Raw genomic sequence first — 71,485 nt, forward strand, 5'->3', positions numbered from 1 at the left:
CTTAGGTTCGGAGAAACGCCGAAGAGCTTGCTTGACCAGCTTGAATACCTTTAGGATATTGAGGCTATGCTCGGCCAGCCTGCGTGGGATTCCTGGCATGTCTGAGGGATGCCAGGCGAATATGTCCCAGTTCTCACGAAGGAACTCTCGTAGTGTGGCGTCCACGGCGGGGCTTAACTGTGCCTCGATGGAGGCTGTTTTTGTAGGGTCCGTTGGGTGGACTTGGAATTTGACTATTTCATCCGCTGGTTTAAAAGAGGTGGACTTGGATCTCTTATCGAGTATCACGTTGTCCCTGTCCACTGTGGAGCGTAGCGTGGTTAATTCCTCGGCCGGGAGGGCTTTGGATAATGCCTCGAGAGCCAATGCAGCTGTTTTGTTTTCGGCGCGGAGTGTTGTGTCCGGATCGCTGGCGAGAGTGATGATTCCGTTGGGCCCGCGCATTTTGAGCTTCATGTACCCGTAATGGGGTACGACTTGGAAGATTGTGAACGCCTCCCGTCCTAAAAGAGCGTGATAACCACTGCTGAACAGGGCCACTTGGAATGTAATTTCTTTGGACCTGTAATTATCCGGCGTGCCGAATACCACATCTAGTGTGATTTTCCCAGCACAACGTGCTTCTCGACTGGGGATGATTAAAGGTTGTGCTACTTTGCTCAATGCGGTTCCAGTCTATTTCCATCTTTTGAAGAGTTTCCTCGTAGATGAGGTTTAATCCGCTGCCGCCGTCCATGAGTACTTTGGTGAGTCGAAAGCCATCCACGATTGGACTGAGGACCAGTGCGGCTGGTGCTCGGGCTGTTTGGAATTTAGGTTCGTCACTGGCATTGAAGGTAATAGCCGTGTCACTCCATGGATTTATTGCTGCTACGTGGCAGATTTCGGCCATGCTGCGGAGTGTTCGCTTGTGCCTATTATTTGATGCGAAGGTCTCAAAGACCGTTAACACCGTATTGTTATCCACGGGATGGTGCTCTGTGGTATTTGGGAGAAGAAGATCCTCACCACTTTTGGCCACCTGCTGGAGTATCCAACATGTTCTAAGGCTGTGCTTGGTATTGTATCTGCTGTACTATGAATTTTGCAGGGTCCATTGAGTCATCCCTCCAGTACGGTTCCATACCCTGTAGAGGGTTTTTGCTTTTTGGTAGTTGACCCAGGTGTATTGTGATAATGCACCCTTTTGTTTCGGACTGGGTTTGTATTCAGGGCCAGATTATCCCAAAAGTTTATTTCGGTTTTCCAGGCACTTTCCATCGCACAGTACTTTCATACAATGGACGCCAAGTCAGCGAAGCGTGTTATCTCATGGCGATTTATGGCGTTAAGGATTCCCTTGTCCGTGCAATTATTGTAGAAAAATAGGATTGCGTCTTCCTTGCGATAGTCCTTAACCTTGTTCATCGCAAGGAGGAATCTGGCCCAATAGTGATGTACTGTTTCCTGGGGCTCCTGCCTGATGTGGGAAAGATCTCTTATGTTTGGGTGGGTGGGTGGAATTGAATCCGAACCCTCACCTGATCTGGGATCCAGGGCCCGAGGAATTTCCAATTTTGGAAGTTCCGGTTCCGGGGTGTGACTCGATAATCCTGGCCCGCTGCCTGACTCTAAGTTCAGGGATTGGATGTTGTCCTCCCGCGAACGGGCGTCCGGCTCAAAGAGCTCGGGAATCCAGACATAGTTGGTCCTCAAGATGGAGGAAAGGTCGTCGCATTGTTCCTCCACCACTGCAATATGATGGGTGACCGGTGGAGAGTTAATCTCCCTTTGATCGGGTTTAAGCCCAATCCGATCATAGTCTGTAGCGACTCCCAAGGCAGCAATGCGATCCAAGAGCTTGTTTAACGAGGCGAGCTCCATTGGATCCATCTGCTCGGCGAGTGCCGATTTGACGTGGAGGTTGTTTTCGATGACCCGAGAAGTCATCGTCGGCGCGGCGGCCGAACAGGCGGTCATGATGAAACCCCCTAGCCGGAGAGTTTGGCCAACAGCCAAAGCTCCCCCGGCAGTAGTACCGTCTTTAAAGACAAGACGAGACATCCTTCCTTCTAGCGACGACATAGAGGAACTCTCAATGAAAGCACCAATGTCGGTGTCAAAACCGGCGGATCTCGGGTAGGGGGTCCTGAACTGTGCGTCTAGGCGGATGGTAACAGGAGGCAGGGGACACAAAGTTTTACCCAGGTTCGGGCCCTCTTGATGGAGGTAAAACCCTACGTCCTGCTTGATTAATATTGATGATATGGGTAGTACAAGAGTAGATCTAGCACGAGATCAGAGAGGCTAAACCCTAGAAGCTAGCCTATGGTATGATTGTGTGTTGTCCTACGAACTAAAACCCTCCAGTTTATATAGACACCGGAGGGGGCTAGGGTTACACGAGGTCGGTTACAAAGGAGGAGATATACATATCCGTATTGCCTAGCTTTCCTTCCACGCCAAGTAGAGTCCCATCCGGACACGAGACGAAGTCTTCAATCTTGTATCTTCATAGTCTAACAGTCCGGCAAAGAATATAGTCCGGCTGTCCGGAGACCCCCTAATCCAGGACTCCCTCAATGCCCAAGGTCAAGCTCCCTCCTCCGAGCAAGTTCAAGATCAAGAGCTTCCACGAGATCAAGAACAATCTCAAGACGACGCTCAAGATGATCAAGTGACCACTCCTCATCTCACCCCCGAGGAGGAATTGGAGCGTCGTGCCTCCAAGGTTGCTTCCAAGCTCTCCACCAAGGATCATCTCATGACGAATGTGCTTGGAAGCTTAAGAAAAGGGGTAAGCACTCATAGACAATTAGCAAACTATTGTGAACATCATGCATTTGTCTCTTGTGTTGAACCCCAAAAGGTCTATGAGGCGCTCGAAGATCCGGATTGGCTCAATGCCATGCATGAAGAACTCAATGACTTCGGGCGCAACAAAGTGTGGAGATTGGTGCCAAGGCCAATGGTGAACCACAATGTCATTGGAACCAAGTGGATATTCAAGAACAAGCAAGATGCTCATGGGATTATCATTCGCAACAAGGCTCGTTTGGTAGCACAAGGCTACTACCAAGTCGAGGGTATCGACTACGGTGAAACCTTTGCTCCCATTGCTCGTCTTGAATCCATTCGCATGTTGATTGCATATGCTTCTCATCATAACTTTAAGTTACAACAAATGGATGTGAAGAGTGCTTTTCTTAATGGTCCTATTAATGAATTGGTTTATGTCAAGCAACCCCCGGATTTCGAGGATCCCTACTTTCCCGATCATGTGTATCAACTCAATAAGGCACTCTATGGCCTTAAACAAGCCCCACGTGTGTGGTATGACCACCTTACCGAGTTGTTGCAAGACCGTGGTTTTGAAGTTGGGCTAATCGACCCCACTCTTTTTACTAAGAAGGTCAAAGGGGAGTTGTTTGTGTGCCAATTATATGTTGATGATATTATCTTTGCTTCCCCTAACAAATCTTTCAATGAGGAATTTGCCGCTCTCATGACCTCAAAGTTCAACATGTCTTCCATGGGAGAGTTGAAGTTCTTTCTCGGGTTCGAAGTGAAGCAAAGAAGAGAAGGAACCTTCATCAACCAATCCAAATACACTCAAGACATGCTCAAGAGATTCAAGCTAAGTGATGTCAAGCCGGCTTCCACTCCCATGCCCACCAAGTGCCAACTTGACATTGATCCCAATGGTAAAGCAGTGGATCAAAAGGTATATCGTTCCATGATTGGCTCCTTGCTTTACCTTTGTGCATCTAGACCGGATATCATGTTGAGTGTGGGAATTTGTGCACGGTTTCAAGCCGCGCCTAAGGAAAGTCACTTTGTGGCGGTCAAGCAAATCTTTCGATATTTGGCTCATAGCCCAAACTTTGGCCTTTGGTACCCAAGAGGAGCAAACTTTAAGCTTGTAGGTTATTCGGAATCGGATTGGGTGGGAGACAAAGTGTATAGGAAGTCCACTTCTGAAGGGTGCCAATTTCTTGGTTGCTCTTTGGTAAGTTGGTCTTCCAAGAAGCAAAGTTGTGTATCTCTCTCATCCACAGAAGCAGAATATGTGGCCGCTGGTAGTTGTTGTGCACAACTTTTATGGGTGAGGCAAACTTTAAAGGATTACGGTGTCACTTGTGACAAAGTGCCTCTTTGGTGTGACAATGAAAGTGCCATCAAGATTTTTCTCAACCCAGTGCAACACTTCAAGACAAAACATATTGAGATTAGGTATCATTTCATCTGGGATCACATTAGGCGAGGGGAGATCGAGCTTAACTATGTCAACACTCATGATAACCTTGCAGATATCTTCACGAAGCCTTTGGATGAAGCAAGATTTCGCGAGTTAAGGCATGAGCTAAATATCATTGATTCGAGCAATGTGACTTGAACCTTTGCACACCCCACCTCACTCAACTTGTTGTCTAGTTTAGGTGTAGGCATGGACATAGGGGGAGTGTTGTTCTCTCAATAAACTTTCCCTCCCCCCATAATGCATAAACTAACCAAACTCTTTCACATTAGACATTTTTTATGGTACTTGTGCTTCAAAGATGAGTGTTGGTCATGGGCCTAAGGTTAAAATCTTCGCGGCGCCATACCTCTGAACTCAAACATAGGTGGCCTCGGCCACCGTCCTCTCTTGGAGAGGTGTGTGTCTTCCTTCTTTTTGTCGGTTTTGTGTGTGTGTTCTCGTTTTTGTCTCGGTTATTCTCTTGTGTTCTGCCCGGTTTGGTTGGCCCTTTTTGCTGCAGAGCGGTACTACTGCTGCATGAGAGGTACTACCACTGACAAGCGTCAAGCGGTACTACCGCCCACCCCAGCGGTACTACCGCTGTGGGGCGGGCGACGGGGGGTTAAGTCGGGGTAGGGGGAGTTGCTTCTCCCCCATACCCATTCACCCCCACTCGTCTTCCTCGTTGCTCCTGCAACCTCTCGCCGTAGGAGGAGCCCGGCCGGCCGCCGTTTTCATGCCGTCCCTCTCCATCTCCTCCGGTGGAGTCGATCCCCACCACGTCCTCTTGCCATGGATGCCGCTATTGCCCCCGTTCCCATTCTCTCTTTGCCTAGATCTTGCATCTAGTTTTTAGGGGCAATAGGCATTGTTCTTCTTGTCTTTTGGCCAAGGCGAGGCTTGAGTAGGATGGAGATGGCTTCTAGGCACTGTGGATTGAAGTTTGGTAGGTTTGTTTTTGAAATTGGCATTTCCGGTAGTGCCGGATCTGACCACGGTAGTAGGGAACCGTCGTTCCCCATCTGACGCGGTACTACCGCTCTCCTCGAGCGGTACTACCGCTCAAGCGGTACTACCGCTATTTTGTCATGGTACTACCGCTCCTGCGGTACTGCCGCTGTTGGGTCATGGTACTACCGCTGGATGCCCAGTTCCATCTTTTTCTACCAAGCATGGATCCTTGTTGTTTGTTTGGTGGCTTATGCTCTTTCTTTTGTGTGTTTCTTCTGGTCGTGTGTTTTGGTTCTAGGTGATGATCATCCTGAGCAGCAGGTCTGACGTGTCAACCCCGGTCGTGCAACGTCAAAGCGCTACCGCACTTCTGAGTCAGCAGGTGGTTCCTCTAGTACTCAACTGCCGCTAGCAGGCGCAACCTCAAGTGTTCCACCGCCACCTTAGTAGACGAAGAGGTCCGCCAACAAGCCAAAGGGAAAGATTGTGACTGAGATGACTGCCAAGGAGTTTTGGGCAAAGCGTCGCCGCAACCCCTATGAGGAAGACCAAGATCCCACTTTGGTCAACCGCCCGTTCTGGAACCGCTTTCCGTTTTCCATCTATTTTTATGTGATCAAGGCTAAGAAGAATCTCTTTGTTGATGTACGCTCCATCGACACAGATGCTATGGAGAAGTACCCTGAGTACTTTGGTGAAGCCCTTCAGATGTGTTCTCAGCTGAACATTCTCAGAATCATGCAGTTCAACAAGGATTTTGATGCAGATTTGGTGGCTCAATTCTTTGCTACTGTTCATCTTGGAACTAATGCAGACATGACTATGACTTGGATGACAAATGGCAAGTTGCTTTCTGTCCAGTGGAAGGCCTTCATGGAGTTACTTGAGGTGGAAGATCACGGACTTGAGACTCCAGTCGGCTTCTGCCCTCACCGCAATGCTACCTCCACTCACAAGCAAGCCCTCTGGCCCTACTGTACTATGAAGGTTCACCCTGTGACTAAGAAGGAAACCTATGAGTTGTCTGCCTTTCTGGACATCCTTCATCGTATCTTCCGAGAGACTCTCTTCCCTTGCATCGGGAATCTGGATATGGTCCACTCCTATCTCGTGGACATGCTTCTATTCTGCCAGCATGAGAAGGCAGCAAACACTGGAGAGTGCCTAGACATTTCTCATGTTATGTGGTATGAACTTGTCTCTGTCGTTTCTGAGCGCAAGTGCCCAATCTATGGTCCATTCATCATGAGGGTCATTGAGAAGGCCTGGGCACATGTCTATCCCAAGGAGATGTTGGAAACTGGAGAATTGGTTTCTCATGAGATCAAGCGTCTGAGGAAGAAGGACAATTGGGGCACTCCAGTGCCTAAACCAGGGGGTCCATCTACTGCTGCTGACATGGAGACCAAGGGTGGGGCTGCGGCTGATGATCACGATGAGGACCTTGGGCCTTCTAGTGCAGAACCCTCTTGGGAAAAGAAGCTTAAACGCAAGATGAAGAAGCTCTTCTACATGGAGTCTCATGGTCAGTACATGACACATGTGGCTGAGAAGTAGGCCAGGGGCGTCACAAGGAGATTATGCATCAGCTGGGTGCGACCATTGCCAGCGGTTCTGAGGGACAGATCACTGAAGAGGAGGAATGGATTCAGCAGCATTGTCCGTGGACTGATTTAGACACCGAGCAGTTTCCGACTGATGATGGCAGTGCGGATGACCCTGCCAGGATGTGATGAGGTTGCTATCACCTGGAGCTGTAGCTTCGCTCTTTGCCCTTTTGGTGTCCCGCTGCCAAAGGGGGAGAGAGTTTAGGGATTTGTGTTGTTGCCGTGTTGCGAGTCTATCTTTGTGGTTTGTGGTGTCTTGCGTTTTCTCGTCGTTTTGCTTGGTTTGGTTTGGTGCCAGTGAGACCTAAGTTCTAGACATATGGTGTGAGATATATGCCACCCTATCTTTACCTTATTATATATGTCTATTCAGTACTGTAGTATCTTATGAGTTGCATGCTTATCCTGTTTTATACCCTGCTCTCATGTATCCCGTGCTTAGAACTTTTGGACTATAAAATATAGGGGGAGTGTTGATCCGAATGTGTGTGCCTTGCATTCCAAAGGCACTACTAACTAGGTGCACACATTCAGGGGAGCCCGTCTATATTTTGTAGTTCTATGTATCCTTACTTTGATGTCTTTTCCCTGTGCAAATCCATGGTTGTCATCAATCCACCAAAAGGGGGAGATTGTTACGGCATATCTCTCTCGATGTAGTTTTGGTGATTGATGACAACATATTTGCGGACTAACCTTGTGCTTTGAGCATTTCAGAGATTCATCCTTTGGCTCGAGACGATTTGTTTCCCCTCAGAGTGTTTTTCAAGACGGTGTAGCTCTTCGTTTCTTGTTGATGGATTAGTTTCGTAGGAGTCACCGTACTATCAAGAGGGGGTCCGCTTTGGTATGGCTAGGGTGGAATCATCACGTACACTTCTATTTCACACCCTCAGGGCCTTCCCGCGTCGTTGGGGGTCTTTTCCCTTGCTGTTTTGGCAGTCTTTAGCCCCAACGGTAGTACTGCGGTGCCCAGCGGTAGTACCGCTTGCGTGTCCTCAGCGGTAGTACCGCTGCGGTACCGGGCCACTACCGCCTCGATTCGAGGGGGGCACTTCTCGTGTCTGGTTGAGTGGCACTTGCAGCGGTTGTAGGTGCAGTAGTACTGCTCAGAGCGGTAGTACCGCCCTGCCACCGCGGTAGTACCGCGCTGGGCCTGTCCGGCAGTACCGCGTTGGGCCAATCTCTCCTCTGTCTTCAAGCCCTCTCTGGTTGGGCGGTAGTACCGTAAGGGGGAGCGGTAGTACCGCTGGGTCCAGCGGTAGTACCGCCCTCTACGGGGCTGTTTAGTGGGGCAACGGTTGGATTGTCCCCCCACTATAAAAGAGGGTCCCCTTCTTCTTCGTTGACTTACCTCTTCCCCCAAAAGCTCCATTAATGCTCCAAGCTCCATTCTCGCCCGATCTCTCTCTCTAGCCAACCAAACTTGTTGATTTTCTCGAGAGTAGTTCAGAAGGCCCCGATCTACACTTCCACCAAGAGATATTTAATTCCCCCACTAATCCCTAGCGGATCTTATTACTCTTGGGTGTTTGAGCACCCTAGATGGTTGAGGTCACCACGGAGCCATAGTCCATTGTGGTGAAGCTTCATGGTGTTGTTGGGAGCCTCCGATTGAGTTGTGGAGTTTGCCCCAACCTTGTTTCTAAAGGTCCGGTCGCCGCCTCCAAGGGCACTAATAGTGGAATCACGGCATCTCGCATTGTGTGAGGGTGTGAGGAGAATACGGTGGCCCTAGTGGCTTCTTGGGGAGCATTGTGCCTCCACACTGCTCTAACGGAGACGTACTTCCCCTCAAAAGGAAGGAACTTCGGTAACACATCCTCGTCTTCACCGGGTCAACTCTTGGTTATCTCTTACCTTTACTTGTGCAAGCTTATTAGTGTACTTCTCTTGCTTGCATGTATATTCGTTGTTGTTGCATCATATAGGTTGCTCACCTAGTTGCACATCTAGACAACCTACTTTGATGCAAAGTTTAATTTGGTAAAGAAAAGTGAAAAATTGTTAGTTGCCTATTCACCCCCCCCTCTAGTCAACCATATCGATCCTTTCAGACAGGGAACAGGCAGGTGCGAAATATGAGGAGGCCGAAAATATGGTCATCCAGCTACCAGGATGCCTCGATTCTTGGGATGATCATTAAGATAAAGATCCATTGAGATATGTTAGATGAAGTGTGAAGCAATGGCAGATAACGTCATGGCGGGTTATCACAAATCCTGGAGATGACATCATGGCGGGTTACAAATTTTCGCACAATAAAGAGCAGAAGATTTCCTATAAGTGTTGAAGATTGACATGAACCAGCTCAAATCAATCTGGGGCCTAATGTTGGGGATATAACAATTAGGTATGACCCGCTCAAGAGGGGCCGGGTTATACCTATGGCGATTCATGAAGCCCAAGACAGCTCTGGAAGATGGCGGTTCAGTTAAGGGCCCAAGACCCAAAGGAGACTCAAGGCCCGTAGAGATAAACCGCCATATGTACATAACTTGTATCGTAAGGCAGGAATATTTAGAGACCGAGTCGTACACTGTTTATGAGCCGGCCGGGATTCTATGAGCCGCGGGTGTCGGCCTTTGTATATAAAGGGACGACCCGACGGCAGTTCAGGACAAGAAAGATCAGATCGAAAGCTAGGTCAACCGGATTCGCTCCCTAGTAATCGAAACATAAGTAATACCACCTCAAACTGGATTAGGCTTTTACCTCCACCGTAAGGGGCCGAACCAGTATAAACCCTCGTGTCCTTTGTCCCATTTAACCCCTTTAATCTTCCTAGTTGCGATGGCTCCACGATTAAGTCCTTTCACCAGGACATTTGCCGTGACTATTCCACGACAGGTGCCATGGATCTGACATGGATGATCGAGTATGCGGTCCAGGTTGGAAGGGCCCTGATTATTTCTTTTATATGGCTTCTTCCGCTGACCGGACTTGGAGCCACTGAATCCGGCGTTGACCAGCGTGTCATCGGTATTGTCACCATTGCTTCGACGCTTGTGTCTGTTGCATTGGGGCTTGCCGTTGCTATTTCTGACTTCCGAAGTGCCAGGTTCACTTGCATTATTATTGCTATGGGCTAGCCAGCTATCTTCGCCCGTGCAAAAGCGCGCCATAAGTGCTGTGAGGGATGCCGTGGACTTCCGCTTTTCTTGGCCGAGGTGTCGGGCGAGCCATTCATCATGGATGTTATGTTTAAAGGTCGCTAGGGCTTCGGCATCCGGACAGTCGACGATCTGGTTCTTTTTGGTTAAGGACCTAGTCCAGAATTTCCTGGCTGACTCTATGGGTCGTTGAATTATGTGACTTAAGTCGTCGGCATCCGGAGGTCGAACATATGTACCTTGGAAGTTGTCAAGGAAGGCTTCTTCCAAGTCCTCCTAGCTGCCAATGGAGTTTTCAGCCAGGCTGTTCAGCCAGTGCCCGGCTGGCCCCTTGAGTTTTAGGGGGAGGTATTTGATGGCATGAAGATCATCGCCGCAGGCCATATGAATATGGAGAATGAAGTCTTCAATCCATACCGCGGGATCTGTGGTTCCATCATATGATTCGATATTCACGGGTTTGAACCCTTCTAGGAATTCATGTTCCATTACTTCATCAGTGAAGCAGAGGGGGTGTGCGGCGCCTCTGTATCGGGCCAGATCATGACGTAGTTCGGATGGAGTCCATCTGTGATTTTCGGCTCGGACGTAATTGTGCTTGCCATGTTCGGCTTGATAGCCGTCGTCGCGCGTCGGAGCACGCCCCCGCGGTCCATAGATCGATCTGGTCGGACCTGCTTTATTCTTCAGGTCCTACCGCAGGTCATACGTGTATCCCTAAGCAGTTTTGTCTCTGTCTTTACGGCAAGGTAGGACGGGCCGATATTCGGCTTGAGTTGCCATTTTGTCCCAGCCACGTGGTGGTCGATCAGCCGCATTACACACTGATGGTACAAGCTCAAGTGCTTCGTCATCGAATTGAGGTAGCAGTTTACGCTTCGGGTAACTTTTGGTTGGGCGCTCGAGGTCATATTCTTCTGCTGCCAGGACATCAGTCCATCTATCGTTGAGCAGATCTTGATCAGCTTGAAGCTGCTGCTGCTTCTTTTTCAGGCTCCTTGTAGTGGCTATTAGCCATTGCTTAAAGTGTTCCTGCTCGAGAGGTTCCTCAGGCACGATAAAGTCTTCGTCACCGAGGCTTACCTCATCCTCAGAGAGTGGAAGATAATTACTGTCCTCCGAGTCTTTGTTTGCAGCCTGTTTATCAGGGCTAACTCGCCCATCCTCCCGACCGTCTTGTTCGGAGTATTGCTCGACGGGATTTTCTTGGTCTTCGGCATCATCTAGAGTGTTGTTGTCTCTCGTGCCGGTATTGTTGTCTTTGTTGCAGCGTGATTTAGAGCGACGTCGTCGTTGCTTTTGTTGTATATCGGGAGGTTTATCCTCTACTGGATTTTTCTCTTTATCGATGTCACCCTCCTTGGGTGCATCCACCATGTACATGTCATACGAAGAGGTGGCCGTCCAGCGTCCAGTAAACGGCGGGTTGTCGGCTTGCTCCTCTCCGGCATCGTCGTCCATACTGTCGATGTCTTCGGAGCTGTAATTGAGAATGTCAATTAAGTCCTCTACTATGGCGATGAAGTGGGTGGTGGGTGGGACGTAAAATTCCCCGATCTCAGCCCCTAGTCCGGGCTGGGCGTAGTTCAGACGTTGCTCCTCCGAAATCACGAGGGGTCGCATCAAGTCCAGAGTCTCGCTTAAAGGCGAGGTTTGTTGAGGGAGAAGAGAATTCATGGAGTATGGCGGGGAGGGAATTTCTTGGCCGAGCTCACACGATGGTGACTCCGAGAGTTCGGAGCCGTCGTCAGGGGAAGAGTCCGTCTTGGCGATGGATGCCGGTGATGCTGCTTCCTCCGGCTCTCCCATACTGGGCTTAGTGGCCATAGATAGTCCGTCGGGTTTAGAAATCCCGTCTTCGATACTGGCGAGGCGCTCCGGCTCTAAGGCCGGAGCGGAGGTTGGGGTCGTGAATCCTTTGAAGATCAAGTCTCCTCGTATATCAGTGACATAGTCCAGGTTTCCAAAACTAATCTGGTGACCTGGGGCGTAGCTCTCGATCCACTCCAGATGGCCAAGTGAGTTGGCCCGCAGTGCAAAGCCACTGAATACGAAGATCTGGCCGGGGAGAAAAACCTCCCCTAGGGCAACATCGTTTCAGATGATGGATGGAGCCATCGAACCTTCTGACGGCGACAGGTAGGAGGTCCCGAACTGCGCGTCTGAGGTTGATGATAACAGGAGACAAGGGACACAAAGTTTTACCCAGGTTCGGGCCCTCATGATGGAGGTAATACCCTACGTCCTGATTGATTAATATTGATGAGTATGGGGATTAAAAGAGTTGATCTACCACGAGATCGTAATGGCTAAAACCCTAGAAGTCTAGCATATCTGATTATGATTGCCTCTACAAACTAAACCCTCTGGTTTATATAGACACCGGAAGGGACTAGGGTTGTACAAAGTCGGTTACATAGAAAGGAAATAGTACATTTGGCCGCCTAGCTTGCCTTCCATGCAAAGGAGAGTCCTATCCGGACACGGGAGAAAGTCTTCTATCTTGTATCTTCATGGCCCAATAGTCCGGCCCATGTCCAACAGGCCGGACGCCCGAGGACCCCTTAGTCCAGGACTCCTTCAGCCGGGTCGAGAGATATGAAGTCTCCGACAAGTTCTACAGTTGTAAGATGGAGGAAAACAGTTCTGTCAGCGAGCATATACTCAAAATGTCTGGGTTGCACATCCGCTTGTCTCAGCTGGGAGTTAATCTTCCAGATGACTCGGTCATTGATAGGATCCTCCAGTCGCTTCCACCTAGCTACAAGAGCTTTGTGATGAACTACAATATGCAAGGGATGGAGAAGTCCATTCCTGAGTTATATTCAATGCCGAAATCAGCAGAGGTGGAGATCAAAAAGGAACATCAAGTGTTGATGGTGAATAAGACCACTAGTTTCAAGAAAGGCAAGGGTAAGAAGAACAAGAAGGACGGCAAGGGAGTTGTCGCACTCAGTAAGCCAGTTGCTGGGAAGAAGCTAAAGAATGGACCCAAGCCTGAGACTTAGTGCTTTTATTGCAAAGGAAATGGTCACTGGAAACGGAACTGCCCCAAGTACTTAGCGGATAAGAAGGCCGGCAACGCCAAAGGTATATGTGATATACATGTTATTGATGTGTACCTTACCAGTGCTCGTAGTAGCTCTTGTGTATTTGATACCGGTGCGGTTGCTCATATTTATAACTCAAAACAGGAGCTGCGGATAAGCGGAGACTGGTGAAGGACAAGGTGATGATGTGCGTCGGGAATGGTTCCAAGGTCGATGTGATCGTCGTCGGCACGCCACCTCTACATTTACCTACGGGATTAGTTTTAAACCTTAATAATTGTTATTTAGTGCCAGCTTTGAGCATGAACATTGTATCTGGATCTCGTTTAATATGAGATGGCTACTCATTTAAATCCGAGAATAATGGTTCTTCTATTTATATGAGAGATATGTTTTATGGTCATGCCCCACTGGTGAATGGTTTATTTTTATTGAATCTCAAACATGATGTTACACATATTCATAGTGTGAATGCCAAAACATGTATGGTTGATAATGATAGTCCTACATACTTGTGGTACTGCCGCCTTGGTCACATTGGTGTCAAACGCATGAAGAAACTCCATGCAGATGGACTTTTGGAGTCTCTTGATTATGAATCATTTGACACGTGCGAACCATGCCTCATGGGCAAAATGACCAAGACTCCGTTCTCCGGAAAAATGGAGCGAGCAACCAACTTATTAGAAATCATACATACTGATGTGTGTGGTCCAATGAGCGTTGAGGCTCGCAGTGGCTATCGTTATGTTCTCACCCTCACTGATGACTTAAGTAGATATGGGTATGTCTACTTAATGAAACACAAGTCTGAGACCTTTGAAAAGTTCAAGAAATTTTAGAGCAAGGTAGAGAACCAACGTGACAGGAAAATAAAGTTCCTACAATCAGATCGTGGAAGAGAATTTTTGAGTCGCGAGTTTGGCACGCACCTAAGGAAATGTGGAATTGTTTCACAACTCACGCCGCCTGGAACACCTCATCGTAATGGTGTGTCCAAACGTCGTAATCACACTCTATTGGATATGGTGCGATCTATGATGTCTCTTACCGATCTACCGCTATCATTTTGGGGTTATGCTTTAGAGACTACCACATTCACTTTAAATAGGGCTCCGTCGAAATCCGTTGAGATGACATCGTATGAATTATGGTTTGGGAAGAAACCTAAGATGTCGTTTCTGAAAGTTTGGGGATGCGATGCTTATGCCAAGAAACTTCAACCTGAAAAGCTCGAACCCAAGTCAGAAAATGCGTCTTCATAGGATACCCTAAGGAAACTATTGGGTATACCTTCTACCTCAGATCCGAAGGCAAGATCTTTGTTGCCAAGAATGGATCCTTTCTGGAGAAAGAGTTTCTCTCGAAAGAAGTAAGTGGGAGGAAGTAGAACTTGATGAGGTACTGCCTCTTGAATCGGAGAGTAGCATAGCTCAGGAAGATGTTTCTGTGGTGCCTGCACCGACTAGAGAGGAAGTTAACGATGATGATCATGAAACTTCGGATCAAGTTGCTACTGAACTTCGTAGGTCCACAAGGACACGTTCCGCACCAGAGTGGTACTGCAACCCTGTCCTGGAAATCATGTTGTTAGATAATGATGAACCTTCGAACTATGAAGAAGCGATGGCGGGCCCGGATTCCAACAAATGGCTTGAAGCCATGAAATCCGAGATAGGATTCATGTATTAAAACAAAGTATGGACTTTGACAGACTTGCCCGATGATCGGCAAGCCATAGAAAATAAGTGGATCTTTAAGAAGAAGACTGATGCGGATGGTAATTTGACCGTCTATAAGGCTCGGCCTGTCGCTAAGGGTTATCAACAAGTTCAAGGGGTTAACTACGATGAGACCTTCTCACCTGTAGCGAAGCTGAAGTCCGCCTGGATCTTGTTAGCAATTGCCGCATTCTACGATTATGAGATATGGCAAATGGGCGTCAAAACGGCATTCCTTAATGGTTTCCTTAAGGAAGAATTGTATATGATGCAGCCGGAAGGTTTTGTCGATCGTAAGAATGCTGACAAGGTATGCAAGCTCTAGCGCTCCATCTATGGGCTGGTGCAAGCATCTCAGAGTTGGAACATTCGCTTTGATGAAATGATCAAAGCGTTTGGATTTATGCAAACTTATGGAGAAGCCTGTGTTCACAAGAAAGTGGGTGGGAGCTCTGTAGCATTTCTCATATTATATGTGGATGACATACTATTGATGGGAAATGATATAGAACTTTTGGAAATAATAAAGGCCTACTTGAATAAGTGTTTTCAATGAAGGACATTGGAGAAGCTGCTTACATATTAGGCATCAAGATATATAGAGATAGATCGAGATGCCTCATTGCTCTTTCACAAAGCACTTACCTTGACAAGATATTTAAGAAGTTAAATATGGATCAGTCCAAGAAGGGGTTCTTGCCTATATTGCAAGGTGTGAGATCGAGCACAGCTCAATGCCCGAGCTCGACATAAGATAGAGAAAAGATGAGTGTCATCCCCTATGCCTCATCCATAGGCTCTATTATGTATGCCATGCTGTGTACCAGACCTGATGTGAACCTTGCCGTAAGTTTGGTAGGGAGGTACCAAAGTGATCCTGATATGGAACACTGGACATCGGTCAAGAATATCCTGAAGTACCTGAAAAGGACTAAGGATATGTTTCTCGTTTATGGAGGTGACGAAGAGCTCGTCGTAAAGGGTTACGTTGATGCTAGCTTCGACACAGATCTGGATGACTCCAAGTCACAAACCGAATAAGTGTACATTTTGAATGGTGGGGCAGTCAGCTGGTCCAATTGCAAGCAAAGCATCGTGGCTGGATCTACATGTGAAGCGGAGTTGAAAGTGCAACTATCCCTAGGTGGTTTTGGTAATTCCTAACAACATATAGCTCATTGAGCTAATGATATCTCAAAATAAATATTTCAGGAAAGCTCAGTGATTGCAATGGCATGGATTAGAAATATGGACCCCTCAAAATGCTAAGGACAAAAGATTGGCTCAAGCTCTAAAGCTCAAGACTCTACATTCTACTTTTAGTGATCCAAGATCACATTGAGTCCATAGGAAAAGCCAATACTATTAAAAGGGGATGAGGTGTTGCTTAATGGGTTGCTTGCTCAAAATGCTTAGTGATATGCTCCAAAAACCCTCAACTACTTTCTCATATCCACTTATGTCCCAAACCAAAAGTCAAACTCGGCCCCACCGAAACTTTCTATCCAGCGCCACCGAGTTCATTTTACATAGCCACTGCCACAAACCCTAGTCACTTTGGTCTTACCGATAGGGATCTCGGTCTTACCGATAGGGATCTCGGTCTTACCGATAGGGATCTCGGTCTTACCGATAGGGATCTCGATCTCACCGAGATGGGATTGCAACCTCTCTGTTTCCCTTTGTAACGTTTTGGTCCAACCGAGATGAGCCATCGGTCCCACCGAGTTCGCAATGCAAACTCTATGTTTACCTTTCGTAATGTTTCGGTCTCACCGAACTAAGTGATTCGGTCCCACCAAGTTTGCCTGACCAACTCTCTGGTTAGCCTATTACCAAAATCGGTCCCACCGAGTTTGTGTAATCGGTCTCACCAAGGTTACGTTATGCCCTAACCAATCGGTCACACCGAGTTGACATGTCGGTCCCACCGAAAAGCTTAACGTTCACATTTTGAACTAAATCGGTCTGACCGAGTTTCATTATTCGGTCCCACCGAGTTTGGTGATTTGTGTGTACCGGTTAGATTTTGTGTGGAGGCTATATATACTACTCCACCCACTCTTCATTCATGGAGAGAGCCATCAGAACATGCCTACACTTCTAACATATATTTTCTGAGAGAGAACCACCTACTCATGTGTTGAGGTCAAGATATACCATTCCAGCCATATGAATCTTGATCTCTAGCCTTCTCCAAGTTGCTTTCCACTCAAATCTTCTTTCCACCAAATCCAAATCAGTGAGAGAGAGTTGAGTGTTGGGGAGACTATCATTTGAAGTACAAGAGCGAGGAGTTCATCATCAACACACTGTCTATTACCTTTTGGAGAGTGGTGTCTCCTAGATTGGTTAGGTGTCACTTGGGAACCTCCGACAAGATTGTGGAGTTGAACCAAGGAGTTTGTATGGGCAAGGAGACCGCCTACTTCAAGAAGATCTACCCTAGTGAGGCAAGTCCTTCGTGGGTGATGGCCATGGTGGGATAGACAAGGTTTCTTCTTTGTGGACCCTTCATGGGTGGAGCCCTACATGGACTCGCGCAACCGTTACCCTTCATGGGTTGAAGTCTCCACCAACGTGTATGTACGATAGCACCACCTATCAGAACCACACCAAAAATCTCCGTGTCTACATTGCATTTGCTCCCTCCAAACTCCTCCCCTTACCTTCATGTGTAATGTTTTACATTCCCCTGCTATAATCTTAGACTTGTATGTGTAGGTTGATTGCTTGACTTGTGCTAAGTTGTTAAAATCTGCCAAGACTTAAAATTGGGAAAAGGCTAGATTTTTATTTGGTCAAGTAGTCTAATCACCCCCCCTCTAGACATACTTTCGATCCTACAAGTGGTATCAGAGCTTTGGTCTCGACTTGCCTTGATTTCCATAGCGTTTGGTGATCACAGCCTTGGTTTCACAACCTAGGAGAGTATGGCGTCTAGTGAGGGAAATTACCACCATAGAGGTCCTTACTTTGATGGTACTAATTTTGCTAGTTGGAAGCATAGGATGAAAATCCATATTCTTGGACATAACCCCGCCGTTTGGGCTATTGTGTGTATTGGCTTGCAAGGTGAATTATTTGATGGGAGAGAACCAAACCGTGAAGCTACCGCGGAAGAGTTGAAGATGCTGCAATACAATGCTCAATCTTGCGATATCCTCTTCAACGGATTGTGCCCCAAAGAATTCAACAAAATTAGCTGTCTTGAGAATGCAAAGAAAATTTGGGATACTTTGATTGATATGCACGAAGGTACCGACTCCGTCAAGGAATCCAAATTGGATGTGCTTCAAAGTCAACTTGACAAGTTCAAAATGAAGGATGGTGAAGGTATCGCTGAAATGTACTCTAGGCTTGCTCTCATCACAAATGAGATTGCCGGCTTAGGAAGTGAAGAGATGACCGATAGATTCATCATCAAGAAGATCCTAAGAGCCTTGGATGGAAAATATGATACCGTGTGTACATTGATTCAAATGATGCCCAATTACAAAGATCTCAAGCCAACGGAAGTCATTGGAAGAATTGTTGCTCATGATATGTCACTCAAGGATAAGGAAGAGCTTCACAACAAGTCAAGTGGTGCTTACAAAGCCTCATGTGATGCTCCGACATCATCAAGTGAGAAACAAGCCTTCAATGAAGAATTGAGCCTAATGGTGAAGAATTTCAACAGGTTCTACAAGAGTAGAAGCAAGGAAAGAAGTTCCAAGTCAAGGTCCTACAATGACAAAAGATCTTCGAGTCGTGAACGTAATTGCTACAATTGTGGAAGACCCGAACACTACTCCAATGAGTGTACGGCTCCCTACAAAAGAAGAGAAGATTCACCCAAAAGGAGAAGTAGAAGAGAAGAATCACCACCTAGAGAGAGAAGGAGTAGAGATGACCGTTATGAACGAAGAACATCACGGAGAAGCAAGGATTCGGGAAGGAAGGACAAATCATCAAGGAGCTACACAAAACGAAGACATCAAGCTCATGTTCGTGAATGGGTATTCGACTCCGACTCCGACAATCACTCCGAGAGAAGTTATCACTCCGACTCCGAATATACTCAAGATGAAGGTGTTATCGGTCTAGCACTTGTGTCAACTAACTCTTGCGACATATTTGACTCACCAAATGAAGGAATTGGAAGGTACTTCATGGCTAAAGGCCCAAAGGTATCACACCCCGAGCATGTTGATTTCAATAGTGATGAAGATGATTTGCTAGGAGATGATGATTTACTTGTTGACAACTCTAGTTATGAAAACTATGATGAACTTGCTATTAATCATGCTAATCAAGATAAAACGAATGACGATGATAAGAAGGAGATTGAGCGTCTGACTAAAGAACTAAACACTCTTAAGTTAGCTCATGAAACTACATTGGAAGATCATCGAGAACTTTTAAAGACTCATGAAAAGTTACGCTTTGAAAAGCTCAACCTTGAGCAAGAGCATGGGTTCCTAAAGGCAATCAATGATGATCTTCGCAAGAAAAGTTCTTCTTACATTGCTAAGCGTTTGCTATTGTCTACTTACATGCCACAAGTTAAATCTAGCAACAAAAGTAAGAAAGATTTTTCTTCTGGTAGTAACAATAATCATGTTAAATCCAATATTGTTGCTTCTAGTAGTTCTCTTGATTCCACTAATGTCTCTCTTAGCCAAGTTACACTTGAGAAAGAAAATATCTTATTGAAGGGAATTATAGAGAAAGGTGTTTACAAGAGCCTTGCCGGGAGTAAGCAATTTGAGGAAATTGTACGCAAGCAAGGAAGACACTAAAAGAATCAAGGAATTGGTTTTGAACAAAAGTTCAATGCTAATGGAGTTGAGTGGGAAGAAGATCAATACCCCAAGACGAAGTTTGTTCCTCAATAAGAGAAGTATGATCCTACTTCTTTCCAAGGGACACAAGCTCAAGATGATCTTCCACCACAAGACCACAAGCTAAAAGGAAAGGACAAGCTTCAAGAGGAGATTTATGCATTTGAAGAAGCTCCCAAGGCCTTGGTCAAGTGGGTTCCCAAGACTACATCAAGTACGACTACAACTCCAAGGATTCTCATCAAGATGATGTGGATCCCGAAGAAGAAGAACTAGAGAGTTCTTGAGGGTGATTCTGCCAACATACTTCACTCATATCTTTTGGCAAGGACATGTGCAAACAACTTCCACATCTTGCACTAGTTCTAGGAGTCACAAACCCTCTTGTTGGTAATACAAGGGACAAGGTAACTTAATGCTTTCATGGACATCATCTTATGTGAACATCACTCTATTTCTATGGATATCATTGTTTGTTCCTTGTGGGACTAACCCGTGTAGGTATTGAAAGTGCAACTCACTCCAATGGATTGCTCCGAATGATCTACATCAACATTGAGCATCTACATCTTCAACACCTACATGAAGTCATCATTGACAAAACCCAAGGTTAGTTCATCCCTCTTAGGGGGGATATCACATCTAGGGGGAGCTTTACTCTAATCAATTGAGCTAAAGCAACTCTAAAGGTGCGAGCACAACAATGCTTTATGTAAAATTGGCAACCCAACTTGTGCTTAAATGATGAGTATGACCTACGATCAAATGTTCTCATTTGACTCCTTAGTCAATATACACATATATAGATGACCTAGTCATCGCCAATTGCTTGATAGATGCTAGAGTGTTTGTGCATGCATTGTCATATATTTCATTTACCATTTTATTATGTGAGCATGTTGGTTGCATATTTTACTCATTCGAGGACATCCATTTGTTGCTTTGATTGTTTAGATTTTTCTCTTTTGCCAAATGATTGGACAAGAATGCCGAAGAATACCCTCTAGCTATCTATGCTTTTCTCATCTCAAACTCTATTCATGCTACATCACAAAGTTTGATCAAGTCAGATTCGAACCACTCTGTGTGAGGAGCACTCGGAGTCCCTGATTTGTCATAGACTTAAACTTCCAAAACCTCTTTGTGCATTTCGGTATGACCGATTCATCCATTTCGGTCACATCGAGTTCACTAAGTTGATCTAGGTTTTCAATCTCGGTGTAACCGATTTGAACTTTTCGGTCACACCGAGTTGCAGTAACCGCTTGCGATTCTGCATCTTGGTGCCACCGAGTTGTTCCACTCGGTCACACCGACAGGGTCGGGATATATAAACCCAAGGGCGAGATTTTGGAAATTTCTTCAAACTCCTCAGCACGTGCGTGTGTCCTGCTCTGCCTCCTCAGGTCTCCGGATCGTCTCCTCGTCGCTGGTTTCCGCCGCCGTCACCGGAATTCTGCTCCGCTGTTGTCGCCGTAGCGAACTCCCACCAAACTAGGGTATGGGTTCGACTCTTTGTGCTATTTCCTTTCTCCGATTTATAGCACATTGCTTTGCCATGATCTTTACCATGTATGAAAACAATCTATCCACAGAAAACATCCTTTAGGTTAGGTTGGATTCGAAATTTAGGGTTAGGTTTCTGCCGAACTCATCTCGGACCGACTGAGTTGTAGAAGTCGGTCTCACCGATTTGGCTTAGGCCATTGCACATGCATTTTCGGTCTGACCAAAAATTGCAAATCAGTCTGGCCGAGTTCGATTCTTTGTGAAACCTTAGCAGTCTCAGTGCCACCGAACTGTGACTCGGTCTGACCGAGTTCACTAGTTTAGGTTCCAAAAATTGCTTCGGTATCACTGAGTTTAACAAATTGGTAGCTCTGGAATGCTTTCTGTGGAGAACTAAAACTAAGTTTTTGACTCATTTGTTTTGCAAAAACTCTGCACTTTGTGATGCTCATCCACTCTACCTCATCTATATCTATTCACAGGGTTTACTTTCAGTTTGCTTGCCAGAATGTCAGACCAGAGTGATAGTCAGAACAGGTCAGAAGAGCAATTGCAATTGAGTGAGGGCACTAGTCCCTCAAGTACCTCAGATGATGGCAGCAGGAGCACTCCCAGTAATTTGCCAACGGCAGCCACCAGGTCAAGGAAGAAGAAAACCTCAGATTCTGAAGATGAGGACTATGTGGCCACTAAAGAGGAAGTCAGCTCCAAGAAGAAGGTGCTAAAGAAAGAGTATGTCACAGCTGCAACAACTAAGCCAGGGTTGAACAAGAAGGCACCAGCAAAAAGGATTCCTATGTCTAAGGCCAGAGCCTCCACTCAAGAAACTATGGAGTTCACTCTTGAACCCAAAGAGGCTGGAGATGGCAAGAAGAGGAAGGAGGGTCAAGAAGACCACTGCCAGATTCTTGGTAGATCCTCCATCATGAGAGAGCCAGAAGAAGATGAAGAGGAAGAGGATGTTGCACCAGCATCCAAGTCACAAAAGCTTATGGGAGATGCTATCAAATCAAGGGCTACTGCTTCAAAGCCCAAAACCGCTCCCAAAGCTGCTGCTCAAACCACCAAGTCTAAGCCCAAGAGAAGCACCAGAAAAATTCCTACTGAAGAGAAGAACAAGGCCCCAGTGCCTGAAGTTGAAGAAGAGGATGTTGAAGCCCTAGTGCTAAGAAAACTGAAACCCAAGATTCCAGACCACAATGATGTTCATCCTGTGGCTGAGGACATGAACATCAGAAAAGATGCAGGACTGAGATTGTGGAGATAGTCTGATCCCTATGCTGTGAGGAGGAGAACCGCTGTTGACTATAGGTTCCACACAAAAGAACAACAAGACTTCTATTAGACTATTCTGCTTGACAAGAAGCTAATTGTCTGTGACATGAGATGGGTTGATTGGGATACATCAAAGAAAATGAAGATCACTTCCCAGGTGTACAAGACAACTTCAGAGCGTGTGGAGTTGATGATTTTGTGGGTCAAAAGTTGACCAAATGGAATGATGAGCTAGTTATGCAATTTTACTCCACTACTCATTTCCATCCAGATGGAAGGATAGTATGGATGTCTGAAGGTACAAGGTACCAATCAACTATTGAAGAATGGGCCAAGTTGATCAATGCCCCAAAGGAACATGATGATGATTTAGATGTGTATGCCAAGAAGAAGAAAGACCACAACTCTATGGCAAACATGTACAAAGAGATCCCTGATAAAGCTTTGGAGACACACAAGCTTGGATCTGTACACTATTTGTTGTCTGTTCTACCCACTATCAACACCATCTTAAGGCATACTTTGCTACCCAAGTCTGGAGATCACAAGATGATTAGAGGACATTCCATTAACTTGCTGAAAATCTTTGATGTACCTCAAAAATTCAAGGTCATGAGTCTTATTGTAGAGACAATCAAGAGGACAGCTGCTGACCAGAAAAGATCTTGTGGGTATGCTCCACACATTCAGGAGCTCATCAACTCAAAGATGGGCACATGCACCTATCTGTTGGACAAGGAGCACTTACCTTTGCACCCAGAACTTGAAGATAACACAGTTGTGATGAATGAGAATGAACCTTCATCAGCACAAACACAAGAGAAGAGAGCTAAGGCTAAGGCAGAAAAAGCTGCAAGGATGCCAACTGCCGAGGAAGCATCTCAGGTGTTGCTGAAAAGCAAACAAGATCAATTGAGTTATCTGATACAAGCAACATTGAGGATTGAGAAGGGATTGGCCACCCTGACTCGGAATCAAGAGAGCTTGGAAAGGATTGTTGAGACAAAATTATATGATCTTGACCTCAAGGTGATTGAGATATAGACTGCAGTTGAGCAGCTCCGGGAGGAAGCTGAGGAGAGGAGAGGGAAGGCAACTACGGGTGCTTTTCAGCGAGTGTCACGAGGTCAGAGGTCTGCTGCAGTGCCAGTACTAGATTCTAGAGCTACATCGTCAGCACCAGCAGCTACAGCTTCAGTGCCACCTCCAGCACCCACTCCACCAGCTCCAATTACATCAATAGATGCTTTCTTCCTTGGAGTTCTCTCTACACCACCTCTTGAAGACCAAGCCTGAGAGATGCATTTTCAAACTTTTTGGTAACGTGTTGCCAAAGGGGGAGAAATGTATAGATCATATGCTTCGAGAGAGAGTGTTTTTGCTTCTTTGTCTCTCTTGCTTGTGGTTGAACTTTATTGTGTGCTTCGTTGATACTCTATTTCTGTGTGAGATACTTGTTTGATCATGTGTTTGATCATATGCTACTTTAATTCTTGCCTGGATGATATTATCTCTTATATCCCATATATGATCATTCACTTTTCTTGGTGATGAGTGCATGCTTTTAATTTCCATCATTTTGAGCGCTCCACCAAGATGTATGTGACATGGAAGAGTAACCCATGATCCTAATCGATTGTGCATTTGAATTCAAAAGCAAATTTTAAATAATGCACAAAATTAGGGGGAGCTCTTGTTTATCACATACTTCTCAAAGTGACGATTTATTTCCATCTTATGATCATTTGTCGAAGCTTTGATCTATATGTTGTCATCAATTACCAAAAGGGGGAGATTGAAAGTGCAACTATCCCTGGGTGGTTTTGGTAATTCCTAACAACATATAGCTCATTGAGCTAATGATATCTCAAGATAAATATTTCAGGAAAGCTCAGTGATTGCAATGGCATGGATTAGAAATGTGGACCCCTCAAAATGCTAAGGACAAAAGATTGGCTCAAGCTCTAAAGCTCAAGACTCTACATTTTACTTTTAGTGATCCAAGATCACATTGAGTCCATAGGAAAAGACAATACTATTAAAAGGGGATGAGGTGTGGCTTAATGGGTTGCTTGCTCAAAATGCTTAGTGATATGCTCCAAAAACCCTCAACTACTTTCTCATATCCACATATGTCCCAAACCAAAAGTCAAACTTGGACCCACTGAAACTTTCTATCCGGCGCCACCAAGTTCATTTTACATAGCCACTGCCACAAACCCTAGTCACTTCGGTCTTACCGATAGGGATCTCGGTCTTACCGATAGGGATCTCGATCTCACCGAGATGGGATTGCAACCTCTCTGTTTCCCTTTGTAACGTTTTGGTCCAACCGAGATGAGCCATCGGTCCCACCGAGTTCGCAATGCAAACTCTATGTTTACCTTTCGTAATGTTTCGGTCTCACCGAACTAAGTGATTCGGTCCCACCAAGTTTGCCAGACCAACTCTCTGGTTAGCCTATTACCAAAATCGGTCCCACCGAGTTTGTGTAATCGGTCTCACCGAGGTTACGTTATGCCCTAACCAATCGGTCACACCGAGTTGACATGTCGGTCCCACTGAAAAGCTTAACGTTCACATTTTGAACTAAATCGGTCTGACCGAGTTTCATTATTCGGTCCCACCGAGTTTGGTGATTTGTGTGTACCAGTTAGATTTTGTGTGGAGGCTATATATACTACTCCACCCACTCTTCATTCGTGGAGAGAGCCATCAGAACATGCCTACACTTCTAACATATATTTTCTGAGAGAGAACCACCTACTCATGTGTTGAGGTCAAGATATACCATTCCAGCCATATGAATCTTGATCTCTAGCCTTCTCCAAGTTGCTTTCCACTCAAATCTTCTTTCCACCAAATCCAAATCAGTGAGAGAGAGTTGAGTGTTGGGGAGACTATCATTTGAAGCACAAGAGCGAGGAGTTCATCATCAACACACTGTCTATTACCTTTTGGAGAGTGGTGTCTCCTAGATTGGTTAGGTGTCACTTGGGAACCTCCGACAAGATTGTGGAGTTGAATCAAGGAGTTTGTACGGGCAAGGAGATCGCCTACTTCGTGAAGATCTACCCTAGTGAGGCAAGTCCTTCGTGGGTGATGGCCATGGTGGGATAGACAAGGTTGCTTCTTCATGGACCCTTCATGGGTGGAGCCCTCCGTGGACTCGCGCAACCGTTACCCTTCGTGGGTTTAAGTCTCCACCAATGTGGATGTACGATGGCACCACCTATCGGAAGCACGCCAAAAATCTCCGTGTCTACATTGCGTTTGCTCCCTCCAAACTCCTCCCCTTACCTTCATGTGCAATGTTTTACATTCCGCTGCTATACTCTTAGACTTGCATGTGTAGGTTGATTGCTTGACTTGTGCTAAGTTGTTAAAATCTGCCAAGACTTAAAATTGGGAAAAGGCTAGATTTTTATTTGTTCAAGTAGTCTAATCACCCCCCCTCTAGACATACTTTCGATCCTACAGGAGTACATAGTTGCCTCGGAGGCAGCGCAGGAAGCAGTCTGGATGAAGGAGTTCATCACCGACCTAGGAGTAATTCCCAATGCATCGGGCCCGACGACTCTCTTCTGTGACAAAACTGGAGCTATTGCCCTTGCCAAGGAGCCCAGGTTTCACAAGAAGACCAGACACATCAAGCGTCGCTTCAACTCCATTCGTGAATATATTCAAGATGGAGACATAGATATTTGTAAGGTGCACACGGATCTAAATGTCACAGATCCGTTGACTAAACCTGTTCCACGAGCAAAACATGATCAACACCAGAACTCTATGGGTGTTCGATTCATCACAATGTAACTAGATTATTGACTCTAGTGCAAGTGGGAGACTGTTGGAAATATGCCCTAGAGGCAATAATAAAATGGTTATTATTATATTTCCTTGTTCATGATAATTATCTATTGTTCATGCTATAATTGTATTAACCGAAAACCATAATACATGTGTGAATGCATAGATCACAACATGTCCCTAGTGAGCCTCTAGTTGACTAGCTCGTTGATCAATAGATGGTTGTGGTTTTCTAACCATGGACATTGGATGTCGTTGATAATGTGATCACATCATTAGGAGAATGATGTGATGGACAAGACCCAATCCTAAGCATAGAACAAGATCGTGTAGTTCGTTTGCTAGAGCTTTCCTAACGTCAAGTATTGTTTCCTTAGACCATGAGATTGTGCAACTCCCGGATACCGTAGGAGTGCTTTGGGTGTATCAAATGTCACAACGTAACTGGGTGACTATAAAGGTGCACTATAGGTATCTCCGAAAGTGTCTGTTGGGTTGGCACGAATCGAGACTGGGATTTGTCACTCCGTATGACGAAGAGGTGTCTCTGGGCCCACTCGGTAATGCATCATCATAACGAGCTCAATGTGACCAAGGAGTTAGCCACGAGATCATGCATTACAGAACGAGAAAGAGACTTGCCGGTAACGAGATTGAACGAGGTATGGGGATACCGACGATCGAATCTCGGGCAAGTAACATACCGATGGACAAAGAGAATTGTATACTGGATTGATTGAATCCCCGACATCTGTTGGGGAACACAGTATTTCAAAAAAATTCCTACGATCACGCAAGATCTATCTAGGAGATGCATAGCAATGAGAGGGGAGAGTGTGTCTACGTACCCTCGTAGACCGAAAGCGGAAGCGTTTAGTAACGTGGTTGATGTAGTCGAACGTCTTTGCGATCCAACCGATCAAGCACCGAATGCACGACACCTCCGTGATCTACACACGTTCAGCTCGGTGACGTCCCTTGAACTCTAGATCCAGCTGAGGCCGAGGGATAGTTTCGTCAGCACGACGGTGTGATGACGGTGATGATGAAGTTACCGACGCAGGGCTTCGCCTAAGCACTACGACAATATGACCGAGGTGGAAATCTCTGGAGGGGGGCACTGCACACGGCTAAGAAATCGACTTGTGTGTCTATGGGGTGCCCCCCTTCCCCGTATATAAAGGAGTGAAGGAGGGGAGGTCCGGCCTCCTATGGCGCTCCCTGAGAGGGAGGGAAGGAAAGGGGGTGGCCCCCCTCCCAATTCGGATTGGGCATGGGGGGTGCGCGCCTCCCACTTGGCCGCTGAAAGGATCGATATGGTTGACTAGAGGGGGGGTGAATAGGCAACTAACATTTTTTTGCTTTTCTTTACCAAATTAAACTTTGCATCAAAGTAGGTTGTATAGATGTGCAACTAGGTGAGCAACCTATATGATGCAACAACAACGAGCACACAAGCAAGCAAGGGAAGTAACACTAAAAGGCTTGCACAAGTAAAGGTAAGAGATAACCAAGAGTGGACCCGGTGAAGACAAGGATGTGTTACCGAAGTTCCTTCCTTTTGAGGGGAAGTACATCTCCATTAGAGCGGTGTGGAGGCACAATTCTCCCCAAGAAGCCACTAGGGCCACCGTATTCTCCTCACGCCCTCACACAATGTGAGATGCCATGATTCCACTATTGGTGCCCTTGGAGGCGGCAATCGGACCTTTACAAACAAGGTTGGGGCAATCTCCACAACTTAATCGGAGGCTCCCAACAACACCACGAAGCTTCACCACAATGGACTATGGCTCCGTGGTGACCTCAACCGTCTAGGGTGCTCAAACACCCAAGACTAACAAGATCCGCTAGGGATTGTTGGGGGATCAAAGTTCTCTTGGTGGAAGTGTAGATCGGGGCCTTCTCAACCAATTTGAGCAAATCAACAAGTTTGATTGGCTAGGGAGAGAGATCGGGTGAAAATAGAGCTTGGGGCATTAATGGAGCTTTTGGGGTAAGAGGTGAGTCAACGAGGAAGAAGGGGACCCCATTTTATACTAAAGGACCCCATCCAACCGTTGCTCCCAAAATAGCCCCGCAGAGGGCGGTACTACCGCTAGACCCAGCGGTACTACCGCCCAGCCGGGGAGGGCTTGAAGATAGAGGAGGGACCAAGCCCAGCACGGTACTGCCGCGGTGGTAGGGCGGTACTACCATTCTCGAGCGGTACTACCACACCTACTACCGCTGCAAGTGCCGCTCAACCCGACACGAGATGCCCCCCCCCCCGAGTCGAGGCTGTAGTGGCCCGGTACCGCAGCGGTACTGCCGCTGAGGACCCTCAAGCGGTACTACCGCTAGGCACCGCGGTACTACCGCTGGTGCCAAAGACTGCCCATTCAGCAGGGAATCAAACCTCCAACGACGCGGGAAGGCCCAGAGGGTGTGAAATGGAAGTGTACGTGATGATTCCACCCTAGCCTTACCAAAGCGGACCCCCTCTTGATAGTACGGTGACTCCTACGAAACTAGTCCACCAAACAAGAAACGAAAGAGCTACACCATCTTGAAAAACACTCTGAGGGGAAAGAAATCGTCTCGTGCCAAAGGATGAATCTCTGGAATGCTCAAAGCACACGGTTAGTCTGCAAACATGTTGTCATCAATCACCAAAGCTACATCGAGAGAGATATGCCTTAGCACCTCCTCCTCTCTCCCACCATAGCCCAATAAGGCCCATCCCCGGGGGGACCCGGTAACCCCACGGTACTCCGGTATGTACTTGATACACCTCGGAACCATTCCGGTGTCCGAATATAGTCATCCAATATGTCAATCTTCATGTCTCGACCATTTCGAGACTCATCGTCATGTCCATGATCTCATCCGGGACTCCAAAATTTCTTTAGTACATCAAAACTCATAAACTCATAATATCGATCGTCATCAAACGTTAAGCGTGCGGACCCTACGGGTTCGAGAACTATGTAGACATGACCGAGACTCATCTCTGGTCAATAAAAATAGCGGAACCTGGATGCTCATATTGATTCCTCCATATTCTACAAAGATCTTTATCGGTCAAATCGCATAACGACATACGTTGTTCCCTTTGTCGTCGGTATGTTACTTGCCCGAGATTCGATCGTTGGTATCATCATACCTAGTTCGATCTCGTTACCGGCAAGTCTCTTTACTCATTCCATAATGCAACATCCCGCAAATAACTCATTAGTCACATTGCATGCAAGGCTTATACTGATGTGCATTACTGAGAGGGCCCAGAGATACCTCTCCGACAATCGAAGTGACAAATCCTAATCTCGATCTATGACAACTCAACAAACACCATCGGAGACACTTGTAGAGCATCTTTATAATCACACAGTTACGTTGTGACATTTGATAGCGCACTAAGTGTTCCTCCGGTATTCGGGAGTTGCATAATATCATAGTCATAGGAACATGTATAAGTTATGGAGAAAGCAATAGCAATAAACTAAACGATCATAATGCTAAGCTAACGGATGGGTCATGTCAATCACATCATTCTCTAATGATGTGATCCCGTTTATCAAATGACAACTCATGTCTATGGTTAGGAAACTTAACCATCTTTGATTAACGAGCTAGTCAAGTAGAGGCATACTAGTGACACTTTGTTTGTCTATGTATTCACACATGTACTAAGTTTCTGGTTAATACAATTCTAGCATGAATAATAAACATTTATCATGATATAAGGAAATATAAAAAACAACTTTATTATTGCCTCTAGGGCATATTTCCTTGAGTCTCCCACTTGCACTAGAGTCAATAATCTAGATTACATTGTAATGATTCTAACACCCATGGAGTCTTGGTGTTGATCATGTTTTGCTCGTGAGAGAGGCTTAGTCAACGGGTCTGCGATATTCAGATCTGTATGTATCTTGCAAATCTCTATGTCTCCCTCCTTGACTTGATCGCGAATGGAATTGAAGCGTCTCTTGATGTGCTTGGTTCTCTTGTGAAATCTGGATTCCTTTGCCAAGGCAATTGCACCAGTATTGTCACAAAAGATTTTCATTGGACCCGATGCACTAGGTATGACACCTAGATCGGATATGAACTCCTTCATCCAGAATCCTTCATTTGCTGCTTCGGAATCAGCTATGTATTCCGCTTCACACGTAGATCCCGCCACGACGCTTTGCTTAGAACTGCACCAACTGACAACTCCACCATTCAATAAAAATACGTATCCAGTTTGTGACTTAGAGTCATCCGGATCAGTGTCAAAGCTTGTATCGACGTAACCATTTACGACGAGATCTTTGTCACCTCCATAAACGAGAAACATATCCTTAGTCCTTTTCAGGTATTTCAGGATGTTCTTGACCGCTGTCTAGTGATCCACCCCTGGATTACTTTGGTACCTCCCTGCTAAACTAATAGCAAGGCACACATCAGGTCTGGTACACAGCATTGCATACATGATAGAACCTATGGCTGAAGCATAGGGAATGACTTTCATTTTCTCTCTATCTTCTACAGCGGCCGGGCATTGGGTCTGACTCAACTTCACACCTTGTAACACAGGCAAGAACCCTTTATTTGCTTGATCCATTTTGAACTTCTTCAAAACTTTATCAAGGTATGTGCTTTGTGAAAGTCCAATTAAGCGTCTTGATCTATCTCTATAGATCTTGATGCCCAATATATAAGCAGCTTCACCGAGGTCTTTCATTGAAAAATTATTATTCAAGTATCCTTTTATGCTATTCAAAAATTTAGTATCATTTCCAATCAACAATATGTCATCCACATATAATATTAGGAATGCTACAGAGCTCCCACTCACTTTCTTGTAAATACAGGCTTCTCCAAAAGTCTGTATAAAACCATATGCTTTGATCACACTATCAAAGCGTATATTCCAACTCCAAGAGGCTTGCACCAGTCCATAAATGGATCACTGGAGCTTGCACACTTTGTTAGCACCTTTTGGATCGACAAAACCTTCTGGTTGCATCATATACAACTCTTCTTTAAGATATCCATTAAGGAACGAAGTTTTGACATCCATTTGCCAAATTTCATAATCATAAAATGTGTCAATTGCTAACATGATTCCGACGGATTTAATCATCGCTACGGGTGAGAAGGTCTCATCGTAGTCAACTCCTTGAACTTGTCGAAAACCTTTCGCAACAAGTCGAGATTTATAGACAGTAATGTTACCGTCAGTGTTAGTCTTCTTATTGAAGACCCATTTATTCTCTATGGCTTGCCGATCATCGGGCAAGTCAACCAAAGTCCACACTTTGTTCTCATACATGGATCCCATCTCAGATTTCATGGCCTCAAGCCATTTTGCGGAATCCGGGCTCATCATCGCTTCCTCATAGTTCGTAGGTTCGTCATGGTCAAGTAACATGACTTGCAGAACAGGATTACCGTACCACTCTGGTGCGGATCTTACTCTGATTGACCTACTAGGTTCGGTAGTAACTTGATCTGAAGTTTCATGATCATCATCATTAGCTTCCTCACTAATTGGTGTAGGAATCGCTGGAACTGATTTCTGTGATGAACTACTTTCCAATAAGGGGGCAGGTACAATTACCTCATCAAGTTCTACTTTCCTCCCACTCACTTCTTTCGAGAGAAACTCCTTCTCTAGAAAGGATCTATTCTTAGCGACGAATATCTTGCCTTTGGATCTGTGATAGAAGGTGTACCCAACAGTCTCCTTTGAGTATCCTATGAAGACACATTTCTCCGATTTGGGTTTGAGCTTATCAGGTTGAAGCTTTTTCACATAAGCATCGCATCCCCAAACTTGGGTTTCTTGCCAAACCATAGTTCATATGGTGTCGTCTCAACGGATTTCGATGGTGCCCTATTTAATGTGAATGCAGCCATCTCTAAAGCATAACCCCAAAATGATAGTGGTAAATCACTAAGAGACATCATAGATTGCACCATATCTAATAAAAGTGCGGTTACAATGTTCGGACACACCATTACGTTGTGGTGTTCCAGGTGGCGTGAGTTGCGAAACTATTCCGCATTGTTTCAAATGAAGACCAAACTCATAACTCAAATATTCACCTCCACGATCAGATCGTAGAAACTTAATTTTCTTGTTACGAGGATTTTCCACTTCACTCTGAAATTCTTTGAACTTTTCAAATGTTTCAGATTTATGTTTCATCAAGTAGATATACCCATATCTGCTCAAATCATCAGTGAAGGTCAGAAAATAACGATACCCGCCACGAGCATCAACACTCATCGGACCGCATACATCAGTATGTATTATTTCCAATAAGTCTGTGGCTCGTTCCATTGTTTTGGAGAACGGAGTTTTAGTCATCTTGCCCATGAGGCATGGTTTGCAAGCATCAAGTGATTCGTAATCAAGTGATTCCAAAAGCCCATCAGCATGGAGTTTCTTCATGCGCTTTACAACAATATGACCTAAACGGCAGTGCCACAAATAAGCTGCACTGTCATTATTAAACTTATATCTTTTGGCTTCGATACTATGAATATGTGTATCACTACTATCAAGATTTAGTAAAAATAGACCACTCATCAAGGGTGCATGACCATAAAAGATATTACTCATATAAATAGAATTACCATTATTCTCTTATTTAAATGAATAACCGTCTCGCATCAAACAAGATTCAGATATAATGTTCATGCTTAACACTGGCACCAAATAACAATTATTCAGGTCTAAAACTAATCCCGAAGGTAGATGTAGAGGTAGCGTGCCGACGGCGATCACATCGACTTTGGAACCATTTCCCACGCGCATCATCACCTCGTCCTTAGCCAATCTTCACTTAATCCGCAGCCCCTGTTTCGAGTTGTAAACATTAGCAACAGAACCAATATCAAATACCCAGGCGCTACTACGAGCATTATTAAGGTACACATCAATAACATGTATATCAAATATGCCTTTCACTTTGCCATCCTTCTTATCCACCAAATACTTGGGGCAGTTCCGTTCCAGTGACCAGGCCCTTTGCAGTAAATGCACTCGGTCTTAGGCTTAGGTCCAGACTTGGGTTTCTTCACTTGAGCAGCAACTTGCTTGTCATTCTTCTTGAAGTCCCCCTTCTTCCCTTGGCCATTCTTCTCGAAACTGGTGGTCTTATTGACCATCAACACTTGATGCTCCTTCTTGATTTCTACCTCTGTAGCTTTTAGCATCGCGAAGAGCTCGGGAATTGTCTTATCCATCCCTTGCATATTATAGTTCATCACGAAGCTTTTGTAGCTTGGTGGCAGTGATTGAAGAACTCCGTCAATGACGCTATCAACTGGAAGATTAACTCCCAGCCGAGTCAAGTGATTGTGGTACCTAGACATTCTGAGTATGTGTTCACTGACAGAACTATTCTCCTCCATCTTAAAGCTGTAGAACTTATTGGAGACTTCATATCTCTCAATCCGGGCATTTGCTTGAAATATTAACTTCAACTCCTGGAACATCTCATATGCTCCATGAAATTCAAAATGTCGTTGAAGTCCCGGTTCTAAGCCGTAAAGCATGGCACACTGAACTATCGAGTAGTCATCAGCTTTGCTCTGCCAAGTGTTCATAACATCTGGAGTTTCTCCTGCAGCGGGTTTGGCACCTAGCGGTGCTTCCAGGACGTAATTCTTCTGTGCAGCAATGAGGATAATTCTCAAGTTATGGACCCAGCGTGTAGTTGCTACCATCATCTTTCAACTTAGCTTTCTCTAGGAACGCATTAAAATTCAATGGAACAACAACACGGGCCATTTATCTACAACAACATAGACATGCAAAAATACTATCAGGTACTAAGTTCATGATAAATTAAAGTTCAATTAATCATATTACTTAAGAACTCCCAATTAGATAGACATCCTTCTAATCATCTAAGTGGTCACGTGATCCATATCAACTAAACCATGTCCGATCATCATGTGAGATGGAGTAGTTTTCAATGGTGAACATCACTATGTTGATCATATCTACTATATGATTCACGCTCGACCTTTCGGTCTCAGTGTTCCGAGGCCATATCTTCATATGCTAGGCTCGTCAAGTTTAACCCGAGTATTCTGCTTGTGCAAAACTGGCTTGCACCTGTTGTATGTGAATGTAGAGCTTATCACACCCGATCATCACGTGGTGTCTCGGTACGACTAACAGTAGCAACGGTGCATACTTAGGGAGAACACTTATACCTTGAAATTTAGTGAGAGATTATCTTATAATGCTACCGACGTACTAAGCAAAATAAGATGCATAAAGGATAAACATCACATGCAATCAATATAAATGATATGATATGGCCATCATCATCTTGTGCCTTTGATCTCCATCTCCAAAGTATCGTCATGATCACCATCGTTACCGGCTTGACACCTTGATCTCCATCGTAGCATCATTGTCGTCTCGCCAACTACATGGTGATTGCATTTCATATAATAAAGCGACAACCATATGGCTCCTGCCAGTTGCCGATAACTGTGTTACAAAATATGATCATCTCATACAACAATTTATATAATCACGTCTTGATCATATCACATCACAACATGCCCTGCAAAAACAAGTTAGATGTCCTCCACTTTGTTGTTGCAAGTTTTACGTGGCTACTACGGGCTTAGCAAGAACTGTTCTTACCTACGCATCACAAACCACAACACGGTATAGTGATTGCTTTTTGATCTTCAGAAAGAACCCTGTTCATTGAATCCGATTCAACTAAAGTTGGAGAAACTGACATCCGCCAGCCACCTATGTGCAAAGCATGTCGGTAGAACCAGTCTCATGAACGCGGTCATGTAATGTCGGTCCGGGCCGCTTCATCCAACAATACCGCCGAATCAAGAAACAACTAGTGACGACAAGCAATATGTATATACCCACACCCACAACTCCTTTGTGTTCTACTCGTGCATATAACATCTACGCGTACACCTGGCTCGAATGCCACTATCGGGGAACGCAGTATTTCAAAAAAATTCCTACGATCACGCAAGATCTATCTAGGAGATGCATAGCAACGAGAGGGAGAGAGTGTGTCTACGTACCCTCGTAGACCGAAAGCGGAAGCGTTTAGTAACGCGGTTGATGTAGTCGAACGTCTTCGCGATCCAACCGATCAAGTACCGAACGCACGACACCTCCGTGATCTACACACGTTCAGCTCAGTGACGTCCTCCAAACTCTAGATCCAGCTGAGGTCGAGGGAGAGTTTCTCAGCACGACGACGTGATGACGGTGATGATGAAGTTACCGACGCAGGGCTTCGCCTAAGCACTACGACAATATGACCGAGGTGGAAATCTGTGGAGGGGGGCACCACACACGGCTAAGAAATCAACTTGTGTGTCTATGGGGTGCCCCCCTCCCCCGTATATAAAGGAGTGGAGGAGTTGAGAGCTGGCCTCTTATGGCGCGCCCTAAGGGGGGGTTCCTACTCCTCGTAGGAGTAGGTTTCCCCCCTTCCCTAGTTGGAGTAGGAGAAGAAGGAAGAGGGAGAGGGAGGGAAGGAAAGGGGGGTCGGCCCCCCTCACAATTCGGATTGGGCTTGGGGGGCGCCCGCCTCCCACTTGGCCGCCTCCTCCTCTCTCCCACCATGGCCCATTAAGGCCCATTAACTCCCCGGGGGGTTCTGGTAACCCCCCGGTACTCCGGTAAATACTCGATACACCTCGGAACCATTTCGGTGTCCGAATATAGTCATCCAATATATCAATCTTCATGTCTCGACCATTTCGAGACTCCTTGTCATGTATATGATCTCATCCGGGACTCCGAACTACCTTCGGTACATCAAAACTCATAAACTCATAATACCGATCGTCATCGAACGTTAAGCGTGCGGACCCTACGGGTTCGAGAACTATGTAGACATGACCGAGACTCATCTACGGTCAATAACCAATAGCGGAACCTGGATGCTCATTTTGATTCCTACATATTCTACGAAGATCTTTATCGGTCAAACCGCATAACGACATAAGTTGTTCCCTTTGTCATCGGTATGTTACTTGCCCGAGATTCGATCATCGGTATCATCATACCTAGTTCAATCTCATTATCGGCAAGTCTCTTTACTCATTCCGTAATGCAACATCCCGCAACTAACTCATTAGTCACATTGCTTGCAAGGCTTATAGTGATGTGCATTATCGAGAGGGCTCAGAGATACCTCTCCGACAATCGGAGTGACAAATCCTAATCTCGATCTATGCCAACTCAACAAGCACCATCGGAGACACCTGTAGAGCATCTTTATAATCACCCAGTTATGTTGTGACGTTTGATAGCACACTAAGTGTTCCTTCGGTATTCGGGAGTTGCATAATCTCATAGTCATAGGAACATGTATAAGTTATGGAGAAAGCAATAGCAATAAACTAAATGATCATAGTGCTAAGCTAACGGATGGGTCATGTCAATCACATCATTCTCTAATGATGTGATCCCGTTTATCAAATGACAACTCATGTCTGTGGTTAGGAAACTTAACCATATTTGATTAACGAGCTAGTCAAGTAGAGGCATACTAGTGACACTTTGTTTGTCTATGTATTCACACATGTACTAAGTTTCTGGTTAATACAATTCTAGCATGAATAATCAACATTTATCATGATATAAGGAAATATAAACAACAACTTTATTATTGCCTCTAGGGCATATTTCCTTCAACATCGTGGTTCATCCAATGAGATCATCGTGGAACATGTGGGAGCCAACATGGGTATCCAGATCCCGCTATCGTTTATTGCCGGAGAGATGTCTCGGTCATGTATGCATGGTTCCCGAACCCGTAGGGTCTACGCACTTAAGGTTCGGTGACGCTAGAGTTGTTATGGGAAATTGTATGTGGTTACTGAAGGTTGTTCAGAGTCCCGGATGAGATTCCGGAAGTCACGACGAGTTCCGGAATGGTCCGGAGGTGAAGATTTATATATGGGAAGTCCAGTTTCAGTCGCCGGAATAGTTTACGGGGTTATCGGTATTGTACCGGGACACCGAAAGGTGTCCGGGGGTCCACCGGGCGGGGCCACCTGCCCCGGGGGACTTAATGGGCTGAATATGGGAGGGAACCAACCCCCAGTGGGCTGGTGCGCCCCCAAGGGCCGAAGGCGCCTAGGGTTGTAAACCCTAGGGGGAGGGGGCGCCTCCCACCTTGCTTGGGGGGCAAGTCTCCCCCTGGCCGCCGCTACCCTCTGGATGTATCTAGGGGGCCAGCCCCCTCTTCCCTTCCCCCTATAAATAGTGGGGGGGGGAGGACAGCCGCACCCCTTTCCCTGGCGCAACCCTCCCCTCCTCCTCCTCCTCCTCCTCCTCCTCCTCCTCCGTAGTGCTTAGCGAAGCCCTGCCGGAGAACCACGAGCTCCACCGCCACCACGCCATCGTGCTGCCGGAGTTCTCCCTCGACTTCTCCTCTCCCCTTGCTGGATCAAGAAGGAGGAGACGTCCCCGGGCTTTACGTGTGTTGAACGCGGAGGCGTCGTCCGTTCGACGCTTGGATCGGATCTTCCGTGATTTGAATCGCTGCGAGTACAACTCCATCAACCGCGTTCTTGTAACGCTTCCGCTTAGCGATCTTCAAGGGTATGAAGATGCACTCCTTCTCTCTCATTGCTAGCATCTCCTAGATTGATCTTGGTGACACGTAGGAAATTTTGAATTATTACTACGTTCCCCAACAGAGTATCTTTGCAATCCTACTATAACGATTTGCTTCATTTCTTTCTTGAAATGTTTTATGAACAGTTTGAATTTATTCTTTTGGAAGGCACACAGCTGCTTAAGTAAACACATCAGGCTTCTCTCTCCATCCCCTCTTCTAGTTATTTTTTGTCATGTCCCTTAGCATCACATAGGTGCTATGATATTAAATTATGGTTATTTAATAAATGATAAAACATGTAAAATAACAATTTGATTAGCTTAGATTGGATGCCAAGTTTAGCAGTGGTGCTGTTTTTTCTTAACCTTTAGCATATATTCCCAACAAAAACATGGAATTGAAGTAGGATGGTGAGGGGGAAGAAGTGGGAGATAGATAGAGCTACATGTAATGAAACAACCAGCTAAATGTTGTCCTCGAGGGCAGAGCTCCTTTTCAACAAAAACGTGGAATTGAAAAAAGGGACATTAGGGAGGAGAAGAAAAAGGAAAGGTACAACTCTACTTGTATGTCTAAAGGAAGAGGATGGACTTCGAGAAAAACAAGGTGGGTCAAGGTTGATACTTAACATGGAGAGGATGTAGATGGAGATGTTGAAGGCATGAGAGCATATGAAGCTTGAGAAGATGAAGGCGAGGGACAACATTGAGTTTGAAAGAGAGAAAGAAGGTGAGGATCGCATGGATCACTGAGGAGTCGAGGACATGTTGGCTGATACTAGCCTCATGGATAATGATGTCGTGGATCACCATCATGCGCAAAGACATCAATGTGTGCAAGAAAGAAATCCTTGATTCATTTGTTTTATCAGCTATGTATGAATTATTGAATTAGCTGTCGCCGATCACATTTGTTGTTGGGTTGTTTGACTTGTTAGTTATTTAATTGTTGAACTGTTGTGTGCAATATTTATTGTTGAATGTGTAGTGAATATGATGAAAATATCATTTTAAAGGGAAGTATACTTTTTGTCCCTCAACTTTTGACGGGGTCTAGATTCGGTCTCTCAGCTCCGAAACCGGACAACTTACACCCCCAATTACTAAAAATGGACAAGGTTCGTCCTTGGTCTCGGTTTTGGTGCTGACTCACCCCGGTTTAGACCTATGCTGACTAAAATTCGCATAATTTTTCAAACCCATGAACCTTTTAAAATTCACATACTCTTTTCAAATCTGCGTAGGTTTTTCAAGTTCATGTATTTAAAAAAAAATACGTACTTTTTCTCAAATTCGTAAACTTTTCAAAAATTTGCGTACTTTTTTCAAATCCACTTATTTTTTTTCTAAGTTGTAACCTTTTCAAATCCGAGTACTTTTTCCAAATCCATGAATTGTTTTTGAAACACACATACTTGTTTTAAATCCGCATACTTTTTCAAAACATTACGCGGACTTGGAAAAAGTACGTGAATTTGAGTCGGCACGGTCAAAACTGGGGTGAGAGAACACCAAAACTGGTCAAAACTGTGACCACTGACATATCTTGTCTGATTTCAGTAGTCGACGATGCAATTTGCCCGCTTGCAAAGTTAAGATATCAAATCTAGACTCCGTCTGTTTCGGGAAAAAAAAACTAGACTCCGCCAAAAATTGAGAAACAAACAATATGCTTTTCTCTTAAGAAAATAACGCGAATAAATGAAAATAGAGGAAATGGGAGCAGACAAATGAAGAGGCACGAAATGAGGATGCCGTTGTAGTGACAGATAAATGGGGCTTGAAGCTTGATGGGGCTTAAATTAGGCATTTGCCTTTGGAGATGCTCTGCAAAGATATGATTGTGTCACGTATCTTCCCCATTTAATCCAAAAAGCAATTAAAAAGAAACTTTAATAAGTAGGAGTAGATGCCAGGCATTATCCCGATTATATACTATATCACTAAGCTCCCTAGAAATGAAGGCATCTCATTCAATTAAGGTCATCAATTTGGAATTGGGTCACCAATTTTGACCAGATCAATAATCTCTCACATAATTCTTTTAATTCACTATGCTCTCTAATTTTGGAGCTCTCTCATTGCTTTGCATTGAGAAATTCAATTGAATTTGATTCATGATTTTAATTGGGTAAAGATTTTTCCAAATCAATCGGAAGCAACCGGCATATAAAATCATATCAATCCCAGACACCCTCTTATCACCTAGAAAAAAGAAGGCTCAACATGTGATACTTTAGCATCAATATAGTACTTGCAGCCATCATTAATTTTTTTTCCACATAAGTATGAGTTGATCAGCAGACAACACAAAATCACACCGCGAAAAGCCTACCAAAACATCACGTTATATGAATAAAAAAAATCTCTACAAAGATTTATATTTAAAAACCCGAGGGAAGTAGTATAATATTTATTATTCCCACTATGATCAACCAATGCAGCCACAGCCGTCTGTCTACCTGAGAAACAAGACACGATTCCATTCACTCACCTTAAATAATTGACGCATAAACCATTTCCATCTCCGTTTCATCACCACGAATTCCCAGCAGAAAAAGCATCACACCGAAAAGTCCCGAGCCTTCTCCTCCTTCTCCCTCTTTCCCCTTCTCCACGCTTCGCCGCTTGCCGAATATTTTAAACCTCCATCCGACCAGCTCGCCCGTCGGCTTCTGCCTTTCCGGCGAGAGGAAACGGTTTTCTTAAACGCGCGAGCGAGACCGGTCCACCCACCGACTCCGTCAGCTTTCCAGCGCCGGGAGCTCTCCGATGGCGTCCCACATCATTCTCCCCAAGGAGGAGGAGGAGGAGGAGGAGGTGGAGGAGGGGCTGGGCGTGGCGGTGGAGGCGGACCACGACTCGCCGGAGCCGCCGCGGTACCGGCACTTGCAGCCGGCCCAGAAGGCGCTCCCGTTCTCGGCCACGTGCGTGCGGATCTCCCGCGACTCCTACCCCAACCTCCGCGCCCTGCGCAACGCCTCCGCCACCAGCCTCCGCGACGACGACGCCGCCTTCGCCAAGCTCGACGAGGGCGACTACGGCTACGTCCTCGACGACGTCCAGCACCTCACCGATTACCTCCCCGAACTCCCCGTGAGCGCCGCCACCCACTCCCCCTCCCCTCCCCTGCTCCCGCTTTGCTCCGCTGCCGGATTCGGTGGCCCCGCTACCGCGGTGGAGCTTTTCTAGAACTGCGTTGTTGCTTGTCAGGGAGAGGACGTGATTTTGCTTCTGGATGCGCGTATATCTCTTATGCTTTGCTTTGGTTCTGCCATTTGTGGCGAGCTTCGCCGTCACTGATTACGCAGCATTTGATAATTTAGGCGCCCCCTTACATTTTCCAAGTTTTTGGGTGGCAGTTTGTAGATTGGTTGTGCGTGAGATCCGTTTTGGGACACTTACATAGTGCTGATCTGATGATATTTGGCGAGTGACCCCATTAGCTGGATATATGATCCGATAACATAGTAGTAGAACACTTGGAGATTGTAGATTCCTGCCTAAATCGACGCTGTTTTGTTGATATCTTGTTTCCCGACGTCTTTGTTCATAGGCGACGCTTGTTAGATTTGCTGTTTCATACTTGTGGATGCCTGGATCTGAGTTTTGATCCGATCCGGGCTGAATGGAGTGTGGCTTCACTTTACAAATATTCGATTGCCTTTCCCTTGCTCCTGTAGACCACCTGCGTATGCATTCATGGAATGCAGGGTACATAGCAATTCATTATTTATTTTTGGCTTCAATAACATGTTAAAATGAAGTGAATCGATTTCAAGGTGACATCATGAGAATTAAGCTGACGGTTTCCTTTTTTGTCCTTCCTGACAGACTTTTCCTAACCCATTGCAAGATCACCCTGCCTATTCAACTGTCAAGTAAGGATTTACCATCAGTTTGCTGTTGTTGTCACCTGCGCAAAATCTCTTGTGCTCATTACATATCTGATAAGCTAAATAAACGCTCTCTTCACATATTTACCAGGCAATATTTTGTCAATGCAGATGATACCGTACCTGAAAAGGTAAAAAAAAAGTTAAAGCAGATTTTTCATACGATAATAATTGTTTAAGGTGGTAATTGGTGAAATGACATGTTATTTGTGCCACAACAGGTGGTTGTTCAGAAGAACAGTCCACGTGGAGTTCACTTCCGTCGTGCCGGGCCTCGCCAGAGGGTATGATGCCTTAAATATGCGCCTATATCATTTAAGGGCAATGCATTGTCTACATATATCTGGTATAAATTTCGAGCCTTATCAGGTCTACTTCGAGCCAGAAGATGTGAAAGCATGCATTGTGACGTGTGGTGGCCTTTGCCCTGGGCTCAATACTGTCATTAGAGAGTTGGTGTGTGGCTTATCCCACATGTACAATGTCAACGATGTCTTCGGAATACAGGTTTGTATTGTTGCTATCCCAGACGACTGGTCCATGTCGTATCTTTGTTTGGAAAAGAAGACCACATGTTCCTTGATCCTTGGCCTGTTAAACATTTCCCAGGAATTAATAGACATTTGCATTTGCATTTCATGCCAGTGCGGAAGGAGCAAAACCCCTGTCATTTTACTTCAGATTTAGTTAGGAAATTATTTCCACTGTACTACACTTATAATAACTGCATGTTCTGAAGTCCATGAACTTCATTATGTCACATGAGTCTAGAATTTGTTCGATTACATGGGAACTTTGTGCCACCTAGTGTTTTTGCCATGACAGTGAGTAAGCATTGTAGTGCAGTGTAAGGGGGCCTCCCCACAATATTGTATCGTTCGGCCATGTACTCTGGTTCGTTGCTTTATTTATAAAGTGGGGCGAAAGCCTATTTCGAAGGAAGCATTGTAGTGCAGTGGTGTAAAGCAATTTCTAAACTGTAGCTATTAAATCTATATCTATGCATGGTTCTTTAACTTCGAAAGCATGGTTCATTTTCTATTACTTATGTCGTAAGCAATTTTGTAGAATGGATACAAAGGCTTCTATTCGAGCAATTATCTTCCCATGACACCAAAAAGTGTCAATGATATCCACAAAAGGGGTGGTACAGTTCTTGGAAGTTCACGTGGTGGTCATGATACCCATAAGATTGTCGACAACATTCAAGATCGTGGAATTAATCAGGTATGTGTCTGTTGTAAGCGTTGTTTATACGATCTACCTTATTTCAAAGTTGAGCAAGTTCTGCATGTGTACCTTATCTAGGTTTACATTATTGGAGGAGATGGAACTCAGAAGGGAGCATATGAGATATTCAAGGTAATCACTATCAACAGTATATCGACCACATTTATGTAGATATCGTCTCAAAGGCTCATATTTTAGAAGTCATTAATACATTATTATAATATTTTTTAGTGAAAATATAATTGGAGTATCGACTGAGATGTTCACATTTCTTGACTCAGTTTCTAACTTTTGGAATTGCTGATAGGAAATCCGTAGACGTGGTCTAAAAGTCGCCGTTGCTGGTATCCCCAAGACTATTGATAATGATATAGCGGTAATATATGACTGCTTGCTTTTCTACAACAAAGATGCTTTTACTGAATACCGGTTGATTTGGGAGATCAGTATGCAGGGGATGTGAATTGATACTGATTATTGTAATATATTAATTCTTAGGTTATAGACAAGTCCTTTGGTTTTGACACTGCTGTAGAAGAGGCCCAACGTGCCATTGATGCCGCTCATGTGGAAGCTTCAAGTGCTGAGAACGGAATAGGCTTGGTGAAACTGATGGGTCGCTATAGTGGTTAGTTCTCTTAGTTCCTAGCCCATCCTAATATGGGTCCTTGCTGCTGCTGACTGCTGAGTTCTTGAATCATTTGCCACCTTGCCCCCTTGCTGTTTCTTCCTTCAAGGGTAGAAGAGCAGGCCAAAAAGGAGTTACCTTATCTTTCGCTGATCTGCTCCAATTAACTAAAAAATGTTTAGTGGAATGTTCATTAAGTACTTATCCCTTGTGCGTCACAATGGATTTTTCTTTATTTATTTATTTTTAGCTATTGCATTATGCGGTTCTTAGTCCTCAATGTGATGATTCCTTGCTAATGCAGGGTTTATTGCAATGTATGCTACGCTGGCAAGCAGAGATGTGGTGAGTTAGTGCCTTCTATGCATATCTGAGCTATTCCAAACAGCACTCAGTTGTTTTTTTAAGCCTTATATTTTTCTTTTCTTTTTACTTTGACTGTGTTAGACCAGACGCATCACCAATGTTCAGATGTGTCATTCTTCTTCTCCATAATTTGTGTTACTATTAGCTGGATAACCTGGATTTTTTTCTGTCTTCTGTAGGACTGCTGCTTAATTCCTGAATCTCCGTTTTATTTGGAGGGGGAGGGTGGACTCTTTGAGTATATAGAAAGGAGGCTGAAAGAGAACAACCACATGGTCATTGTAGTGGCTGAGGGAGCAGGACAGGATCTCATTGCCAAAAGTATACCTGTAGCAGATCAGCTAGATGCATCTGGAAATAAGCTGCTTCTTGATGTTGGTCTCTGGTTGACTCACAAGATTAAGGTGAATATAATTTCTTTTATAAAACGAGTTTACATGATATTACTTCATTTCCATTTCACCCTCTGCTGATATGCTACTTTGCGTGTATTTTGTGCATATACATTTTCTGTTGACACTAGAACTGCTAGTACGTGCACTAACGGATGTGTCACTTGAGGTTGCCTTTGGAACATGTATACCATAGGAAGGGTTGAACCAGGCCTTGGATTGGGAAATCACGTGAAATATTTTTGTGAGGTTATGGCGCTTTGCAAAAGCCGTGTTATATGTTTAGTGTGAACTTCACTAGTTAAGTAAGATAAATTAGTTTATCTGAATATCCACATACTATTTCAATCTAATATGGTATTAATGTCTCAGTGAACCGACATGTTTATCATTGTTGTTCCCAGTCGTATGAATTACTATGGTGCCGATAGCAAAGCTAATATCACAGTGAACCTTCATATTTGTCATTTTTGCTTTCAGTCTTGCTTCATACGGATTATTAGTATGGTGATATCAAAGCAGGCTTTTTCTTGGACCTCACTTAAGAATTCTCTAATGTATACTTTGTCATTTCCTTGTAGGATCATTGCAAGAGCAAAAAGATGGAGATGACCATTAAATACATAGGTAACAATCTTTTGTTTGCGTCTCTACATCAGATTGTAAAGTGGTATATCATTTTGTTGAGTGTGACATCAGCAGCCGGTTATTATTACTGACAGATCCAACCTACATGATCCGAGCCATTCCAAGCAATGCTTCGGACAATGTGTACTGCACACTGCTGGCACACAGTGCCATTCATGGTGCAATGGCAGGATATAGCTTCACAGTGGGAATGGTCAACGGCAGGCATGCATACATACCATTTCATGTAAGTATAACTTTCATATGCCCCTATCAAGTTACTTTTGACTATGGTGTAGTATGGGACTCTCGCTTCATCATGGAAAATGGGGGTATTTGCTTCAGGGCCATCAATATTTCATATGGCGAGTCATAGTTTCTGTCACGGTTTAGTTCTGGCATTCACAAATTGTGAAACGATGTGGCAAATGGCGATTTTTTCTCCGCTTGCATATCATTCCATTGATAGAAGAGCGAAAAAAATTTGAGCGAGAGCTGCCCTGGGGCAGTGACCTTGAACCCTGCAATCATCATAGGTGGTAGCATAGTCCAAAACACAAGAGTATAACTTGGTCGCAGTGCCTTCCATTTAGCTGAAATCTGCAACTCAGAAAGCACCAGTCAAAACGCAAATGTCGTGCACTTTGTTTGCAACTTTACATCCACGCTGCTGTATTAAGTTGGCCGACCTTGGATTGAAGTTCAACTCGAAATTTTTCTTTATCTTTGGTCTCCCTAAGATATTCGTGGACTCGGTGTGTGGGATACGAGAGGAATGGGAAGTTTGGAGAGATCCACACCTCTTAGAATTATTCTGAATGGAGCATAATGTTCTCAACATTTTTCACCTCTGATGCACACTGGATATTACTTGATCAATTAGAATAACTTGAAATTTCATCTGGACAACAGAGGGTAACATCAACACGGAACAAGGTCAAGATCACGGACAGGATGTGGGCAAGGCTGCTGTCTTCAACAAACCAGCCAAGCTTCCTGAGCAAGGAGGATATCATGGAGGCACGAGAGGCCGAAAGGTTGGCCAACAGGCTACCTGTGCCTGCGGGCAGCAGCGAGCATACGAAGAAACACTCTGCGTCGGTACTGTCAAACGGTGAGAAATAGACAATAGCGGCACGAGTTTTTTTAAAACTTCGGGAAATTTTCTATGGTTCTTGTTGTGCACAGTAGTAACTGTAGTCGCGGTCTGAGCCCTTGTTTCACCCGGTTCTGCCCCGATGTGTTTGACATGAATGCTGCTGATGTAGAGTGGGTAATAAACGCACGCTGCTATGGTATTTTCATCATCAAAACATGTGTCGTGTTCGAGTTACCCGTTGTGGACGTCAATCTGCCCTAGCTAGCTAGTTTTCTCTTTCTTGAAGCAAGTTCCTACCCATTCTTCGGTCGTTCTGAGAGATGGTGCAGGTGGCATGCTCTTCGTGTCAGTCGGTTTGCATATACTGGGGCAGTAGTTCCCAAGAAGCAACGATCGGCGCACGTTCCGTTCCTGCATCTCTTACCTGTGATGGCGATGTCACGGGAGGATTGCTTCTTTCAATGAGTTCGCTCGCGTCGACCGTCAGCACTTTTTTTTTTTGAGGGTAATACCGTCAGCACTTCAATGGGTTCTGCTTCGAGCTCTTGACGTGTTTACCGTCAGAGGGTCTGTATGATTCACTTCTGGATGGTTTTCTCCTGTTTGATACCCTCTACGTTTTGCATGCAAGAAGCCTCCGGCGATGTCCAAGGAGCGCCCACGTTGACGTTGTCACAGCTGCACCAGCCTGCCACCGCCGTTACGGTTCCTGCACCACCGCCATCCGCGACGGCTGGCACGGCCAGCGTGACAGTGATCGACCCCGACGACGATAGCGGCGCAACCGGACCTCGGGAAGAGACGCCGGAACGAGAGACCGGAACATGGCAAGAGGCCGAGGAAACTGGCCGGACACGGGACGAGAGGCCTATGCAGCCGGAGACGCCGGAGCGCATGGCCCCGCCGCCGGGAAACGCGTTGCACGCACGTGCCGACGAGACGGCAGCACAGGCGGCGCAGGACGTAGACGCGTTCAAACCTGACGACGGCTGCACCACGCCACCGCCGGCGCACGGCTCGGATGACGACCGCGTGGCGGCGAGCACGAGCGGCAAGCGAGCGGGCGTGGCCGCCGCCAGGTCGAGGCTGCTCGCGTTCCGGTCGTTCGCGCGGGGCAAGAAGGGCAACAGGTCTGGGGACGCGCCGTCGCCGGGAGAACACCTGCCGGCGCACGGTAAGGCGTGGGAGGAGGCCGGTGCGGATGACAAGGACAAGGGCCAGGCGAGGTGGAAAAGGTTTTGGAAGTGAACGTGCCGTGCTGTCGGTGTCGCGGTGGGTTTTCATTGGTTTGTCTCCCATTGTAAATATAAGGGCTTGTGGCATATCATATTGTTTGTTCATTCTTTTTCATGCAGATATTTTTTCTTTTCTTTTGCGAAAAGACACAGATATATTACAGGTCCTTTCCTCCGATGAATTGATGACATGGTTGGTGTAATACACTACTACTACTAGATGGTATCCTGCACATTGCTGCAAGGGTCTGTGGAGGAGAGTTGATGCACCAGACAAATATTGGAAGTCATGAAAACTGGAACATATATATGTTTATCAGAAACGCTTCCAGTCAACTGTTCGACCGGACGCTATCCACCGCATCGTCCGTGCGCCATGTGCTCCTGATCGAACCGTCTGCAAGATGTCATTTGTTGCAAGACGCGTGAGTACAACACAAACTACATAGCAGACCACACCCGAAAAAATTGTTTGGGGGTCGCAACAAGGGGCTTGTTGCAAAGGATCGACGAGCAGATCGAACACAAAAAAAAATGTTATGGGGATTTGCAACAAGGCTCATTTTGCAAAGTGTTGAACATAACAAGAGACTCAGCAAGCAGATTGGCCACAGAAAGGGAACGTCCAAGGAATTTGCAACAAGGTCCATGTTGCAAAGCGCTGAGCACAATATGAGGCTTGTTGGTAAGGCCCAGCGTGATTTGCAACAAGGATCATGTTGTAAAGCGCTCAGCGTAACACGAGGCTTGTTACAAAGACTTGCCAATGGCTGCCACATTGAAAAAAATGTTGTTTGAGGATTGCAACAAGACTCCTATTGCAAAGTGCCGAACGCAACACGACGCTTGTTACAAAGACTTACTAATGGCTGCCGCCTGCCGTGCAGAAAAAAAGTTGTTCGAGGGTTGCAACAAGACTCATGTTGCAAAGTGCCGAACGCAACACGAAGTTGTTGCAAAGGTTCAGCGAGCAGATCAGGCATAGAAAAAAAAATGGGAGTGCCTAGGACTCATCTAGATGAGATATAATTTGGTCTCATTCACCTGAAAACAAAAACAGATAGAAATGGTACTACAAACCACGTCAGCATACACGCATCTTATAGTATCAATCCAATGGCTATAAAAGTGAATGAGACATAACTAAAACTCAGCTAGATGAGTTCTAGCAAAGCCGGAAAAAAATTGTTCAAGGCACTCCAACAAGGCTAATGTTGCGAAGCACTGAGCGCAACACGAGGCTTGTTGCAAAGGTACATCAAGCAGAATTGGACGACTAGCATACAACATAAAAAAAGCTGTTCAGGGTTGCAACAAAGCTCGTGTTGCAAAGCATTGAGCGCAATGAGACTTGTTGCAAAGGCCCAGCGGCTCACGAAAAGGGAGCAGACAGAAGGCGCACCCGCTTTTGGAGAAGCTCCTCCAGCAACCCCCAGGCCACGGCGAGTATGACAAACCAATTTCTACGCAGTCAACAAACCGAGCCTCGCGCGATTCTGACCCTCACTTTAGTTTATCCAGTCACTGCACAAAGTTCATTCGCTTTTTAATGCATACAAAATCATAGTAGCATCTCTATAACGCAGATTACATGTGTTCTGCGATACATCTACTCATCATTGCATAAGAAGAACAGAATCAGATATCGCAGGAACCACGGATGGGGAGACATGCCCACTCAAGGTAATCGAGAATATACAACCCTGAATAAGATCACCTGAAGTTCCCAAAGTGCTGCTGCTGCTGCTGCTAGAAAATGCGGCTTTCACCACCTGCTCCCGTGGAGCGTGGAAACTCAGGAGTGCCTGTTGCTGCCTCCATGTACCATGGAACAGTTTCTGGGGCTTTCTCCTCAGAGCCGTTGCTGAGCCGCCTAACGACCCTGGCATCTGAAGGATCAACCATCTTTGCTGCACATCACCAAAAGTAGAGAGCGATCATGAGCTACTTAGCTACAGTCAAGAAATGCAGGAATGATATCTAGCGCAAGATGCCAGTCTTGAACTATCTTACATTGCTTTTCTGCAACAAGCAAAAAAGATCAAGGTTTGTGGGTAACTGGAACCACAAGTCGACAACTCGTGTTCTTTATATGTACTAATTGCAACCATAACTCATGTTATAGCATTGCTAATGATTTTGCAACAGGGATGCAGAAATTCGGGGGTATGGGCAGCCACGTGGGTATGTAAAGTCAAAAGGACAAATAAATCGTCATTAGCAGAGTATAAGGATACTTACGGGCAGCTAAATTCAAATCAATCAACCCACGGCTCAAAGAGTCGGCCCAAATGCTAGATTTGCCCCGAAAAGTCTCTTTCTTCACAGCTGGTTTTGATGCTGCCATGGAGTCCTGCTTCTGCTTTGCGAGTGACTCGTTCATGGATTTGGTGACACTTGCCGTGCGTGATCCCTCATGCGACGCAAAGGCGCCACAGTTCAACTCCTCCGAAGGACTGCAATCAGAACTCTTGCTGGCCCCAGGAGAACCATGTGTTGGTTCAGTAACAGCTGACCCTTTACTTGAAGACCATACACCAGAAGAGTTTGATCCATTGAAACGCTTCACCGGAATTCCAGCCAAAGGATCGAAAGCTGTGTCACTTGAAAGCTTTCCTTGTGAGGATTTGCTTGGGGTGCCACGCACTGAGAACTCTGTGTCCGAAGGGAATATTGCGGCAAAGGATGGGTTGAAGGGATCAAAAGCAGACGCAGAGGGCTGCGCAGGGGAAGAAGTTTTTTGCTCTATATGCTTATTGGGAGCACCACGTACTGAGAACTCCATGTCTGCAGTAGCTGAGCCACCAAAGGATGGCCTGCCAGCAAATAGATCAATGTTGCCCTGCAATGGCATTTGAATGCAGATAATTAGTTGGAAAGTATGCAAAATGGCCAACCTGTAGAAACGTTTTATCATAAAAATGAAGTGTGAGTGTCAATTATACAGTCCAATAGCCTGCTTAGATTATGAATCTTCAGAATTACTGCATTGTCCTATCACCATTTTTGTGAAACTAAGTATATCATATTTAAGTGGGATTTTTATTGCAAATAACTGTAAGAGATGAAAAACAATTTGTGCTACAAAGATATTGCTAGGTAAGGATAACTTTTGAAGAAGGTCAAGAAAACAAACCTGAGGGTGAGAACCACTTGACGTTGCTGCCTCCAATGGGGCTGACTGGAAATCTGCAAACGCAAACAAATCAATTTCCGGCACAGCAGCACTACCAGCGTTTGGCATTAATCTTGGCCCAAAGAGATCCAAATTATTGGAGCTCACATTAGCTGTTCCAGCTGCACTCCAAAAATGAAGGTAAGTGAGGACAACACTACGGTGAGTATGTCAAATAAAAGAAAATGCATAGAACTTTGCGTCTCGGCTAAATAATCAAGCAAGCGCTATGGTGAGTATGTTTGATAAAGTTAAGAAATAGCTGACGGCACTATGGTGTGTAGTTCAAACAAAAGAAAATTCAAATAAGAACTTTGGCTCTTAGCTAGGTAGTGCGGTAAGCAGAATGATAAGTGATGCCAGCATAATAGGCACATACCATGTTAAACAAAGTGTATAACAATGGGTACAGCGACAAGGAAACCATGGTAATCATACAATCTAACCAAACTTTAGAGATGGTAAGGAAGAAATAATGACCAGATGTGGAAGATCCTCGTGGATTGAACTCGTCGCCATCATCCTCATTCTTTCCTTTCTGTGAACTTGGAACAGCAGGTGTGGCACGCGGATTCGACATCGATTTGGAGCCTCCTTTTGCTAATTTAGAGCTATTTGCACTCTTAGTAGTAGTTTCTTTTGACCTTTGTCTAGTGCTGCTGTAACTTGGCTTATTATTGTTCTTGCTCAATTCTGTGCCAGTGTGTCTATCCTTGAACGAGGCGGTTTCCCTCGAACCAGCTGTGCTCCCGTAGCGACTACCAGAGGAGTAGGTGCCACTGCCAAATGATGCTGCGCTTGATTTGTATGATGACATTCCAGTTGATGACACCCCCAAGTACCTGAACATATGATCCATGCAAATTGCAAAATTTGAGATGCACAGGGAAAGGCAAGAAGGGTTATGTTTACATAATGCACGACAAGTCGACGGCGAATGCAATGCAGTACTTGTCCCTCGTAGAAGCAGCCTTCTCCCTGGCTTGTTGAAGCTTTTCCCTGTCATCCACAATGACCAGAACAGCTTCGGCCTTCTTGCGCACATTGAGCCCCACGTCTTTTCCACCAGGCTCCACAAACTCGAATGTCGTGAGTTTCTTCACAAATAAAATCATCATCAGGGCGAGGTAAATAATAGTATATACACAAGGAAGTATACACTGAAACGAGCCACAGCAGCGCATACCGCAATCTGTGAGCTGTTGTCGATAATTTCCTCGGCTGCGCGCTCAGTGCCATTGGCCAGAAGATACTCAGCCACAGCCAGCGCCTGTGCAAGTGGAACAAACATCCTGTCAGTAAGGAACAATCCAGAACGGATAATTCCAGCTCGAGATCATCACCTTATACAGGTGACGCCAATTTGCGTCGGTGTTGCCCAGCCGTTGCCACAGCACCTTCATGATTATTTGGCATTCGCCGCTGAAAGCAGAGCGACGACTCGATCAAAATGTGCAAAAAAACTCAATACCCTCGATTTAAAGAGATCAAGTGAGGAGAATTGGAATTGGAGCGCTTTGCACTGACATATTCTTGGTGGCCCGTGCGATGTCCGCCATGTCTGAACCGTGAGGCCCCCACGGCTCATCGCTGGTCGCGTCAAGAACCTATCGGGTACAAAATTTCAGGAAGATGGTAAAACAGCACAGATACACCATGGACATTTCTTCCTTGCTACGGCGGAATTACACGGGCGAATGAATGAAACACGATCGATCAGACCTTCTGCTCGATCTCTGGCACCTTGAGCACCTTGAGATTGACCTCTCGCTTTCTGCGCAACAGGGGATCGGGCCCGAGGTCAGCGCGCACGGGGAAAAGAAGAAAAGAGCGCCAGGCACGATCATCAAATCAAGACGAGAAAACAAAAGTAGGGCCTTACATCTCCCGGACGGTGTGATCGAGCGCCTTCATGATCCCATCCATGGCTGGGCTGGAGACTTGCAACTCCGCCGGCGGAGGAGCGGTGGCGGTGGCGGTGGCGTGGCGACGCCAAGACGGAGACGGGGTCCGGAGAGGAGCGCCGCGGAATAATAACGACGCTGGCGGCAGTCAGCGCCCGGACCGGGACACTGTCTGTGTGCCCATCGCACTGGACTCTGCCTCGGACCGTCTCCCCCCTTGGGCTCGTTCGCGTGTGCGGTGTGAAAGCCCAACTGCTGGCGGGCCACATTTTCTACTCCTGGACATCTTCGCCTGAAGTTGCTCAGAAAAAAAAAAGGTACATTTTCTCCTGAAGCTGATATTCGGACGCGGAAAAAGGTGTAAATACAACACCTATCTCCGATATAAAAAAAGAAACAACAATCTCCAATTTTGCCTATATAAGTACTCTCTCTGTAAAGAAATATAAGAGCGCTCAGATCATTATACAGAGGAGTAGTAGAGTGATAAACAAATAATGGATTGAATCACATCAAGAAGCTATTTGTCCCAGCGACAAATCATGCTGCATAACAAGCCCAATAATGTCAGCAAAAATGAAACACCAATCACGGCAGACTCCCGAAAGCGGCATCAACTACATTCTAATCCCTACATATCTGGACATGAAGAAGCTGGAATCGGCATCATGTCTCTTTTCCTCTCTGACTTTGAGACAGATCAACTATGGGTGTGAGGAAGGGGCGCAGCCGCTGTCGTCTTCCTCCTCCGCGTCTTCGTGTTCTGCCGTCGCTACATCATCACCTTCCAGTTTGACATCGGCGCTCTCTTGTGGAGGAGAGGGCGCAACATCGAAACCATTGTTTTCCTCACATGTGGACATGGGTTCCACCACCTCTACACCATGTTCCATTTCGGCAGCATGTCCAGCTTGATCAACATCCTCAGTGTGCTGTGGAATATCAAAGTCTTCTGCCTCACAGTTCTCAATGGCCAATGAAGCCGAGTCACAGTTTTCGTGCACGTCCAGTAGCAAACTGTCGACGCGGTGGTTTTCCCCACCCATAGGTTCAAAGCCCAACGTAGCCTGCTCCACCGTGTGAAGGTCCTCATCTTCCAGGTATTCACCCTCTTGATTGTCACATATAATGTTCTGTTCAGCTTCAAGCAAAAGTAGAGACTCATGATGGGGAGCAGCAGAGCCACAATGTGAGCCGGTGACTGAATCAAAAGGTGGAGCCTCTGGGCCACCCCTTTCCTTGATCTCACCAAGATCACTGAGGACATCTTCAAAGCCATGCAGAAATTCAAACACTAAGGCTTGTGTGGCCGTATCAGCCGTGGATGCCATGGCTGTCTTGGCCTTCTTCATCATACCATGCAGCTTATCAACCTACAGGAAAGAATTCATCTTCAGTAATGATTCAGTATGTATGAACTACTTGGACAAGCTTCAATTCAAATCGTATTATTATATCTAGAGATAAAACATTAGTTCAGTCAACTGTGAAACCAAATCATATAAATTTGATGCATAAGTTAGGCTTACCGCTTTACGGATCATAGGAGACTTGGCTTTGTACTGAAGATCGGAAGAATCATCGGGTGGGGATAAAAGTCCTGCTTCAGCATCATCACCGGTCGATGGCACAAGATATCGCCGTGTAGCTCCAGAGTACCACTGCAGATACTCGTCATAAGATGACAAATCAAACTGCTCAGTCTCCCGAAATATGCGCTGTCGCCGTGCTTCCCATTCCTGAATATACTCATGATGTGTCTCTTCCCAATTTTCACGCTCTCTACCACGTCGGCTAATACGATGTAATGTCTGTAGGGTAGGTCGAAAAGGTGGCGGAATGCATTGACGAAGCCCGAATTGCCGCATCACTCGCTCAGGCAGATACATCTCAACAATAGGAAAATTTATTAATGGTGCTTGAGTAATCCACAGGTCAGCATCTTTTGTACAAAGTGGTGGTAAGCTCGAGGACTCAATGAGCATGTATGGTTCCCATTTCAACTGATCTGCTCGCTGCAGATTTAGCTCATCCCTGTACTGCTTAAGACAGCGGGTAGCATTCTCACTTTGTGCGCGAGCACCCACCCAACGGAAGCCAATTGGGGGCAAGTCCTGTGGGATGTCTGTCTCCGCGACTGAGGAAGATCGAGCCAATGGCCTGCCAACATGAGAGTGCTCCCAACTCCAAAGCTGCAAGAGAAGCAATGAACCACCTATATTCTTCATGTTGTGGGAGGAGGCAGCAGAGCAAAGAGCTCGGTAGAGGAATGCGAGGGCTGCGGAACCCCAGCTGTATGTTCCAACAAGAGAAAGATCAGCAATCAATGGAAGATATATCAGACTCATCCTTCCTGTCCCGTCTGGAAAGAGCACTCCACATAAAAGGCTCAGGATGTATGCTCGAACATGCCTCTGTACCGTATGATCATCCGCCCCTTCTGGTAACTCATAGAAGTGCTTCTTCAGCCATTTGTAATGCAAGAAGGATTTTCCAGGCATTGATTGAACTCTTGGATCATGACCTAGACAATCAAGGACCATCTGCCCATAATCATGATCAGTACTAGAACAAACCGGTCGGCCGTCAATAGGAAGAGCAAACAACATGGCAACATCTTGAAGCGTAACTGTCATCTCCCCAGAAGCCAAGTGAAAGCTGTGGGTCTCTGGCCTCCAACGCTCAACAAGAGCAGTAATCAAGGCTTTGTCCAATTGAGGCATTCTCTGGCAGATTTGTGAGAGACCAAGCAATCCAGCATCCCTCAAATAAGGACGATACCTCTCATGAAATTTCAAGGGTTTGTGGTGACGCAACTTCAACTGCTCCAGGGCCTGCAGTAATAGAGAATATAGGTTCAATGCTATTGAAGAAAAAAAATGCTCCTTCAACTACGAAATATGACAAAGTTTTTTGTCCTTAGATTAACCTGATCGCCAAAAATTGCATCCGAACGGTGGTTAATCTTAGGATTGAGTAGTGTACTGGATGAAGGCTCTGCAGGCCCTGCATAACAAGCAACATGGACTTGTTCGGGAGTGAAACCAACATTGTCCTCTCTATCAGAAGTGGTACTCGGCGAAGAAGGCGCAGATGTTTCATGATGATCCATTTCATATTCTGCCACAGAACATCTGCCACGGCCCCGGCCCCGGCCACGACGTGCACGTCCTCTTGCCCTTGAAGACATGGACTACTCTGCAAACAAATAATCATTACATCAGTTGCCAGAATGTCATAGAAGCCCCTAGGAAGATCAGAAATTTTGGATGGAGGGTGGCTACGAACACTCTAGCAACAAAGGAAAACAAGTGGAAAAGAACTCTTGTGATGGATGCCACTTGTAGCATCTGTGGGAATGGTAATGAGGATGAGTACCATGCAGTGATCATGTGCACAAAGAGTAGGGGCCTAAGGTCAGCCATGAGAGAATCCTGGAATCTACCGCCAGAACAAAAATCCAGGCACACAGGTGATGATTGGCTACAAGTGCTCCTGGACTCTGTAAATGAGGACATGCGAGCTAAAATCCTGTTGCTTATATGGCGCTGTTGGTTCCTCCGGGAAGATTGTGTGCGCAAGGACGGTAAGGAAACAATCAAACGGTCTGTTCATTTCCTAACACAGTATGAGGAGGAGCTGAGAAATGCAGAAACTTCAGTTGAGTGGAAGGGAGGGAAGAACACCTGTGTCAGGGAGGTGACCACGCCGGGATTGCCACCTGCCCAGGACATAAAGTGGAACCCTCCAACGCAAGGAACTGTCAAACTCAACGCTGATGCGGCTTATTTGTCCGAAACAGGTGAAAGTTCCACTGGTGCTGTTGCCCGTGATTTCAGGGGCTGTGTACTCTTCTCTTGCTGCAAAAAACTGCCATTCTGCAGTAGCGTGGAAGAGGCCGAGGCCAGAACCGTCCTTGTCGGCCTCCAGGAGCTGGCCAAGATTTCAAATGGCCATGTAATCATCGAGACGGACAGCCAGTTCACTGTCAAGGAACTGTCGACGCAGACTCCCACGCGCTGTCCCTGCTACGGCACCATGATGGATATTCGTCAGGCTATGTCCTCCTTCTCGGAGAGCTCTGTCAGATACGCGGAGAGAAGCAGAAACTCCCTGGCTCACAATCTGGCTGCACTGACTAGGAGTGTAGGAGATATTCGGTTGACTGCAGATGTCCCGACTAGTTTACGATCCCTACTGATATCTGAATATCCTAGTCCTTCTGAGTAGGCTTGTCTACTTCAGATCTCAAAAAAAAAAAAAAGCCATAGATGATCACAGCAAGAAAGAAAATCCAATGGACGGTGTGAGCGCTGCTCATTCTGTTAAGATTTAAAACCATAGCTTATATACAAGAAAGGAACTCTGCGCAAAATGAAACGAAGCATATACAATCAAAAAAGGCATATGCTTAAAAGATATGGCATCCATCTTCTATTAGAAATCTTTAGCACGGTCTAATCTGTCAACTGTGAGTTATTTTCCCCTTCAAATGTTGCTCCACGGAACTAGCTACTTGCAATGACCAACTGAAACACTAAATCTCAAATCCAAATCTTCTTATTTATGGAGAGAGCAACTCCTAAACATGTGTATAGTCTGACTGAGCAATTTTCTTCATCCTCAGACAAGAAACCAGCATTTTACAGGCTTACAGCTGACCAGTGTCCCATTTTTATCTATTCAGACAAAAGGGATTTTCATTGAAACATCTGGACTATAGGAGGCCACAGGTTCGACAAGAACAGGTTCAACAGAACATAGTAGCGCCACTGCCCCCATTACATATCAAGTTATCCGTATCAACCCACTATTCCCTTGCTCAAAACACTTGAATAATCTGCGCACCAGACCAGAGCACGCGCAATGGGACAACAGCGTGCGCCGAGATCCAAGGGAGGGGAGTAAAATCCAGGCGTGGGTGCGAGAGCGGGCTTACCAAATCAGGCTGGCGAGGTGGCGCCGGAGGAGGCGGGGGAGAAGCTCCTGATCCCCCGTGGATTTTTGCTTTCCGTGAGAGGAGAAGGGAACCCTAGAAATTTGCTTTCCAGGGGCGGAGGCGGCGAAGCGGAAGCCGTGACCCGCAGTGGAGCTGCGCACGCACCTGGTTGCTTCCGCAACAAAGAAAGAGCGGCTCCACCAGCTTCTGGGCCGGAGAGGCCGAGCCCAAACAGACGGCCTTTTTCGGGGACTTTTCCAGCCCCAGCCGCTCCAAAAAAATATTTTTCCAAAATAAAGAAACCAATCAAAAAAAGGTCTGAAAAGGGGTTTACTCCTAGATCCCTATATGAAGTTGTTAATGTTAGGGGTGTGCAACCAATATATATCTTCCTGGCATTTGGCATATCAAAGTACTCCCGAGAATTCAGGGTTTTCTATGGCTTTTCTCTAAAAACAAAGTCATGACATGTTGAGAAGGGGAGGAATAGCCAAACCTCTTGTGTGCTTTTTTTTTTCTGAGATTGAATCTATCTACCATCACTTTTTTGAATACATGGTTGCTAGACAAATGTGGAATGATGTAGAGAAAACCTTCCATGTGAACATTCATGATTTACTAGAAGAGTTGGGCGCGCTTTAGGCTATGAATATTTACTCATGGGTGGGGCAAGCTCTTCTATTCTTGTTCATGGTTTCTCTTGGCTGGTTCATCTGGAGGGGAGGGGGGGGTGATACGTCTCCAACGTATCTACTTTTCCAAACACTTTTGCCCTTATTTTGGACTCTAACTTGCATGATTTGAATGGAACTAACTCGGATTGACGTTGCTTTCAGCAGAATTATCATGGTGTTATTTATGTGCAGGAGCAAACGTTCTCGGAATGACCTGAAACTTCACGGAGCCATTTTTCAGAAAATAAGAAAAATACCTGCAAAATATGAAGGCCAAGGGGCCCACCACCTCTCCACGAGGGTGGGGGGAGGGCGCGCCCCCCTACCTCGTGGGCCCCTGTTGCCTCTCCAACTCCAACTCCATATATTGAGTTTCGGGGAGAAAAAAATCAAAGAGAAGAAATCATCATGTTTTACGATACAGAGGCGCCGCCAAGCCCTAAAACCTCTCGAAAGGGCTGATCTGGAGTCCGTTCGGGGCTCCGAAGAGGGGAATCTGTCGCCATCGTCATCATCAACCATCCTCCATCACCAATTTCATGATGCTCACCGCCGTGCGTGAGTAATTCCATCGTAGGCTTGCTGGACGGTGATGGGTTGGATGGGATCTATCACATAATCGAGTTAGTTTTGTTAGGGTTTGATCCCTAGTATCCACTATGTTCTGAGATTGATGTTGCTATGACTTTGCTATGCTTAATGCTTGTCACTAGGGCCCGAGTGCCATGATTTCAGATATGAACCTATTATGTTTTCATCAATATATGAGTGTTCTTGATCCTATCTTGCAAGTCTATAGTCACCTATTATGTGTTATGATCCGTTAACCCCGAAGTGACACTAATCGGAATACTTACCGATGATGACCGTAGTTTGAGGAGTTCATGTATTCACTATGTGTTAATGCTTTGTTCCGGTTCTCTATTAAAAGGAGGCCTTAATATCCCTTAGTTTCCGTAAGGACCCCGCTGCCACGGGAGGGTAGGACAAAAGATGTCATGCAAGTTCTTTTCCATAAGCACGTATGACTATGTTCGGAATACATGCCTACATTATATCAATGAACTGGAGCTAGTTCTGTGTCACCCTAGGTTATGACTGTTACATGATGAACCACATCCGGCATAATTCTCCATCACCGATCCATTGCCTACGAGCTTTCCATATATTGTTCTCCGCTTATTTACTTTTCTGTTGCTATTGCTATCATCACTATAAAATACCAAAAACATTACTTTTACTACCGTTACCTTTTGTTACCGTTATCACTACTATCATATTACTTTGCTACTAAACACTTTGCTGCAGATAGGTGTGGTTGAATTGACAACTCAGCTGCTAATACTTGAGAGTATTCTTTGGCTCCCCTTGTGTCGAATCAATAAATTTGGGTTGAATACTCTACCCTCGAAAACTGTTGCGATCCCCTATACTTGTGGGTTATCAAGACTATTTTCTGGAGCCGTTGCCGGGGAGCATAGCTCTATTCTTTGAGTCACTTGGGATATATATCTGCTTATCATTATGAAGAACTTGAGAGATCCAAAAACCAAGATCTATCCCTCAACTACGAGGGGAGGTAAGGAACTGCCATCTAGCTCCGCACTTGATTCACCTTCTGTTATGAGTAAGTTTGCGACACCTACACCTGCTTCTGCTATTCGTTCTAATATGTCGCATGTTATTGATGATGCCACTTCTGCTATGCATGATATTTATGATGAAACTACCTCTATACCTGATACTACTGTGCCACTTAGTGATTTTCTTGATGAACAAATTGCTAGGGCTAGAGAAATTGAAAATATTGAATCTGATGATACTGACGAAAGTGATGATGGAGAATCCCTTGTTATTCCTAAGGGTTATGTGTTTGATCAAGAAGCTTCTTTCGCTATTTTAGCTTGCAAAAATAGAAATGAACTCAAAAAGTTACTAGCTAAATGGAGTAAGCAATCTCTAAATGTTAGAATGAAACCTGAACCTGCTTTTGCTACTTCACCTATTTGTGTTACTGATAAGGATTATGAATTCTCTGTTGATCCTGATATAATTACTTTGGTTGAATCTGATCCTTTTCATGGTTATGAATCTGAAACTGTTGTGGCACATCTTACTAAGTTGAATGATATAGCCACCCTGTTCACTAAAGATGAGAGAACTCGTTACTTTTATATTCTTAAAATATTTTCGTTCTCACTAAAAGGTGATGCTAAGATATGGTTTAATTCTCTTGATCCTGGTTGTGTGCGTAGTCCCCAGGATATGATTTATTACTTCTCTGCTAAATATTTCCCTGCTCATAAGAAACAAGCTGCTTTAAGGGATATATATAATTTTGTGCAAATTAAAGAAGAGAGTCTCCCACAAGCTTGGGGGAGGCTTCTCCAATTACTTAATGCTTTGCCTGATCATCCTCTTAAGAAAAATGAAATACTTGATATCTTTTATAATGGACTAACCGATGCCTCCAGAGATTACCTGGATAGTTGTGCTAGTTCTGTTTTCAGGGAAAGAACACCGGATGAAGCTGAAATTCTATTGAATAATATGTTGACAAATGAAAATAATTGGACACCTCCGGAGCCAATTCCTGGGCCTATTCCTAAACCAACTCTGAAGAAGATGGGTATTCTATTTCTCAGTCCTGAAGATATGCAAGAGGCAAAGAAATCTATGAAAGAAAAAGGTATTAAATCTGAAGATGTTAAGAATTTACCTCCTATTGAAGAAATACATGGTCTTAATTTACCGCCTGTTGAAGAAACATATAATCTTAATTTTGGGGAACGTAGTAATTTCAAAAAAATTCCTATGCACACGCAAGATCATGGTGATGCATAGCGACGAGAGGGGGGAGTGTTGTCCATGTACCCTCGTAGACCGAAAACGGAAGCGTTTGCACAACGCGGTTGATGTAGTCGTACATCTTCATGATATGTCTCTAACGTATCTATAATTTTTGATTGCTCCATGCTATATTATCTACTGTTTTCGACTATATTGGGCTTTATTTTCCACTTTTATATTATTTTAGGGACTAACCTATTAACCGGAGGCCCAGCCCAGAATTGTTGTTTTTTGCCTATTTCAGTGTTTCAGAGAAACAGAATATCAAACGGAGTCCAAACGGAATGAAACCTTCGGAAACGTGATTTTCTCATCAGATAAGATCCAGGAGACTTGGACCCTCCGTCAAGAAAGCCACGAGGCGGTCACGAGGGTGGAGGGCGCCCCCCTAGGGCACGCCCCCTGCCTCGTGGGCCCCTCGAAGTTCCACCGACGTACTCCTTCCTCCTATATATATATCCATGTACCCCCAAACGATCAAATACGGAGCCAAAAACCTAATTCCACCACCGCAACTTTTTGTATCCACGAGATCCCATCTTGGGGCCTGTTCCGGAGCTCCGCCGGAGGGGGCATCGATCACGGAGAGCTTCTACATCATCATCCAAGCCTCTCCGATGAAGTGTGAGTAGTTTATTTCAGACCTACGGGTCCATAGTTAGTAGCTAAATGGCTTCTTCTCTCTTTTTGGATCTCAATACAATGTTCTCCCCCTCTCTTGTGGAGATCTATTCGATGTAATCTTCTTTTTGCGTGTGTTTGTTGAGACCGATGAATTGTGGGTTTATGATCCAGTATATCTATGAATAATATTTGAATCTTCTCTGAATTCTTTTATGTATGATTGGTTATCTTTGCAAGTCTCTTCGAATTATCAGTTTGGTTTGGCCTACTAGATTGGTTGTTCTTGCCATGGGAGAAGTGCTTAGCTTTGGGTTCGATCTTGCGGTGTCCTTTCCCAGTGACAGAAGGGGCAGCAAGGCACGTATTGTATTGTTGCCATCGAGGATAACAAGATGGTTTTTTTATCATATTGCATGAAACTATCCCTCTACATCATGTCATCTTGCTTAAGGCGTTACTCTGTTTTTAACTTAATACTCTAGATGCATGTTGGATGGCGGTCAATGAGTGGAGTAATAGTAGTAGATGCAGAATCGTTTCGGTCTACTTGTCTCGGATGTGATGCCTATATACATGATCATACCTAGATATTCTCATAACTATGCTCAATTCTGTCAATTGCTCAACAGTAATTTGTTCACCCACCGTAGAATACTTATGCTCTTGAGAGAAGCCACTAGTGAAACCTATGCCCCCCGGGTCTCTTTCTCATCATATTAATCTCCATCACTTTATTATTGCTTTGCTTTTACTTTGCTTTTACTTTTTACTTTGCATTTCTATACCAAAAATACCAAAAATATTATTTATCATCTCTATCAGATCTCACTTTCGTAAGTGACCGTGAAGGGACTGACAACCCCTAAGCGCGTTGGTTGCGTTGAGCTATTGTTTTTGTGTAGGTACGAGGGACTCGAGTGTAGCCTCCTACTGGATTGATACCTTGGCTCTCAAAAACCGAGGGAAATACTTACACTACTTTGCTGCATCATCCTCTCCTCTTCGGGGAAATCCAACGCGGTGCTCAAGAGGTAGCACTTCACGATCTGATCGATCAAGTACCGAACGTACGACACCTCCGAGTTCAGCACATGTTCAGCCCGATGACGTCCCTCGAACTCCGATCCAGCCGAGTGTTGAGGGAGAGTTTCGTTAGCATGACGGCATGGTGACGATGTTGATGTTCTACCGACTCAGGGCTTCACCTAAGCACCGCTACAGTATTATCGAGGTGGACTATGGTGGAGGGGCACCACACACGGCTAAAAGATCAACTTGATCAATTGTTGTGTCTATGGGGTGCCCCCTACCCCTGTATATAAAGGATCAAGGTGGGTGCGGCCGGCCAGGGAGAGGGCGCGTCAGGAGGAGTCCTACTCCCATCGGGAGTAGGACTCCCCCCTTTCCTAGTTGGAATAGGATTCGGGAGAAGGAAAGAGAGGGGGGAAGAAGGAAAGAGGGGGCCGGCCCCCCTTGCCCTAAACCAATTCGGTTTGGGCCTTGGGGGGGCGCCCCACACTCCCCTTGCTTCCCTCTATTTCCACTAAGGCCCATGTAGGCCCATTAAGCCCCCGGGGGGTTCTGGTAACCTCCCGATACTCCGGTAAAATCCCGATTTCACCCAAAACACTTCCGACATCCAAACATAGGCTTCCAATATATCAATCTTCATGTCTCGACCATTTCGAGACTCCTCGTCATGTCCTTGATCACATCCGGGACTCCGAACAATCTTCGGTACATCAAAACATATAAACTCATAATATAACTGTCATCGTAACGTTAAGCGTGCGGACCCTACGGGTTCGAGAACTATGTAGACATGACCGAGACACGTCTCTGGTCAATAACCAATAGCGGAACCTGGATGCTCATATTGGCTCCCACATATTCTACGAAGATCTTTATCGGTCAAACCGCACAACAACATACGTTGTTCCCTTTTTCATCGGTATGTTACTTGCCCGATATTCGATCGTCGGTATCTCAATACCTAGTTCAATCTCGTTACCGGCAAGTCTCTTTACTCGTTCTGTAATACATCATCCCACAACTAACTCATTAGTTGCAATGCTTGCAAGGCTTAAGTGATGTGCATTACCGAGAGGGCCCAGAGATACCTCTCCGACAATCAGAGTGACAAATCCTAATCTCAAAATACGCCAACCCAACAAGTACCTTTGGAGACACCTGTAGAGCACCTTTATAATCACCCAGTTACGTTGTGACGTTTGGTAGCACACAAAGTGTTCCTCTAGTAAACGGGAGTTGCATAATCTCATAGTCATAGGAACATGTATAAGTCATGAGAAAAGCAATAGCAACATACTAAACGATCGGGTGCTAAGCTAACGGAATGGGTCATGTCAATCACATCATTCTCCTAATGATGTGACCCCATTAATCAAATGAAAACTCATGTCTATGGTCAGGAAACATAACCATCTTTGATCAACGGGCTAGTCAAGTAGAGGCATACTAGTGACAATCTGTTTGTCTATGTATTCACACATGTATTATGTTTCCGGTTAATACAATTCTAGCATGAATAACAAACATTTATCATGATATAAGGAAATAAATAATAACTTTATTATTGCCTTTAGGGCATAATTCCTTCAGTCTCCCACTTGCACTAGAGTCAATAATCTAGATTACACAGTAATGATTCTAACACCCATGGAGCCTTGGTGCTGATCATGTTTTGCTCGTGGAAGAGGCTTAGTCAGCGGGTCTGCAACATTTAGATCTATATGTATCTTGCAAATTCCTATGTCTCCCACCCGGACTAAATCCCGGATGGAATTGAAGCTTCTCTTGATGTGTTTGGTTCTCTTGTGAAATCTGGATTCCTTCGCCAAGGCAATTGCACCAGTATTGTCACAAAAGATTTTCATTGGACCCGATGCACTAGGTATGACACCTAGATCGGATATGAACTCCTTCATCCAGACTTCTTCATTTGCTGCTTCCGAAGCAGCTATGTACTCTGCTTCACATGTAGATCCCGCCACAACGCTTTGTTTAGAACTGCACCAACTGACAGCTCCATCGTTCAATGTAAACACGTATCCGGTTTGCGATTTAGAATCGTCCAGATCAGTGTCAAAGCTTGCATCGACGTAACCATTTACGATGAGCTCTTTGTCACCTCCATAAACGAGAAACATATCCTTAGTCCTTTTCAGGTATTTCAGGATGTTCTTGACCGCTGTCCAGTGATCCACTCCTGGATTACTTTGGTACCTCCCTGCTAGACTTATAGCAAGGCACACATCAGGTCTGGTACACAGCATTGCATACATGATAGAGCCTATGGATGAAGCATAGGGAACATCTTTCATTTTCTCTCTATCTTCTGCAATGGTCGGGCATTGAGTCTTACTCAACTTCACACCTTGTAACAAAGGCAAGAACCCTTTCTTTGCTTGATCCATTTTGAACTTCTTCAAAACTTTGTCAAGGTATGTGATTTGTGAAAGTCCAATTAAGCGTCTTGATCTATCTCTATAGATCTTGATGCCCAATATATAAGCAGCTTCACTGAGGTCTTTCATTGAAAAACTCTTATTCAAGTATCCCTTTATGCTATCCAGAAATTCTATATCATTTCCAATCAGCAATATGTCATCCACATATAATATCAGAAATGCTATAGAGCTCCCACTCACTTTCTTGTAAATACAGGCTTCTCCAAAAGTCTGTATAAAACCAAATGCTTTGATCACACTATCAAAGCGTTTATTCCAACTCTGAGAGGCTTGCACCAGTCCATAAATGGATCGCTGGAGCTTGCACACTTTGTTAGCTACCTTTGGATCGACAAAACCTTCTGGTTGCATCATATACAACTCTTCTTCCAGAAATCCATTCAGGAATGCAGTTTTGACATCCATTTGCCAACTTTCATAATCATAAAATGCGGCAATTGCTAACATGATTCGAACAGACTTAAGCATCACTACGGGTGAGAAGGTCTCATCGTAGTCAATCCCTTGAACTTGTCGAAAACCTTTTGCAACAAGTCGAGCTTTATAGATAGTAACATTACCGTCATCCTCAGTCTTCTTCTTGAAGATCCATTTATTCTCAATTGCTTGTCGATCATCGGGCAAGTCAACCAAAGTCCATACTTTGTTCTCATACATGGATCCCATCTCAGATTTCATGGCCTCAAGCCATTTTGTGGAATCTGGGCTCACCATCGCTTCTTCATAGTTCGTAGGTTCATCGTGATCTAGTAGCATGACTTCCAGAACAGGATTACCGTACCACTCTGGTGCGGATCTTACTCTGGTTGATCTACGAGGTTCAGTAGTAACTTGATCTGAAGTTCCATGATCATCATCATTAACTTCCTCACTAATTGGTGTAGGTGTCACAGAAACCAGTTTCTGTGATGAACTACTTTCCAATAGAGGAGCAGGTATAGTTACCTCATCAAGTTCCACTTTCCTCCCACTCACTTCTTTTGAGAGAAACTCCTTCTCTAGAAAGGATCCATTCTTAGCAACGAATATCTTGCCTTCGGATCTTTGATAGAAGGTGTACCCAACAATTTCCTTTGGGTATCCTATGAAGACACATTTCTCTGATTTGGGTTCGAGCTTATCAGGTTGAAGCTTTTTCACATAAGCATCGCAGCCCCAAACTTTCAGAAATGACAACTTTGGTTTCTTGCCAAACCATAGTTCATAAGGCGTCGTCTCAACGGATTTTGATGGTGCCCTATTTAACGTGAATGCGGCCGTCTCTAAAGCATATCCCCAAAATGATAGCGGTAAATCTGTAAGAGACATCATAGATCGCACCATATCTAGTAAAGTACGATTATGACGTTTGGACACACCATTACGCTGTGGTGTTCCGGGTGGCGTGAGTTGCGAAACTATTCTGCATTGTTTCAAATGTAGACCAAACTCGTAACTCAAATATTCTCCCCCACAATCAGATTGTAGAAACTTTATTTTCTTGTTACGATGATTTTCAACTTCACTCTGAAATTCTTTGAACTTTTCAAATGTTTCAGACTTATGCTTCATTAAGTAGATATACCCATATCTGATTAAATCATCTGTGAAGGTGAGAAAATAACGATATCCGCCACGAGCCTCAACATTCATCGGACCACATACATCTGTATGCATGATTTCCAATAAATCGGTTGCTCTCTCCATAGTTCCGGAGAACGGTGTTTTAGTCATCTTGCCCATGAGGCACGGTTCGCATGTACCAAGTGATTCATAATCAAGTGGTTCCAAAAGTCCATCAGTATGGAGTTTCTTCATGCGCTTTACACCGATATGACCTAAACGGCAGTGCCACAAATAAGTTGCACTATCATTATCAAATGTACATCTTTTGGCTTCAACATTATGAATATGTGTATCACTACTATCGAGATTCATCAAAAATTGACCACTCTTCAAGTGTGCATGACCATAAAAGATATTACTCATATAAATAGAACAACCATTATTCTCTGATTTAAATGAATAACCGTCTCGCATAAAAAAAGATCCAGATATAATGTTCATGCTCAATGCTGGCACCAAATAACAATTATTTAGGTCTAATACTAACCCCGAAGGTAGATGTAGAGGTAGCGTGCCGACCGCGATCACATCCACTTTGGAACCATTTCCCACGCACATTGTCACCTCATCCTTTGCCAGTGTTCGCTTAATCCGTAGTCCCTGTTTCAAGTTGCAAATGTTAGCAACAAAACCAGTATCAAATACACAGGTGCTACTGCGAGCTCTAGTAAGGTACACATCAATAACATGTATATCACATATACCTTTGTTCACCTTGCCATCCTTCTTATCCGCCAAATACTTGGGGCAGTTCTGCTTCCAGTGACCAGTCTGCTTGCGGTAGAAGCACTCAGTTTCAGGCTTAGGTCCAGACTTGGGTTTCTTCTCCTAAGCAGCAACTTGCTTGCTGTTCTTCTTGAAGTTCCCCTTTTCTTCCCTTTACCCTTTTTCTTGAAACTGGTGGTCTTATTGACCATCAACACTTGATGCTCCTTCTTGATTTCTACCTCTGCAACCTTTAGCATTGTGAAGAGCTCGGGAATTGATTTATTCATCCCTTGTATATTATAGTTCATCATGAAGCTCTTGTAGCTTGGTGGCAGTGATTGTAGAACTCTGTCAATGACACTATCAAACGGAAGATTAACTCCCAGCTGAGTTAAGTGATTATGGTACCCAGACATTCTGAGTATATGTTCACTGACAGAACTATTCTCCTCCATCTTGCAGCTATAGAACTTATTGGAGACTTCATATCTCTCAATCCGGGCATTTGCTAGAAATATTAACTTCAACTCCTGGAACATCTCATATGCTCCATGACGTTCAAAACGTTGTTGAAGTCCCGGTTCTAAGCCGTAAAGCATGGCACGTTGAACTACCGAGTAGTCATCAACACGTGACTGCCAGGCATTCACAATGTCTACAGTTGCTGGCACAGGTGATACACCTAGCGGTGCTTCCAGGACATAATTCTTCTGAGCAGCAATGAGGATAATCCTCAAGTTACGGACCCAGTCCTTGTAATTGCTACCATCATCTTTCAACTTTGCTTTCTCAAGGAACACATTAAAATTCAACGGAACAACATCACGGGCCATCTATCTACTATCAATCATAGACAAGCAAGATACTATCAGGTACTAAGTTCATGATAAATTTAAGTTCAATTAATCATATTACTTAAGAACTCCCACTTAGAAAGACATCCCTCTAATCTTTTAAGTGATCACGTGATCCAAATCAACTAAACCATAACTGGTCATCACGTGAAATGGAGTAGTTTTCAATGGTGAACATCACTATGTTGATCATATCTTCTATATGATTCACGCTCGACCTTTCGGTCTTAGTGTTCCGAGGCCATATCTGCATATGCTAGGCTCGTCAAGTTTAACCTGAGTATTTTGCGTGTGCAAAAACTGGCTTGCACCCGTTGTAGATGGACGTAGAGCTTATCACACCCGATCATCACGTGGTGTCTGGGCACGATGAACTTTGGCAACGGTGCATACTCAGTGAGAACACTTTTATCTTGAAATTTAGTGAGAGATCATCTTATAATGCTACCGTCAATCAAAGCAAGATAAGATGCATAAAAGATAAACATCACATGCAATCAATATAAGTGATATGATATGGCCATCATCATCTTTGTGCTTGTGATCCCCATCTCTGAAGCACCGTCATGATCACCATCGTCACCTGCGTGACACCTTGATCTCCACCATAGCATCGTTGTCGACTCGCCAATCTTATGCTTCCACGACTATCGCTACTGCATAGTGATAAAGTAAAGCATTACAGGGCGATTGCATTGCATACAATAAAGCGACAACCATATGGCTCCTGCCAGTTGCTGATAACTCGGTTACAAAACATGATCATCTCATACAATAAAATTTAGCATCATGTCTTGACCATATCACATCACAACATGCCCTGCAAAAACAAGTTAGACGTCCTCTACTTTGTTGTTGCAAGTTTTACGTGGCTGCTACGGGCTTAGCAAGAACCGTTCTTACCTACGCATCAAAACCACAACGATAGTTTGTCAAGTTGGTGTTGTTTTAACCTTCGCAAGGACCGGGCGTAGCCACACTCGGTTCAACTAAAGTTGGAGAAACTCACACCCGCTAGCCACCTGTGTGCAAAGCACGTCGGTAGAACCAGTCTCGCGTAAGCGTACGCGTAATGTCGGTCCGGGTCACTTCATCCAACAATACCGCCGAACCAAAGTATGACATGCTGGTAAGTGATGTCTACTACACAACCTTTTTCTTGTAGACGTTGTTGGGCCTCCAAGTGCAGAGGTTTGTAGGACAGTAGCAAATTTCCCTCGAGTGGATGACCTAAGGTTTATCAATCCGTAGGAGGCGTAGGATGAAGATGGTCTCTCTCAAGCAACCCTGCAAGCAAATAACAAAAAGTCTCTTGTGTCCCCAACACACCCAATACAATGGTAAATTGTATAGGTGCACTAGTTCGGCGAAGAGATGGTGATACAAGTGGTATATGGATGGTAGATAAAGGTATTTGTAATCTGAAATTATAAAAACAGCAAGGTAACTAATGATAAAAGTGAGTGTAAACAGTATTGCAATGATAGGAAACAAGGCCTAGGGTTCATACTTTCGCTAGTGTAAGTTCCCTCAACAATACTAACATAATTGGATCACATAACTATCCCTCAACATGCAACAAAGAGTCACTCCAAAGTCACTAATAGCGGAGAACGAACGAAGAGATTATGGTAGGGTACGAAACCACCTCAAAGTTATTCTTTCCAATCAATCCGTTGGGCTATTCCTATAAGTGTCACAAATAGCCCTAGAGTTCGTACTAGAATAACACCTTAAGACACAAATCAACCAAAACCCTAATGTCACCTAGATACTCCATTGTCACCTCAAGTATCCGTGGGTATGATTATATGATATGCATCACACAATCTCAGATTCATCTATTCAACCAACACAAAGGACCTCAAAGAGTGCCCCAAAGTTTCTACCAGAGAATCACGTCGAGAACGTGTGCCAACCCCTATGCATAGGTTCCCAATGTCACGAAACCCGCAAGTTGATCACCAAGACATACATCAAGTGTTCTCAAATCTTTAAAGACTCAATCCGATAAGATAACTCCAAAGGGAAAACTCAATTCATTACAAGAGAGAAGAGGGGGAGGAGAAACATAGGATCCAACTATAATAGCAAAGCTCGCGATACATCAAGACCGTATCATCTCAAGAACACGAGAGAGAGAGAGAGAGAGAGAGAGAGAGAGATCAAACACATAGCTACTGGTACATACCCTCAGCCCCGAGGGAGAACTATTCCCTCCTCGTCATGGAGAGCACCGGGATGATGAAGATGGCCACCGGAGAGGGATTGCCCCCTCCGGCAGGGTGCCGGAACAGGGTCCCGATTGACTTTTGGTGGCTACAGAGGCTTACGGCGGCGGAACTCCCGATCTAATCTCTGTTCTGGAAGTTTTAGGGTGCGTAGGTATATATGGGTGAAAGGGGTACGTCGGTGGAGCTACGGGGGCCCCACGAGGCAGGGGGCGTGCCCTAGGGGGGTGGGCGCGCCCCCACCCTCGTGAGCACCTCCCGTATCTTCTGACGTGGGGTCCAAGTCCATCAGGTGGGTTTCCTTCCAAAAATAACTTCTCCAGTTGATTTCGTTCCATTTTGACTCCGTTTAATATTCCTTTTCCTCGAAACACTGAAATAGGCATAAAACAACAAATCTGGGCTGGGCCTCCGGTTAATAGGTTAGTCCCAAAAATAATATAAAAGTGGATAATAAAGCCCAATATTTCCCAAAACAATAGATTATATAGCATGGAGCAATCAAAAATTATAGATACGTTGGAGATGTATCAAGCATCCCCAAGCTTAATTCATGCTCGTCCTTGAGTAGGTAAATGATAAAAAAGATAAATTTTGATGTGGAATGCTAGTTGGCATAATTTCAATGTAATTCTTCTTACTTGTGATATGAATATTCAGATCCGTAAGATTCAAGACAAAAGTTCATATTGACATAGAAATAATAATACTTCAAGCATACTAACTAAGCAATTATGTCTTCTCAAAATAACATGGCCAAAGAAAGCTATCCCTACAAAATCATATAGTCTGGCTATGCTCTATCTTCACCACACAAAATATTTAAATCATGCACAACCCCGATGACAAGCCAAGCAGTTGTTTCATACTTTTGATGTTCTCAAACTTTTTCAATCTTCATGCAATACATGAGCTTGAGCCATGGATATAGCACTATAGGTGGAATAGAGTGGTGGTTGTGGAGAGACAAAAAGAGGGGAAGATAGTCTCACATCAACTAGGCGTATCAACGGGCTATGGATATGCCTATCAATAGATATCAATGTGAGTGAGTAGGGATTGCCATGCAACGGATGCACTAGAGCTATAAGTATATGAAAGCTCAAAAAGAAACTAAGTGGGTGTGCATTCAACTTGCTTGCTCATGAAGACCTAGGGCAATTTGAGGAAGCCCGTCATTGGAATATACAAGCCAAGTTCTATAATGAAAGATTCCCACTAGTATATGAAAGTGATAACATGAGAGACTCTCTACTATGAAGATC

General features: G+C 44.9%; 3 protein-coding genes across 5 annotated transcripts; 1 reads left to right on the forward strand and 2 right to left on the reverse strand.

Moving 5' to 3' along the window:
* Positions 1 to 40,240: 40,240 nt before the first annotated feature.
* On the forward strand, positions 40,241 to 47,300 carry LOC119268906 (ATP-dependent 6-phosphofructokinase 6-like). Its single transcript, XM_037550621.1, has 15 exons — positions 40,241 to 40,788; positions 41,527 to 41,573; positions 41,680 to 41,719; positions 41,810 to 41,872; positions 41,958 to 42,095; positions 42,657 to 42,815; positions 42,897 to 42,950; positions 43,126 to 43,194; positions 43,317 to 43,446; positions 43,751 to 43,791; positions 43,992 to 44,216; positions 44,786 to 44,831; positions 44,927 to 45,078; positions 45,744 to 45,945; positions 46,565 to 47,300. The coding sequence occupies exons 1-15, from the start codon at positions 40,465 to 40,467 to the stop codon at positions 47,176 to 47,178; spliced, it is 2,304 nt and encodes a 767-aa protein (XP_037406518.1). The 5' UTR covers positions 40,241 to 40,464; the 3' UTR covers positions 47,179 to 47,300.
* Positions 47,301 to 48,279: 979 nt separating this feature from the next.
* On the reverse strand, positions 48,280 to 52,403 carry LOC119268907 (clathrin interactor EPSIN 1-like). 2 transcript variants are annotated; one of them, XM_037550623.1, is made up of 10 exons: positions 52,223 to 52,403; positions 52,063 to 52,114; positions 51,868 to 51,947; positions 51,684 to 51,762; positions 51,527 to 51,610; positions 51,292 to 51,437; positions 50,821 to 51,182; positions 50,302 to 50,354; positions 49,407 to 50,007; positions 48,280 to 49,075 (listed from the first exon to the last, which is right to left on the reverse strand). In XM_037550623.1, the coding sequence occupies exons 1-10, from the start codon at positions 52,264 to 52,266 to the stop codon at positions 48,915 to 48,917; spliced, it is 1,662 nt and encodes a 553-aa protein (XP_037406520.1). In that variant the 5' UTR covers positions 52,267 to 52,403; the 3' UTR covers positions 48,280 to 48,914. The 2 variants fall into 2 exon arrangements, with proteins under 2 accessions (XP_037406520.1, XP_037406519.1); XM_037550622.1 differs by having other exon boundaries at positions 48,282 to 49,075; positions 50,302 to 50,462; positions 52,223 to 52,401.
* Positions 52,404 to 52,680: 277 nt separating this feature from the next.
* On the reverse strand, positions 52,681 to 57,328 carry LOC119268908 (serine/threonine-protein phosphatase 7 long form homolog). Of its 2 annotated transcripts, XM_037550625.1 has the most exons (5): positions 57,184 to 57,328; positions 55,931 to 56,272; positions 55,174 to 55,442; positions 53,774 to 55,078; positions 52,681 to 53,617 (listed from the first exon to the last, which is right to left on the reverse strand). In XM_037550625.1, exons 3-5 carry the CDS (start codon positions 55,432 to 55,434, stop codon positions 52,949 to 52,951), a joined length of 2,235 nt encoding a protein of 744 aa, XP_037406522.1. In that variant the 5' UTR covers positions 55,435 to 55,442; positions 55,931 to 56,272; positions 57,184 to 57,328; the 3' UTR covers positions 52,681 to 52,948. The 2 variants fall into 2 exon arrangements, with proteins under 2 accessions (XP_037406522.1, XP_037406521.1); XM_037550624.1 differs by lacking the exon at positions 55,931 to 56,272.
* Positions 57,329 to 71,485: the final 14,157 nt, after the last annotated feature.

The sequence above is a fragment of the Triticum dicoccoides genome, chromosome 3A (genome assembly GCF_002162155.2).
Source record: "Triticum dicoccoides isolate Atlit2015 ecotype Zavitan chromosome 3A, WEW_v2.0, whole genome shotgun sequence".
Classification (NCBI taxonomy): Eukaryota; Viridiplantae; Streptophyta; class Magnoliopsida; order Poales; family Poaceae; genus Triticum; species Triticum dicoccoides.

Bases quoted from the DNA above. Each gene is read 5' to 3' on its own strand.
- LOC119268906 (XM_037550621.1), top strand. From the start codon at position 40,465: ATGGCGTCCCACATCATTCTCCCCAAGGAGGAGGAGGAGGAGGAGGAG. The intron at 42,816-42,896 runs GTATGTGTCTGT...TACCTTATCTAG, and splicing joins AAGATCGTGGAATTAATCAG to GTTTACATTATTGGAGGAGA. The intron at 44,832-44,926 runs GTAACAATCTTT...TATTACTGACAG, and splicing joins GATGACCATTAAATACATAG to ATCCAACCTACATGATCCGA.
- LOC119268907 (XM_037550622.1), bottom strand. From the start codon at position 52,266: ATGGATGGGATCATGAAGGCGCTCGATCACACCGTCCGGGAGAT. The intron at 51,438-51,526 runs GTATGCGCTGCT...TTATTTGTGAAG, and splicing joins ACAACAGCTCACAGATTGCG to AAACTCACGACATTCGAGTT. The intron at 50,008-50,301 runs GTTTGTTTTCTT...ATGCCATTGCAG, and splicing joins CAAGTGGTTCTCACCCTCAG to GGCAACATTGATCTATTTGC.
- LOC119268908 (XM_037550624.1), bottom strand. From the start codon at position 55,434: ATGTCTTCAAGGGCAAGAGGACGTGCACGTCGTGGCCGGGGCCGGGGC. The intron at 55,079-55,173 runs GTTAATCTAAGG...CTATTACTGCAG, and splicing joins ATGCAATTTTTGGCGATCAG to GCCCTGGAGCAGTTGAAGTT. The intron at 53,618-53,773 runs GTAAGCCTAACT...TCTTTCCTGTAG, and splicing joins CTCCTATGATCCGTAAAGCG to GTTGATAAGCTGCATGGTAT.